Source organism: Anolis carolinensis, chromosome 6 (genome assembly GCF_035594765.1).
Source record: "Anolis carolinensis isolate JA03-04 chromosome 6, rAnoCar3.1.pri, whole genome shotgun sequence".
NCBI classification, from domain to species: Eukaryota; Metazoa; Chordata; class Lepidosauria; order Squamata; family Dactyloidae; genus Anolis; species Anolis carolinensis.
The window spans coordinates 70,554,294-70,626,382 of record NC_085846.1 but is presented as its reverse complement, the minus strand read 5'-3'; the positions used below and the strand labels follow the sequence as shown (position 1 = coordinate 70,626,382).

General features: G+C 40.4%; 1 protein-coding gene and 1 long non-coding RNA gene across 3 annotated transcripts; one reads left to right on the top strand and one right to left on the bottom strand.

Moving 5' to 3' along the window:
- Positions 1-15,883: 15,883 nt before the first annotated feature.
- Positions 15,884-55,139, top strand: pomgnt2 (protein O-linked mannose N-acetylglucosaminyltransferase 2 (beta 1,4-)). 2 transcript variants are annotated; one of them, XM_008112754.3, is made up of 3 exons: positions 15,884-16,244; positions 38,899-39,019; positions 52,651-55,139. In XM_008112754.3, the coding sequence occupies exon 3, from the start codon at positions 52,742-52,744 to the stop codon at positions 54,476-54,478; it is 1,737 nt and encodes a 578-aa protein (XP_008110961.2). In that variant the 5' UTR covers positions 15,884-16,244; positions 38,899-39,019; positions 52,651-52,741; the 3' UTR covers positions 54,479-55,139. The 2 variants fall into 2 exon arrangements, with proteins under 2 accessions (XP_008110961.2, XP_003222233.2); XM_003222185.4 differs by lacking the exon at positions 38,899-39,019.
- On the bottom strand, positions 50,137-51,001 carry LOC103279148 (uncharacterized). Its single transcript, XR_506598.3, has 2 exons — positions 50,761-51,001; positions 50,137-50,399 (listed from the first exon to the last, which is right to left on the bottom strand). It is a non-coding gene; the product is annotated as an uncharacterized LOC103279148 (long non-coding RNA).
- Positions 55,140-72,089: the final 16,950 nt, after the last annotated feature.

Genomic DNA, 72,089 nt, shown 5'->3' with positions numbered 1-72,089 from the left:
AAATATAAAACTTGACAACACAACGCAAAAACCTTGCCTCCCGGTTGTAACAACACAACCACACCACAAAACCACAATCCGGACCCACAAAACTCACAACAATGCATTGTGACTATAACAACACAACTAAACGCCCCAGAAATACGAAACTTGGCACACAACTAAACGTCCCAGAAATACAAAACTTGACAACACAACACAAAAGCCTTTTCTCCCGATTGTAACAACACAACTACACCACAAAACCACAATCCGGACCCACAAAACTCACAACAACGCATCGTGACTATAACACAACAAAACACCCCAGAAATACAAAATTTGACAACACAACGCAAAAGCCTTGCCTCCCAGTTGTCAGAACACAACCACAACACAAAACCACAATCTGGACCCACAAAATTCACAACAACGTATCATGACTATAACAACACAACTAAACGCCCCAGAAATACAGAACTTGGCAAAACAATGCAAAAGCCTTGCCTCCCGGTTGTAACAACACAACCACACCACAAAACCACACTGGACCCACAAAACTCACAACAACGCATCATGACTATAACAACACAACTAAACGCCCCAGAAATACGAAACTTGGCAACACAACACAAAAGCATTCCCTCCCGATTGTAACAACACAACCACACCACAAAACCACAATCCGGACCCACAAAACTCACAACAATGCATCGTGACTATAACAACACAACTAAACGCCCCAGAAATACAAAACTTGGCACACAACTAAACGACCCAGAAATACAAAACTTCGCAACACAACACAAAAGCCTTGCCTCTCAGTTGCAACAACACAACCACACCACAAAACCACAATCCAGACCCACAAAACTCACCACAACGCATTGTGACTATAACAAATACAACATTTGACAACACAACTCATCCACCTCCCCAATCCCTACATTCACACTTGGCCTCCAAAAAACAATTACAATAATAACAATGACAACAACAACAACAATAAGAATCAACACCATCACAGGCAAGAAACAGCCAGGCACTGAGGCTGAGAGGCCAGTCAGTGCTAAACTGGGCCTCCAAAAAACAATACAGTAGCATCTAACTTATCCAACCTTCATAATCACTACAACAACAATAATAATAAACACCTACACAGGCAAAAAAAAAAAAAAGACTATTGTACCACAATAAAAATATAAACCGCACTCAGCAGAATCAGACATTATAATTAACAACAAACCAAAGACAACAGGGATCTCAAGCAATTATCAATCAACACAAAAATTGAAGAAGGTAACAGACTTCAAATACTACTACTAATGTGAGTATAAAGAAGGTGGAGGTCACAGCATCAATACAACCTAATGTAGACTGACCAACACCACCAGACTAAGCCACAGCAACGCGTGGCCGGGCACAGCTAGTATATATATAAAAGGGTAATGAAATTTCGGCCTAGGACAAAACAACAAAACTACACATCCCAGAAATACTAAATCTGGCAGCACAATCCCTCATCCATACCTCTACATTCATACAACAAAAAGCTCCAGCTACTCCAGAAAATGGCCAGGCTTTGAGACTGCAAGGCTATTCACTGCTATTCCACCTGGCCAACAAAGGATTCCCATAAGCCACAGCAACGCGTGGCCGGGCAAAGCTAGTATGTAATATATAATGAGACTGAGAGATATAATATATTTATGTGTGCATATGTGTATGAACAACTGGGTTTTGTTTTTCAGTCATTTCCCATGTTTGACAGTGCTATGGTCCCTAACTTGTCAAATAAGTAGGAGACGCCTGTACTGACATCTCATCCAGATTACGTTTCAGCTTGCTTGCCCACATCTACTGCATCACTGACTTCACACAGTTTCAAAACCTCCTGCAAACAGCTGAAAATGAGAAAGCTGAGTGTTCTCAATAGCATGATGACATTTCAATCTAAATTGCTGGACTGGAGGTGCGGACAAAGTAGCACTATGTTCTTGACCTGACCATGGAGGCAGTGTTAGAAGGCTGGATAGTGAGCAATTAATGGAATGAGACGCTTTTACTCCTGTCACAGTGGAGGTCCCCATGTTAACATGGCGAGTTTGAAAAAAAAAACAATTGCAGGTAGAATTATGCATTTAGAATCCTGAAAAGAAGAAATGTTTAGTAACGAAATACATTTTGGATAGCAACTGCCTGGTCCTTAATAAACCAATCTAAAAGAAAAGCAGATGTAAGGGAGACATGTTGCTGCATGTTCTCCTTCATCAAATAGCAGATGGGAAGAGAAAATAGAGGGACATTTTTTTCTCTTTTACAGTGAAGGAAATCACTTCATACAATCTTCACTGAACTAGATATTGTTATCTGCCCAAAATGCTTTTGGGATTAGTGGCTGATAAAGAAAGAAATGACAAACAGGGAAGGAACATCAAAAAAACCCTCATGGTTCATCTCTGTCAAGACATCTCATCTGTACTGGCCAAGAGAGCAGCAAGAACAACTGCAGAAACTGCTGCTGCAGGAGCCAGATAAATGGCTTCAATGGCCCGCATGTGGCCCGCAGGACGTAGTTTGGGGCCCCCTGGTTTTGTTTCTTCCAATTGGTAGGACAATAATAATCCCAAAAGGTTGTCCCAACAGACACTTCACAATCCAAAGTTAACTAGCAATAGCTAACTAGCAAAGAAAGTGGGATGATGGTCACACTGGGAGTCAAGGCTCTTCTGGACTCTTGGACCAGTTCTTAAACACGCTTCTGGAATGAGCTTCATGTATTCCATGTAGACTGGAATACATGAAGCTCATTCCAGAAGTGTGTTTAAGAACTGCTCCAAGAATCCTTATATATTTCAGATTTCAATATTAATGTCAAAAATATGTAGTATGATTTTCCATAGGATTTGTGCTACATTAGAACAGTAAAGACAAATATCACTTAAGTAAAATAAACATTAAATATTAAATAACCCAAAAAATAAAATAAGGTGTAAACACTAAACTAATCTGGGAATCTGCTATTGCAACACATCCAAGGAAGTGGTTTAAAACCAGTTTCAAAAAGATTAGGCTGAGAGATGAAATCCATCAGAGCAACTGGACCTCAACTTATCTGGGCAGATCAGAGAATAGGATTGTAACTGGCCTCGTAATAAACCATCATGATCAATATCAAATCATAGGGATAAATCAGCCGCAGTGTGTTGTCACAGCTCAAACATTAAGATGCATAACTAGGGCCATTCTGTTCCCCTATTTCTGAAATTGGACATACACAAAAGCTCAAAGGAGAAAGAAGGGGAAGAGATAAAGTTAAACAATAGACAAAGTTGTATACAGAATTATCCACATAGTTTCAACTATAGTAGAGTCTCACTTATCCAAGCTAAACGGGCCGGCAGAACCTTGGATAAGCGAATATCTTGGATAATGAAGGATTAAGGAAAAGCCTATTAAACATCAAATTAGGTTATGATTTTACAAATTCAGCACCAAAACATCATGTTATACAACAAATTTGACAGAAAAAGTAGTTCAATACGCAGTAATGTTATGTTGTAATTACTGTATTTACGAATTTAGCACCAAAATATCATGATATATTTACTACAAAAATGGCTTGGATAATTCAGAAGCTTAGATAAGCAAGACTCTACTGTACCTGCATTTGACAAAATATGTCAAGATTCTCTATATGCCAAGATTCTCTAGGCACTTCCATGGTAACTTCTGGTGGAAGTTTTTATGTCAGTGTTTTTTTGTTTTCATGATGAGTTCAGGTACGTATACCATGTGGATACAGGGATTGTACTGTATTGTAGAGCACGAGGCAAAAATCATATATAGAACACCCTGCTTTTCATGACATTAAAACCCTTAGGAAGACAAAACAGGGCTGGTTTACAATGTTCATTTTCTAAAATTGATCCTTTTCAAAAAGACAGTAACTGTTGTTCATGAGCTCCCTAAATGTTCTGAAGGCAACAAATACCATCTAATCTCAGAAACTAAGCCGAGTCAGGCCTGGTTAGTATTTAGTTAAGTGATTGCCAAGGAATACCAGGTGCTGAAAGCTGTATTTCAGGGAAAAGCAATGGCAAACCACTTTGTGAAATCCCCTCGAAATTTATGGGATTGCCATTTATTTATTTATTTATCCCATCCTTTTCACCCACGGGAAGCGGACTCGGGGCGGCCTCACAACCTGCAATCATTAGATGCCTAACAGAACAATTACAAAACAATTACAATTAAAAACAAGTAATTAAAACATCAATTATAAAGACATCCATTTAAAAATTACACAAGTTCAAGTCATAGTCCAAGTTCTGTCCATTGTCAATCAGATAAATCATTCTTATTATTATCGCTGTGTCTGCCGCTCAAATGCCTGGTTCAACAACTATGTTTTGAGTTTTGTCCTAAAGGACAGGATACCAGGACATTGAAGAGTGTCTTCTGCTTTCTTTCTTCTGGAAATCAAATCATGTACATAACTCATAATTAATAATATTGTTCTTTCATCACCAGTGACATTTCAGAATTGGCAGAGCATATTGAAAACTGCAGTGCAAGTTACTGGGAAGAATTGCCAGCTGACACTTATGATAGTCAATGTGAAACTTCTACCACCTGGAAGCCTATTCCTATGGAAACTTTTTGGTGGTAAAGGTAAAGGTTTTCCCCTGACGTTAAGTACAGTCATGTCTGACTCTGGGGGTTGGTGCTCATCTCTATTTCTAAGCCGAAGAGCCAGAGTTGTCCGTAGACACCTCCAAGGTCATGTGGCTGGCATGACCACATGGAGCACTATTACCTTCCCGCCAGAGTGGTACCTATTGATCTACTCACATTTGCATGTTTTTGAACTGCTAGGTTGGCAGGAGCTGTGGCTAACAGCGGGCGCTCATTCCACTCCCGGAATTTGAACCTGGGACCTTTCGGTCTGCAAGTTCAACAGCTCAGTGCTTCGCCACCGGGGCTCCTTTTTGGTGGTAGGTGAACGTATTTTTATTCTACTTGACATTTGGGGTTTTGGTTTGTTTAATGCAATTATTTTATTTTTATAATGGCTTTGGTTTTCCATTAAGCTCTCTGATTTGCTATCAGGGAATTTGTTTCGCAAATGTGCCAACCACCTTATTACTGAAAAGAACCTTATTGCTGAAAAGTAGCCTAATGAAATGGAAAGTAAAAGCAAGAGCAACTGTCATAATAGTGAGAAATGGTTTTAAGCACAAAAATACACTGTTACATTGGTGAATAAACTGATTTATGTCAAAACTTCCAGAAATCCACAGAATCTCCTCATTTGCTCTTTCCCAAGTGACAAAGACTATAAGCACCCTCAGGGCTAAGAGAAGCTGAAAAAGAAATTTAAAACCATCAGGGTAACGTTTTGACATTAGAGGAGTGCCTATATTTTGCAGTTTGCTTTGCTTCATGGCCAGTTGACACTAAATGTTATATACTTTATAAAGTTGCACCCATATGTGGTCACCCTCTTTCTGGTTGATGCTAGAATTCGTCCAAAAACTCAAAAGTCAAAATTGGTCAGAATCACTTGCGTGTAACTAACGTTTCTAAAAACACACTCCATCAGCTTCTAGCAGTTCGTTTCAGAGTAATGCAGCTGAATGGTTCGAAGCTTCAATACAGGCAAGACATTTTTACATCAAGGAATTCAAAGAAAATCTGCCTTAAAGTCCTGCGGTGTCTTGACAAAGAGCCAAAAAACTTTTCTTCCTGCTTAGTTCAAGTGTTCTGACATAAGACAGCATAGAGAAGAGTGGATGTAAGTGTCTATTTGTAGTGTGCAGTTACATCAGTTTGACACCACTTTCACTGTCATGGACCTCTCCTAGGAGAGCCTGGGATAGAAAATTTATGGAAGTACTTAGATTTCTTAGATTGCTGCAATTCAGGGGCAGGAACCAAAGCTCTCTAGCAGAACAATCCAAGTGCCTTTGCAAATTACAGGTCCAAGGATTCTATTAAGATGGGGCCACAACAGTTCAACTCTCATAACTGTGCAGCGTGGGATACATTCTTAAATTCTATTGAGGATAAAAGACTATTCATTTTTCCAGCTTGGAAAAATACCACTTTATGGGGAGTTAGAACTAGGATTCACAGGTGGAAAATGGGACAGGAGTCTCGTACTTTTAAAGATTGCACAGAAGAGGGAATTTCAGAAACTGATACTTACACAAAAAGCACCATTTGGCGGAGAAAATGGGTGGCCTTGTGGAAATGCATAACCCCCTAACATTTCCAAGACAAAACTAGGGCATGGGTGGGCAAGCAACATCACAGTATGGCGAAAATGGCAAAGGTTATTAAGCAAGGGGAGACTATCCTGTTTTGCTCCAGAAACAGCTTTACAACACAAGCAAAAGTAATCAAAAAGCTTTATTTTAGCAAAATGATGATGATGATGATGATGATGATGATGATGATGATGATGACGATGATGCAAACAGCAGTAAAGGAAACAGAAGGTAAAGTTCAAAAGCAATGCAAGTTCTTACAGCAGACGTGAAACAAAAGTCTTCACAGCAGACAGAAGCAAGAATTGTTGTATGTCTTTCGGGCTGTGTGGCCATGTTCCAGAAGTATTATCTCCTGACGTTTCGCCCACATCTATGGCAGGCATCCTCAGAGGTTGTGTGGCGTGGCTTGGCACACAACCTCTGAGGATGCCTGCCATAGATGTGGGCGAAACATCAGGAGAGAATACTTCTGGAACATGGCCACACAGCCCGAAAGACATACAACAACCCTGTGATCCTGGCCATGAAAGCCTTTGACAACAGAAGGAGCAAGAATCTTTGGCAAAAAAGGCTTACAACATACAGGAACAAGAATCTGTGGCAGGAAGTATTTTGCAAAGCCGACGCTGTAGCTGTAGTGTGGAGACCAGAACACAAACACACCAAGTAGGTCAGTTGCAGCCAGCACTGACTACTGGATTTGCTGCTAATTTATAGCCCTGAGCTCCCAGCACAGATGTTCCTGAGGTGAAATCTGATTGTTCAGCATTTTTGCTGTAATTCTAGCTAACATTCTCCTTTCTTCTTTTGCCCTTCGCCACCCTAAAAGTGCAGGGACTTGTAGTATGTCCTCCTCCTCTTCACCTTCCTCAACACTTGGCCCCAAATCCCCAAGTGCCAATTCTCCCTCCTCTTGTTCTACCTTCTCCTTGGAAACAGAAGAGTAGTTCACAACAGATTGCAGCAGTCTGCTTTACCTTGAGCCTATGAGGAAAGGCAACATTCTGCCCTCTCCTTAACAAACTGCAAACTATTTTTACATTTTGAATTCAGTTTGTAGCGATTGAAGTGTGCTGAGGACAAAGTGGAAAGAGAAACTGGGATATTTTAAGTATTTTTAAAAAGTGGAATGATACTGTATTTCTTCAATTGTAAGACGCCATTGATTGGACAACATACCCTAATTTCATTACCCCCACCTCAAAAAAATATGTAGGATACACCAGTGATTCCAAGACGCACCCCATTTTTAGAGAAGTTTAAATTGGGAAAAAGTGTGTCTTGGGATAAGTAAAATGAAGTAAATACAGTAGAGTCTCATTTATCCAACACTCGCTTATCCAACGTTCTGGATTATCCAACGCATTTTTGTAGTCAATGTTTTCAATACATTGTGATATTTTGGTGCTAAATTAGTAAATACAGTAATTACTACATAGCATTACTGTGTATTGAACTACTATTTCTGTCAAATTTGTTGTATAACATGATGTTTTGGTGCTTAATTTGTAAAATCATAACCTAATTTGATGTTTAATAGGCTTTTCCTTAATCTTTCCTTATTATCCAACATATTCACTTATCCAACATTCTGCTGGCCCGTTTATGTTGGATAAGTGAGACTCTACTGTAGTTTCCCTTAAGCTTCGCCATGCTTACACTGAAGATTTTCCTTCCCCATAACACCTAATTCCTTTCTCCGCTTTCTATAAGATTTATCCGTTTGATTTGCCATGACATGGAAGACATATGCCTCCGTCCACTGTCACCTCTCTCGTCATTTGCCCTCATACCCTTCAACTATAGCAGAGTTAAGGCATTAGTTTTAAGAAAGCACTTTTCTGGGGTGGTTTGCCCTCAATGCCCTTCCAATGAAACTGAGTTAGGGCACCCTTTTAAATACTTATTTCAGTGTGACCCACACCACCTTGAAGGAGCATTAGCCATTGTTTTAAAAAGATATAATTTATTTACAGTATTTATATTCCGCCCTTCTCACCCCGAAGGGGGCTCAGGGTGGATCACATTATATACATATAGGGCAAACATTCAATGCCCATAAACACATCGAACCAAGACAGAGACAGACAGACGCAGAGGCAATTTAACCTTCTCCTGAGGGGATGTTCGATTCTGGCCACAGGGGGGAGCAGCTGCTTCATCATCCACTCTGACCGCACTTTCTCATTCCAACGTCGTAAATTAGTTAAACTTGCCTCCTCACTTTTATAAGTGGTACCTTATTTCCTACTTGATAGATGCAACTATCTTTCAGGTTGCTAGGTCAGCAACGAGCAGGGGCTATTTTTTATTTTTAATTGACGGGTGCTCACCCCACCACGGGCTGGCCTCGAACTCATGACCTCATGGTCAGAGTGATTTATTGCAGCAGGCTGCTCACCAGCCTGCGCCACAGCCTGGCCCTATAAATTACCTCCTCGGTTCTTAAGTTTATGGCAGAAGAAAGATTCTATAGTGCTCATCTTGGCTCCTCTCCCTATGACGATGTCATTGTTTTATTTACAAGAAGGGATTCCCATCACATGTTAAATTGGGCATTTTTACATGTCTCTATGCGGAGAATTGAAAAATAAGTTGATTGCCAGTCGACATGGGAATCATGGGAAAATCCCACACTTTAGAGACAGTGAAATACCTGGAACCAACAGTTGAGACTTGCATTGTGTGATGGGCTCTGTGGCTTGCTGATTCTTAAATGTTTAGAAACACTGATTTTATTGCATGTGATGAAGTCATCAGAATGGAAGAAATCCAGTAAAAAAATTGGAAATGGAAAAAGTGCAATAACAGGACACTCCCAGCCAAATTGGGACAATTGGAGGGGCTGGAAATGGGAAGAGTGTTCCTATCCACAAAAATAGTCTCCAGGCCACATGAGGCCCTAGGGCAGCTTTTCACTCACTTGGTGTTGATGGAGAATGACACTAGTAACTAAAATAGAAACAAAATGAAACAAATTACTGGTAAACAGATTGCCCCTAGATTATCGTACTCCTGCGAGAGCTTAACAGACGAACGAAGTGGGGATTGCTTAATGGAGTGGCTGTCTTCTTAAATATTAGCAACTCCGCAGAATCAGAAAAGTGTGAAAATCTGGCGGCTACATAAATTATCAGAAACATTAATGTCAATTTGAGACCGTGCTGTAAGGAGGAGATGGGGAATAATCATGACAATGAGGCGATATTAACATCATGTGCATATTCAAATCAATCATTTCTGGTCTATGTGAGAGGGAATTAGTGTCAGGGAGAGGAGATTATTCATCATCATTCCCAGAATTTCAAGCCATCCAACGATTTAGATTGTGCGGCTTTGTTTGGGTTTTGCCTGCATGTTCGGCAATCTGTTCATTTAACAAGATGAGGACGAGGTGAGCTCCCACGGTGAACCCCAGCTGCTAGTTCAAGGCAACTTCAGACTGTCACAAAAATTAACCCCCTCCCTGAGTACGGAAGAGCCTGATTTCCCACAAGAGGAAGAGGCCATGAATATTGGGTCCCCCAGCAAGCCCCCAAATGCTCTTCCGGAAAATCAAACTGTGTGTCTATTTTAAATTAAGAAGGGGAAAGTTAACTGTTCTGCCAGGAGAATGTCTGTAGCAGAATACACAAAAAGGAGAATTTCAACACGGCAGAGAGAACGGCTTTCATCTAAGTTTCACCTAGTGCTAACCTTTACATGCGACAAGGCTAGAGCTTAGATCCTCTGACAGAATCAATATCTCCTAATCCACCTAGAGCTCCATAAAAACCTTTATAACAGGGGAGGACAATTTTGAAGGGTCAAGGAACCAAATTCCTATCCACAATTTTTTTTTACTTTTAAAATATTTGGAAGTACAGTAGAGTCTCACTTATCCAAGCCTCGCTTATCCAAGTTTCTGGATTATCCAAGCCATTTTTGCAGTCAATGTTTTCAATATATCATGATATTTCGGTGCTAAATTCGTAAATACAGTAATTACAACATAACATTACTGCGTATTGAACTACTTTTTCTGTCAAATTTGTTGCATAACATGATGTTTTGGTGCTTAATTTGTAAATTCATAACCTAATTTGATGTTTAATAGGCTTTTTCTTAATCCCTCCTTATTATCCAAGATATTCGCTTATCCAAGCTTCTGCCGGCCAGTTTAGCTTGGATAAGTGAGATTCTACTGTATTGTTATTCGAATGTTAGAAAAATGCAAAAAACAAAACAAAAACCCTACCATGTTCCAATATAACAAAAGCAGGGGAAAAAAATAAAATAAAAGAACAGTCTTATATTTCTATAAAGGTTGGCCAAAGGTACAATCACAAATACATTTGTAGATTTTATCTATAAATCATTATGAACCAACCTGGACACAGCATGTTATTTGAGAACATAGAAGTGCTGGATCACTCTAACAACCACCATGTCAGACAATATAGAGAAGCCAAAAATAAGTGGGCAGTTTTAACAGAAGAAAGAAACCATGAAAATAAACAAAATCTGGCTACCAGTACTGTTAGCAAAGGTAAAAACTTTAGGTTGCAGAGTTATCAAAGAAAAATAGAATAAAGTTGCAACAGAAACATAGCTCCGAAGTAATGTGGTCAAATAAAAAACTACATTGTAGCATAAAGTCAACTTACAGTAGAGTCTCACTTATCCAACACTCGCTTATCCAACGTTCTGGATTATCCAACGCATTTTTGTAGTCAATGTTTTCAATATATCGTGATATTTTGGTGCTAAATTCATAAATACAGTAATTACTACATAGCATTACTGCGTATTGAACTACTTTTTTTGCCAAATTTGTTGTATAACATGACGTTTTGGTGCTTAATTTGTTAAATCATAACCTAATTTGATGTTTAATAGGCTTTTCCTTAATGCCTCCTTATTATCCAACATATTCACTTATCCAACATTCTGTCGGCCCGTTTATGTTGGATAAGTGAGACTCTACTGTACTTTAATGCTGTAACAGAAATATAATGCAGGAACAAAAAACTCAGAGAGAGAATACAGGCAGAGTGCAAAGAATATATAAATGACAAACATAGCTCCACCTGTATCTGATTGATAAAGCTCAAAGTACAAACATACTACCAGTTAAAGGTACAGACCTATTGGCTAAACATGAACTATATAAATTTGCAAACATTATAATACTTTCAACAAGTACAGTAGAGTCTCACTTATGTAACATAAACGGGCCAGCAGAACGTTGGATAAGTGAATATGTTGGATAATAAGGAGGGATTAAGGAAAAGCCTATTAAACATGAAATTAGGTTATGATTTTACAAATTAAGCACTAAAACATCATGTTTAACAACAAATTTGACAGAAAAAGTAGTTCAATACGCGGTAATGCTATGTAGTAATTACTGTATTTACGACTTTAGTACCAAAACATCACAAAGTATTGAAAACATTGACTACAAAAACAGTGACTACTAAAAGGCAGACTGCGTTGGATAATCCAGAACATTGCATAAGCAAATGTTGGATAAGTGAGACTCTACTGTATTTAAAAAAATTCTAAACTCAGGACAGTAAAAACAGAACAACACTCAAGAACAGGGGAATTCCCGACAAGAAATTATCAGGGCCAGCAAATCAAATTCCAACAAAGGATTCCTCCAGGCAGGAAGCAGCCAGGTTTTGAAGCTGCAATGCCATTCAATGCTAATCAATGTGGTCAACTGCAACATTCACACTTTCCTCAAACAGACAATAGTTCTTTCTCCCACCCCGGGTGTTCCATAGATATACAAACCCCACTTGCCTAGTTTCCAACAACCTCTGAGGATGCCTGCCATAGATGTAGGTGAAACGTCAGGAGAGAATGCTTCTGGAACATGGCCATACAGCCCGGAAAACTCACAGCAACTCATTACAGTAGAGTCTCACTTATCCAACATAAACGGGCTGGCAGAACGTTGGATAAGTGAATATGTTGGATAATAAGGAGGCATTAAGGAAAAGCCTATTAAACATCAAATTAGGTTATGATTTAACAAATTAAGCACCAAAACGTCATGTTATACAACAAATTTGGCAAAAAAAGTAGTTCAATACGCAGTAATGCTATGTAGTAATTACTGTATTTATGAATTTAGCACCAAAATATCACGATATATTGAAAACATTGACTACAAAAATGCGTTGGATAATCCAGAACGTTGGATAAGCGAGTGTTGGATAAGTGAGACTCTACTGTATTTCAAATGTTGCAAGCTTTGTTAGATCTACCATCTACTGGATCACAGGTGAAGGAAAATTTTCTTTCTAACACTTTCTGTGGTCTTTTGTTCATTTCCAACAATGGTCATCCAACTAGAAGGTTTTTCATCAGATGAAGAGTTGGACTTATCTCGCCAGAAAGAAATAGAACAGAATGAGCAGGTCTGGTCACACAGGAAAAAAAATGGTCCGGCTCCTCTTCTTTTAGGTCAGCCAGCTTGTAGATTTACAAAATTATGAAATATTTAGTCAGAGTATATCCACTATAATACATGTTATTCACTCTTAAGAAAGCTTCCCTAAGTGTTCACAGTAAAAGTACTTAAAATCACACCAGTGGGAATATTACACTGTAGAATTAATGTAGTTTGACGCCACATTAACTGCCATGTCTCAATGCGATGGAATCGTGGGAGTTGTAGTTTGGTGAGGCAAACTACAAAAAGCAAAATTGTCATAGCTGCCACGTTTTTAAATTGGCTATTATTAATGACACATTATTGTTCCTATTGATCCCCTGTCAGCTGTTTTGAGAGCCTAGTGAGATCAAATTATGTGTTTGTCTGTGTGAGAGAGGCAAATTATTTTCTGTTAGAACATTTCACAGGCACAAATTGTGAGAAGGGGGATCAGGGAGCGCTCTGCTATGAAAAACTTTTCCCCAGATAAGCATCAACTTATCAGGGCCAAACTCTTCAGCAGTTAAAGCCTGACATTAATTTACTGGAAAAATGTTTAACTATCTTGCTTCCTTGGGAATATCTAATTATGTGTGCAAACACTGGCTAATATCAGACATAGTTACAAGCCTCTGGTCGATATTCTTATTCTTTTACTGGGCAACGGACACCGATATTGTGATTTCATGATATTGTCTGTCTCGCTATGAGGCCAATATGTAGAACTGGCCAAAAACATTTCTCTGCTTAAGGCAAAAGTTTGCTTCAAAGGTTTTCTACATTACATTCAATGACATTTCTATGGACATAAAAGAGACCTTTAGAGGGAAATAATCCTAAAAAAAATATAGGATTAAAAAAGAGGTCACAATCCTCATTTAGGCCACTGTAGACGAAACATTTTAATTTTAAAATCCATTCTACCCCATTCTTGCCAGAATTCTCTCAACAGTAGTATTCATCTTTTCTAGATCCAAAAAATTAAGATTTGTTGCAAGGTTGCGTTGCTCCAAAAATGACCCATTCCCCCGTTTTTTACTTCTTATATTACGTAGGCGTTCACTATATGATAAGTCTATTTCACACATAAATCTTTAGGCATTGAATAGAATAGATAATAAAATTGTTAGTCTGGTAGTAAATGGAGAAGTGGCGTAACGTAGATCTTTCTTGCTTAATACAGTGTGTAAATACAGTCATCTTGGAAGTGTGTTTGCAATAGATACAACGTACACAGGAACGGGATCCTGTGAGTCTAATGCACCTATGGAAATTATATTTAATGTGTTTCTATCCCTTGAAATTGCTACAGTAGAGTCTCACTTATCCAAGACTCGCTTATCCAAGGTTCTGGATTATCCCATGCATTTTTGTAGTAAATGTTTTCAATATTTTGTGATATTTTGGTGCTAAATTCGTAAATACAGTAATTACAGTATAACGTTACTGCGTATTGAACTACTTTTTCTGTCAAATTTGTTGTATAACATGATGTTTGGTGCTTAATTTGTAAAATCATAACCTAATTTGATGTTTAATGGGCTTTTCCTTAATCCCTCCTTATTATCCAAGATATTTGCTTATCCAAGGTTCTGCGGGCCAGTTTAGCTTGGATAAGTGAGACTCTACTGTACTCATAAAAATGTACTTAATGTTTCTAGAACATTGGTTCTCAATCTGTGGGTCCCCAGATGTTTTGGCTTTCAACTCCCAGAAATCCCTAGCAGCTGGTAAACTGGCTGGGATTTCTGGGAGTTGTGGGCTAAAAACACCTGGGGACCCACAGGTTGAGAACCACTGCTTTAAACGAAATCTGGGGCTTTTTTGACAGCCTGAGATGTTGAGCTATACTGTACCAAGATTTTTTTCTTTGCTGTATGGCCATATTCCAGAAGCATTCTCTCCTGACATTTCTCCCACATCTACGGCAGGCATCCTCAGAGGTTGTGAGGTCTGTTGGAAACTAGGCAGGTGGAGTTTATATATCTGTGGAAAGTCCAGGTTGGGAGAAAGAAGTCTTGACTGTTTGAGGCATGTGTGAATGTTGGAATTGGCCAGCTTGATTAGCATTTAATGGTTAATCCCAACAAAGGATTCCCCCAGGCAAGAAGCAGCCAGGGTTTCAATCTGCAAGGCCATTAAATGCTAATCAAGCTGGCCAATTGCAACATTCGCACTTGCCTCAAACAGATAAGAATTCTCTCTCTCAACCTGGACTTTCCACAAATATATAAACCTCACTTGCCTAGTTTCCAATATACCTCACGAACTCAGAGGATGCCTGCCATAGATGTGGGCGAAACGTCAGGAGAGAATGCTTCTGGAACATGGCCATAAAAAGGTTTTCCCCTGACGTTAAGTCCAGTCGTGACCGACTCTGGGGGTTGGTGTTCATCTCCATTTCTAAGCCGAAGAGCTGGCGTTGTCCGTAGACACCTCCAAGGTCATGTGGCCGGCATGACTGCATGGAGCGCCCTTACCTTCCCGCCGGAGCGGTACCTATTGATCTACTCACATTTGCATGTTTTCGAACTGCTAGGTTGGCAGGAGCTGGGGCTAACAGCAGGTGCTCATTCCGCTCCCGGAATTTGAACCTGGGACCTTTCGGTCTGCAAGTTCAGCAGCTCAGCGCTTTAACACACTGCGCCACCACCAGGAAGGTGGTGTATTCCCCCAGGAAGGAATCAGCCAGGCCTTGAAGCTGCAATGCTTTGCAATGCTAATCAAGGTGATTCATTGTAACCAGTCACACGTGCCTCCAACAGACAAAGAGTTCTTTGGGTTGTTGTATGTCTTTCGGGCTGTGTGGCCATGTTCTAGAAGTATTCTCTCCTGACGTTTCGCCCACATCTATGGCAGGCATCCTCAGAGGTTGTGAGGTGGGGATAAGAGTTCTTTCTCCCACCCAGGACTTTCCACAGATATATAAACATCCCTTGCCTAGTTTCCAATATACCTCACAACCTCTAAGGATGCCTGGGCAAAACGTCAGGAGAGAATGCTTCTGGAACATGGCCATACAGCCCGGAAAACTCACAGCAACCCAATTCGTGGCACCTTTTAAGAGGGGGCAACTGAGCACTTCCTTCCCCTTGATCTCATATTCATGAGCTTTTGCTTTAAATGAGGGAATGACCTCATCGATATCCTGAAACCCTGGCTTGATGACAAGGACGCACACTCTCGCCCCCAATCCACTACAAAGCAAGCCTATGGCTCGGGGAGGGCAAGAAAACTACAACGCCCATCATGCCCCTCGCGGATTGGCAGCCGGGCCCCAGCGCCCATGCCGGGCCGGAGCCTGAGCATGCGCGTTGGCCTGCCTGGGAGCCGCGCCGGACGCCGAGCCCCGGCCATAATAAACAAGAAGCGAGCCGGGGAGGGCGACTCCGCCGCATCTGAGCCGGAGATAGCGAAGCGGGCGGAGGCTGTGGGACTCGCTGCTGCTTCTTCCTCCTCCGGGGAAAGTTGTGGCTAGTGGCCCGGCGTGGGCGGAGACCGGGAAAGAAGCCGCGGGAGCGAAGCGGCAGCGCGGTCTGCTGCAGTGTCCTCCTCGGAAGCAGGTGAGGAGCAGTTCTGCCGTCCCGCCGGCAGGGGGAGCGCCAGGGAAGGGGCGGACCGCAGGCCATTCACTAGACGAAGAGCGTCTCATCTGTTGTAGAATTGGTGCAGCTTGGCAGCCCGTTCACTGCCATGGCTCAATGCTGTAGAATCCAGTGAGAGTTGTATGTGTTGTCGAAGGCAACACTGGGTTGCTGTGCGTTTTCCAGGCTCCTCCAGGCAAGAAGTAGCCAGGCTTTGAAGCTACAAGGCTATTCAATGCTAATCAAGGTGGCCAATTGCAACATTCACACTTGCCTCCAACAGACAAGAGTTCTGGGTTGTTGTATGTCTTTCGGGCTGTGTGGCCATGTTCCAGAAGTATTCTCTCCTGACGTTTTGCCCACATCTATGGCAGGCATCCTCAGAGGTTGTGAGGTATGGACAAGGGTTCTTTCTCCCACCCTGGAGGTTATTCCACAGATATATAAACCCCACTGGCCTCGTTTTCAACAGATCTGTGGCACAGGCTGGTGAGCAGCCAGCTGCAATAAATCACTCTGACCATGAGGTCATGAGTTCGAGGCCGGGGTGAGTACCCGACAATTAAAAATAAAAAATAGCCCCTGCTCATTGCTGACCTAGCAACCCAAAAGATAGTTGCATCTATCAAGTAGGAAATTAAGGTACCACTTATAAAGTGGGGAGGCTAATTTAACTAATTTACCACTCCATAAAAATCATCCAGCCGCCGTTGGAATGAGGAAGTGTCGTCGCAGTGGATGATGAAGCAGCTGCTCCCCCTGTGGCCGGAATCGAACATCCCCTCAGGAGAAGGTTAAATTGCCTCTGTGTCTGTCTCTGTCTTTGTTCTATGTGTATATGGCATTGAATGTTTGCCTTATATGTATACAATGTGATCCGCCCTGAGTCCCCTACAGGGTGAGAAGGGCGGAATATAAATACTGCAAATAAATAAATAAAATAAATCTCTGAGGATGCCTGCTATAAATGTGGGCAAAACGTCGGGAGAGAATGCTTCTGGAACATAGCCATACAGCCTGGAAAACTTACAGCAATCCAATCCTCCAAATGCATTTTGCCAAGAAAACCCCATGATAGATTCACCTTGGAGTTGACATAAGTTGGAAATGACTTCAAGGCACACAACATATGCATCAACATGTATGTAAAGAATATCTTTTTTTGATTTTGTTTTAGAATGCTTTGGTTGGCTTTCTAGATGGCTTCTATCATTTTTTGTGGCTTGCCTTCATTGCCTGTATGTTGCAGATTCACCAGTAAGTCACATTTTGCACATGTGAGAACATAGCAATAGTTAGTAGTTTCCATGTCAAAGGAGCAGTGAATCATTCTGTAGATTAGCCTGAATTTCCAAGGAGCTGTCTGTGGTGCTGAACCCTGTCTTCAAAATACAGTAGAGTCGCTTATCCAATGTAAACGGGCAGGCAGAACGTTGGATAAGCGAATATGTTGGATAATAAGGAGAGATTAAGGAAAAGCCTATTAAACATCAAATTAGGTTATGATATTACAAATTAAGCACCAAAACATTATGTTATACAACAAATTTGACAGAAAAAGTAGTTCCATACACAGTAATGCTATGTAGTAATTACTGTATTTATGAATTTAGCACCAAAATATCATGATGTATTGAAAACATTGACTACAAAAATGCGTTGGATAATCCAGAATGTTGGATAAGCGAGTGTTGGATAAGTGAGACTCTACTGTAGGTTTGACATCTTGGATAGCTTTTGGATAAAATGACCCAGTAACATAGAAACTTCTGGTCCAGAGCTTTCCAAACTGTATGTCACGGCATGTTAGTGTGTCGGCTCCAGTGTGTAGATGTGTCATAATGAGAAAACATAATGAGAAAGCTCATAGTCTATGTGAAATGAGCAATAAATCATATATTTTTAAAAATATAAATGAAAGGTTTCCATGACATATGTTGGATCCCCATACATTTGTTATTGCAATTTATGTATGTGTCCATATTTCTCAAAAGGGGTTGATTTAACCTCTGGTTTAATCTGCTGTTAGCCCCAGCTTCTGCCAGCCTAACAGTTTGAAAATATGCAGATGTGAGTAGATCAATAGGTACCGCTCCAGTGGGAAGGTAACAGCGCTCCATGCAGTCATGCCAGCCACATGACCTTGAAGGTGTCTATGAACAATGCTGGCTCTTTGGCTTAGAAATGGAGATGAGCACCTCCCCCCAGAGTCGGACACAACTGGACTTAATATTAGGGGAAAACATCATTCCACGGTGTCTCCTATGTCATCAAATGGGAGCCCTCTCCCCCCCAAAGGAATAACTGCCCTTCTGAGCCAGAATGAAGAAGGGGTCAGGAAGACATAATTCCACTATGTCTCCTGTGTCCATATAACAATGTAATAATATATAATAATCATATTATACTATACGAATAATATATTGTATATGCATATATTAGTATAATATAATGCAATATAATAATAATACACTTATAATTGTATATTTATATTGTATGTAATATTACTAATAACATTACACCGCACCCCTGGTGGCACAGTGTGTTAAAGCACTGAGCTACTGAACTTGCAGACCAAAAGGTCCCAGGTTCAAATCCCGGGAGCAGAATGAGTGCCCGCTTTTAGCCCCAGCTCCTGCCAACCTAGCAGTTCAAAAACATACAAATGTGAGTACATCAATAGGTACCGCTCCGGCGGGAAGGTAACGGCACTCCATGCAGTCATGCCGGCCACATGACCTTGGAGGTGCCTACGGACAACGCCGGCTCTTTGGCTTATAAATGGAGATGAGCACCAACCCCCAGAGTCAGACATGACTGGACTTAACGTCAGGGGAAACCTTTACCTTTACCTAGTATGATATAGTTATATATAATGCTTATATTGTGCTATAAGAATAATATAATATATTGTATGTACATATGACTTGTAAGCTGCCCCGAGTCCCCTTCGGGGTGAGAAGGGCAGGATATAAATGTCACGGATAAATAAATAAATAAATAAAACCTTTGTCTAACTTACCTTGCTAATAAAACTGAATTACCATGTCGCCACATGATGCATGTCTAAATAGTATGTCACCAACACAAAATGTTGGCCGGGCTGTGGCGCAGGCTGGAGAGCAAGCCAGCTGCAACCAGCTCCAATGAATCACTCTGACCAGGAGGTCATGAGTTCGAGGCCCGCTCGGAGCTTATGTTTGTCTTGTCTTTGTTCTATGTTAAAAGGCATTGAATGTTTGCCTATATGTGTAATGTGATCCGCCCTGAGTCCCCTTCGGGGTGAGAAGGGCGGAATATAAATGCTGTAAATAAATAAATAAATAAAATGTTTGGGAAGCCAAACGTGCAACCCTGGACCATTCCATACCCAGCATTCAATGATGGAGAAAAACTTCACTGAATTGTCTTCTACCACAGACTAGCTGGTTTGTAGTGGCAGCGATTTGGGGCAAAAATGACTCATTGACTTCTGTCATCACTGGAAAAAACAAAATTACAGGGAAATTAGAAAGGCTTTCACCCCTCTAGTCCATTAGTGTTTACAGTATTTCATGTTTCAGATCCTCAGACTTTCCCATTTCTGTGGATCAAGGTTTATGGGTACGTCTATGCATGTGTATGTTTGCATATGCAGCTCTTGCCCCATTTCCCTTGGCTGAGCCCTGATATAGCCTGCAGCCCCAAAGGCACTGCACAGGATCATATAGGTTTGCGATTGTTACCTCTCAGAACTTGTTATTTCTGCAACCTGCTGTGTGAAATGCATCTGTAGGAGGTTGTGGTGAGGTGAAGTAAGAGGAGGTGAGGTGAGAGGAGGTGATATGAAGGTTCTCTGTGTGCATTGATTTCTGGAAGGCCTTTCACCGTCAACATCATCAGTGAAATATTTCACAGAGTGAAATATGAGGACATTGGAACTCACCTTTGGGATCATCGCATCAGAAGAAGCCTGCAGGAGCGACCTCTTCCTGTACATCTCCCGCATACGGACACTGATCTGTTTTCATCTGCACATCACCTTGTTCTTGCATGCCAATGATGTGCTGATTCTCATGCTGTCTATTCTGTGCTAGTTGCATATTTAGAAAATGGTTATAGAGTTAGCAAATGGATGTGTGAATGAGCCCTAAGATGCAGTTGTGTAGTGTTACAGAGTCGAAATGCTTTTAGGTCCACACTTGAGAGGGCTAGATAAAGATGGTGAAGTGGTGGGGAGAAGAGCGGACAAATCAAATAAAAGTTTTCCAAAAGCATTTAATCAGATCCACTTGAAAAATCAAAGTAAATGTGTTTGGTCACTTGAGACTGCACATTGGATTCCGTGTGATCAATTGTTCACTGGTTCTTAGAGGGACAGTGTACTTTTAGGAGAACAATTCACTTGAATACAATTGGATTGACATACAGAAAACATACATAAGATCTGTTAGTTGGTGTGGTAGCACGAGAAAGGGGAGAGAAGGAAGAAAATTGAAGTCAGTCATGCAAGCAGAGATGTGAATTGCTTCAGTGAACTCCTCTCACATCGAGGCCAAGACTACAAGCCACAAAACCCTCAGTTCAGATCTGACCTCAGCCATGCAATCATGAGGGCGGCTTAAGGCATTCCTATCTGTCAGCCCCAGCTGGGATTTCTTTGCAATAATGGAAAATGGGAAGAAGGGGGAAATAGTTCTGCCCTCTTTGAGAAAAGTTTATCCCTGAAATGAAAGCTAAACCAAGTGATACAAAACTGTTGTCTCCTTCCTCGGTCCTGTGGGACTACAACTCCTTTGTGGGAGTTGTAGTCCACCCAATCTTAAGGGTGGCCAGCTTGAGAAGCACACTTCATGAAACATGATTAAGGAATCCTTTGTCTTTCGGTATACAATTCCAAAGTCTGTGTTGCACCCTGAGACTGCAGAGACACCTTAAACTATAAGAGGCACCCCAGACTATAAGCAAAGCAAGTTTTATTGAAGAATATATGTAAGCAATAACAAATCAAAGTCCAAAGTCAATGAAACAAGGTTGTACAAGATACTTAAGAGTCTTGAAGCAAGGGTCCATGAAAATCAAACACAAGAATAAACTTCAACAAGGTATCAAAATTAGTCCAAGGAACAGGATCAAAACTGGAACAAACAACAGGATCTTTAACTGGAACAAGAGATCCAAACTGCAAAACTTTCAGGAACAATGACTGCATAATCCAAAATTCTCCAAGAGCAAGAACAAGGACTGGAACAAAACTCAGGATACAAGGCTACATGAACTTGACATGAAAGTCCACAGGAACATGAAACAGGATTCTATGAAGCATGAAACATGGGTCCATAAACAGGAACAACACTCCCGATGGGCAAAGTTACCACCTCTGAAAATCTCTCTCAGAAGCGGTTGCTGTTAAAACTGAAATCAAGGCCTCTTTCCGTGGGAAGTTTGTTCAAAATCTTTTCTCATTAGCAACTGATTGCTCCTTCTCAGACCCTCCCTTTCTTATCTCTGCTGACATGTTGCTTTCTTTCTGCCAACCTCATTAGTCTTATCACAACTGGAATGCCCATCTTCCAAGGTTTGACTTTGACTCTCCCAAGGAATGCAGTTCAAGCTGCCTGCTTGAAACGATTGTATGCTTGCTCCTAGAATCCTCAGGAACAAATTCTGTCTGTACAGGAACGTCAGCTTCACCCAACTCTGGCTGCTTGGGAATCCTAGGCCCCAACCAAGGTTCATCTGACAGGTCAGGTACAGGCATAATCACAGGCTGAACAGGCCCAACCTTGGGCTCACCTGACAGCTCAGGTGCAGGAAGGGATACAACAGTCTGTTACCTTTGGCCTTGCTAGCTGGGGCTGTTGGGATTTGTAGGCTAAAACATCTGGAGGGCTGAAGTTTCCTGTCCCATGGTGATATCAATGGATCAGCTTCTGTAGGATTGCAACACCAAAGCCTTTTCTGTTACACAAGAATATTTGTTAGGCAGGAAGAAGCTCTACTTGAGTTATATCAGGGACAAAATGTGTTACTTTCATGCCTTCTAAGGCATAACTTTAGCAGGCAAAAGACATCCCAGCTTATTTTCACCCATTCCCATTTTTAAAAATATTGGTCTGGTGCCACAAAACATTGCAGCCAGACTTTTGGATCCAGAGCTGTGCAGACATCTCTTCTTCACATATATTTGGGGTATATGAGTGGGATTCTTGCCTCTCTGCCACAAAGATGGGAGCCTCTGGCACCTGTCCTTTAGGTAAAGGATGGATAACATGATCTGTGATCGACATTATACACACTGTTTTGCACTCCCTGCTGCTGAAATTGGCAACACTGTGATTGCTGCTTTTAGCAATGCGTAACCAAAATCTGGCAGTAATGTACATACAAACCTTCTTCCCTTCCCTTCTAGTAAGTCATTCTATTGCTGTTTTCTAGCCAATGTCAGCCAGCATAGCTGAATATACAGACATTAAGCCAGCTGACTGAATATATGAATTTGTGCCTGTATCTCTGATAGATAAGGTAAAGGTTTTCCCCTCCAGTCATGTCTGACTCTGGGGGTTGGTGCTCATCTCCATTTCTAAGCCGAAGAGCCGGCGTTGTCCGTAGACACCTCCAAGGTCATGTGGCCGGCTCATGTTAAGGAAAGCTGAACCTCATGCGATCTATCCAGCAACAACTTTTGTGAGCATGCTAACTTCAGCCTGCTTGTCCAAAGTAGACAGTAAAAGGCATTATTATGAGTAAGTTTATAAGCCATTATTCTTGAACAATCTACTTTCAAGCTGAGTACAGTTTATGGCAACCTTATCAGAGGTTTTTCTTGGCAAGATTTCTCCAGAGGAAGTATACTACTGCCGTCTTCTGATGCTGAGGGCACTTCCACACAGGCATATAACCCAAAATATCAGGGTAGAAAGGACCCCCCGGTGGTGCAGCATGTTAAAGTGTTGATCTGCTGAACTTGCGGACTGAAAGGTCGCAGGTTCGAATCCGGAGAGTGGAGTGAGCACCAGCTGTTAGCCCCAGCTTCTACCAACCTAGCAGTTCGAAAACATGCAAATGAGAGTAGATCAATAGGAAATGCTCCAGCGGAAGATAATGGTACTCCATGTAGTCATGCTGGCCACATGACCTTGGAGGTGTCTATGGACAACGCCGGCTCTTTGGCTTAGAAATGGAGATGAGCACCAACCCCCAGAGTTGGACACGACTGGACTTAATGTCAGGGGGAAATCTTTATCTTTACCTTTACCTATCAAGGCAGAAAATCTCACAATATCTGCTTTGAACTGGGTTATCTGAACCCACATTGTCATATATTCCAGTTCAAAGCAGAAAATGTGGGATTATTCAGCTGTGTGGAAGGGACCTTTGAGAGTATGAATTGATTGAGGTTAACTAGTGAGTTTCCATATCTGAATAGGAATTTGAACCCACAGTCCCAGTGTTAACACTCAAAACAGTATGCTATGTTGACTTAATTCTCAAAACATTTCATCTCGGGTGCAATACATTGGGACTCCCAGTTTTACAAATATAAAACAGGTTTCTTGGCAACAGGGATAGGGAGTCCTTGACTTTTCATAACACTTTATTGTTGGCCATGTTAAATCCTCCGGATCTTCCTACATGCAATCAGATGTATCTGTTACCTTGTACTGATTTTTTTAACATGCCCACTTTAAGTAAGTAATCCATCATGGTCAGCCTTGGAGTCTTCAGTTCCATTTGCACTGTAGAAATAATGCAGTTTGATACCACTTTGCCTGCCATGTCTGAATGCAATGGAAGCCTGGAAGTTTTTCAAGGTCTTTAGTCTTTCCTGCCAAAGAGAGCTGTTGCCTCACCAAACTACAACTGTGATTCTATAATGTTGAGCCAGGAAAGTTAAAATGGTGTCAAACTGCATTAATTCCACAGTGAGTAAATGCACCATTGATTTCCTGTGATTCTTATGGGCATTACTTGATTCTGTAAATTCAAATGGACATTTCTCAATTCCCGTTTTATTCAAAGGGTAGTGTTTTGCAGCAAAAATGAAATACAGAATTGGAATATCCAATTCTGACTAATCAGCGACTACCATCTGTAGTATAGATCTCCAGTTCATATAGCAGAAATCGCTCTTTTGGGTCTATTAGTTGCTATAACATCAATTCAAGAAATGTAATATTGGAGATGTAACTGTTGTTAATGCTTCCTTGGCGTATATGTTTTAGAATTGTTCCATAGTAGCTGCGTTTTGGCAGGAAATAATCACATCGGTAAATCTAGCTTTGGGAGGTTCCTTGCTATTCAGGAACTTGTATATTCTTTTAACCTATTTATCTGCTTCTTGGAAATTAACTAGTGGCCATTGGAAGTGGATTTTTAATGCCTTTTGGACTGCTAAAAGATTGAAGTGCAGTGACATGAAATAGATTTTAACTATCCTTGATTAAATGGATAGAAAACATTATGTATGGGCAAACTTTTCAAATGGATATGTATTTGGACAGTAGGTTAATTTTTGTAGACATTTATAATTAAATTATTTATTTATTTGCTACATTTATATGCCGACCTTCTCACCCCGAAGGGGCCTCAGAGTGGCTTACAAATTAAATTTACATACAATATTATATTATTAGCATAGTACAATACTGGCAATAAATTACTATGTTGTACTATATCAATATATGGTAATATTATTAGTAATAATATAATATATTATATATATTATATTTATAATTTAATTATTTTTCCTCTTTCTGTGTTTCTAGTTTCCTGCTTTTGTTATAGTGGAACATTATTGTATGTATATAACAGAGATCCCTTTTGAATAGAGATAAAACCAACACTGTTGGCAATGCAAGGTGAATCTGATAGGGACTAAAGGCCAAAAGCTCCCCAGTCCGCCTGGCATTTGGCATTTGAGCAGCTGCAGCAGGTTCCCATGCTTCCTTTTGTGTGTGCCAACAGAGAATGCCTGGCACATTTTCCTCTTCTTATTCACAGCATGATTCCATAGCAGTAGGTTATCTCAGTATAGGAGATGCTGGTGCTTGAGTTGACTGATAGTCAATGGGTTGCTGCTCAGTCTTTTGCAAACTTAATTGTGCCCAAGCCGACTGCTCAAAGGTACTCAGCTGGGAGGCATTTCCCCAATACAAATGGCTCCTTTGAAAAGGTATTAAGCATCACTTCCAGTAGCCTAAATGACAGATGTTTAAATGATTTTATTGATCTTATTCTTTATTTTTTTAGCAGCCAAGGTTGGAAGATTACAGACTATAAAGAGGGAAAATCATATTGAATAATGTTGTGATAAAGTCATAAAACCAGTTTTTATACTTCTATTTTGTATTCCTTCTGCTCTTTGGACAAAGCCATAGCAGACTAGCTACTTCACAATCCCTGTTGTCTAGGGCCCCTTCTACACCGCCATATAAAATCCAGATTATCTGATTTGAACTGGATTATACAGCAGTATAGACTCATGTAACAGCGCTCTATGCAGTCATGCCGGCCACATGACCTTGGAGGTGTCTACGGACAATGCCGGCTCTTCGGCTTAGAAATGGAGATGAGCGCCAACCCCCAGAGTCAGACATGACTGGACTTAACGTCAGGGAAAACTTTACCTTTACTATAGACTCATAACGGCGCTCCATGCAGTCATGCCGGCCACATGACCTTGGAGGTGTCTACGGACAGCGCCGGCTCTTCGGCTTGGAAATGGAGATGAGCACCAACCCCCAGAGTTGGACACGATTGGACTTAACATCAGGGGAAAACCTTTACCTATAGACTCATAATCTAGTTCAAAGCAGATAATGTGGATTGTTTATTTTGATCATCTGGATTGTATGGCAGTATAGAAGGGGCCTAGGAGAGCAAAGTTTGATTCTCCAGGTGTTTTGGACTTCAACTCCCAGAATTCCAGTTGGCCGAGCTGGCTGGAGCTTCTGGAGCTGAAGTCCAAAACACCTGGTTGAATCCCCATTCAGCCATGAAGCTTAGTATTATCTTGACCCAACCTGCCTCAAAGATTGTCAGGATTCCATTGGGAGAAGTGGGTAAAACCCTTGTGCCAGCAGGACTGCTGACTGAGAGATCGACGGTTTGAATCCGGTGAGAGTGGGTTGAGCTCCATCTGTCAGCTTCAGCTCCCTATGTGGGGACATGAGAGAAGCCTCCCACAGGATGGTAAAACATCAAACATCCGGGTGTTCCCTGGGCAATGTCCTTGCAGACAGCCAATTCTCTCACGCCAGAAGCAACTTGCAGTTTCTCAAGTCGCTCTTGACACGAAAAAAAAAATTGGAAGAAGGTGAGCCTTACACTTCATTGAGGAAAAATTAAATGTAACAAATTCATACATTTGTTAGAGGTCAGCCCACCCATTTACTCATCCAAAACAGTTGCAGGCACTGATAGAAAATGTTTCCCATCTTTGGGCTGAAACCTGGTATCGTTGGGAAATGTCCAAAATTTCCCACCTTCAGACTGGAATACTGGTTTTTATTCCTGTTTTATATGGAGCTACACAAGCTTTCATGTTTCTTCGCATTGGAAGAGCCTCTCTTTCTCTTTTATGTTAATCTGCAGACCTAATCTCATTGTGCTAAAAAAAATATTTTGACTCACCTTTTCAAAAGATCCTTACAATTGTCTTCCTCTTCCCTCTCTGTCTCCTTCTCAGCGGGGTAATATTTCAGCTGTGAAATAGATTGTTGGTGACAACTGAACTCATCTTAACCCAGGCAAAAATGCAAAGCAGTCCTTCAGCTTTTAATACTAGAATTCATTGGGAGCTGTTGAGTTATATCTGTATAATAAAAATCGGAGTTACTTGTTTCTGCATGATAAAACTATTTTCTATATTCATGTTAAAAGCCCGCCTGCGTGAGAGTTATGACTTTGTCTTTTAAACCCTTAAATTACTGCAGTGCCATTGTATTTTGATTGGGGAAAATGAGAACATTTAAAGTCCAGTTGACTGAAAAGGGGAGAGTTAAAATGTTTACATTGCCCCGGTTAATAGCAATAGGTTGAATTCAGAAGAAATATTTTCCCCTTGAAACCATCCAAAAGATAAATTGTAATCAAACTCTTTCACTGATTTCAGTTTTATTTTCAACACAAGCATACAATGGTCTTCTATAAAAGGTAAAGGCAAAGGTTTTCCCCTGACATTAAGTCCAGTCGTGTCTGACTCTAGGGGTTGGTGCACATCTTCATTTCTAAGCCGAAGAGCCAGCGTTGTCCGTAGACACCTCCAAGGTCATGTAGCTGGCATGACTGCATGGAGTGCTGTTACCTTCCTGCTGAAGCGGTACCTATTGATCTACTCACATTTGCATGTTTTCAAACTGCTAGGTTGTCAGAAGCTGGGGCTGACAGCAGGAGCTCATCCCGCTCCCCGGATTTGAACCGCTAACCTTTCAATCAGCAAGTTCAGCAGCTCAGTGATTCAACTCACTGCGTCATTGGGGGCTCCATATGGTCTTCGATAAAGGATTGGATGTGTCTCAAGAATATATCTTTTCCAGCTCAGGTCAATTGGTGACTTTAGACTGAGGTTCCTTCTACACAGCCATATAATCCATATTATCAAAACAGATAATCCACATTATATGCTTTGAACTGGATTATACACTGCCATATGATCCAGTTCAAAGCAGATACTCTGGATTTTATGTGGCAGTGTAGAAGGGGCTTGGGATAGTTGATTTTCGTTCCTTATTGGCTTGCAGTTTCCATCAGACCAGACTAGCATAGTCCTTGATAAGGGACGATATGAGTTGCAAACTAACATCATCTAGAGCTCTACAAACACTTCATCCTTAGTTTGGACTTCTATATTGCCATATAAAATCCAAATTAGCTTCTTTGAACTGGATTATATTGCAATACAGACTCATATAATTTAGTTCAAAGAAGATGTGGATTATCTATTTAGACAATCTGGATTATATGGCAGTGTAGAAGAGGCCTAAGTGTGATGCAACATAAGCAGGTCCAGTATTTTGCCTTGTGGGTCTTTCATTTGACAGAAAATTAATGCTGTGCTTATTTTTATTTAGAGAATTTATGGACTGCATTTTTATTCAAATTCTTCAGACAAGTTTACAATGTATTTAAGATATCTATAAAGTAGTAAAAGTGAATAGCATTAAAATTAACATAATCTGTAAAAGATGAAGAGGCGTGAGGTAGAGGATGAAAAGATATTCCTTTGACTAGTGTTGATGAAAACCCAAAGTTAAGCATGGGTTTTGCATATATGGCTTGTTTGGCTTTCTTTTTTCTGTTCCGAGTATTGATCCCTCCCAATTAATTTTATGATTTGTTTTTTGCACCTTGGGCTTTTACTTCAGGCATGTATCTTCATTGGGAATAGTTACGAGATAGTGGAGACTGCAGCTATTCCGTTTCCTGTTGGTTTTTTGGTCAGTGCTGCATCTCCCTGCTCTTGCTACCTGCCTTGGCTTCCAGTCGGTGCCATTAGTCCTACTCAGAAACAGTGGCTTCTAAGCCATGATCCATAAAAACCAGAGACTAGTTTTATGAACAATACAGTAGTGCAGTTGTTGTTGTATGTCTTTCGGGTTGTGTGGCCATGTTCCAGAAGTATTCTCTCCTGACGTTTTGCCCACATCTATGGCAGGCATCCTCAGAGGTAGTGCAGTTGATTGTCCATGCCATGCTTGATGCAAGCCTACAGCTCAAGTTTGGCCTTCTTCTTAGGTCAGGGATTAGCAGTGTGGCCTCAGGGCTTCAGACTATCCTCCCAAGAACGTTGTTGTGGTTCTCAACACCTCCACTGTCTCTAAACTGAGATTTTTATGGTAAAAAAAGAAAGAAAAGAAAACGAATTATTTCTGGAAATCTCCAGGCACAGCAGGTTATCATCTAAATGCGGTAGATTGCAAGGCCTCACTGTTCAACACTGAAAAATACTCATTTTTGAGAATCATGAACTTCTAGACACTTTGTGGTTTTTATTTCATTGTTTGATCATCCATGTGGCTTCATGGAAGTTTCAGGAGCATAAAAGTAATGCATGGACCTGTACAGTTGCCTGCCTTGTCTTAGAGTGAGATAGTTGTCTCAGCCTAATTTTGGTAATTTTTTGGTATCATGGGATGGTTGCATTTATCTAACGTGCTATCAGTTATTTGGTAGAATCACACAAACTTAGTGTTGGAAGGGACCACAAGGGCCATCCATGTCAACTCTCTGCAATATAGGAATACAGTAGAGTCTCACTTATCCAACGTTCTGGATTATCCAACTCATTTTTGTAGTCAATGTTTTTAATACATCGTGATATTTTGGTGCTAAATTCGTAAATGCAGTAATTACTACATAGCATTACTGCGTATTGAACTACTTTTTCTGTCAAATTTGTTGTATAACATGAGGTTTGGGTGCTTAATTTGTAAAATCATAACCTAATTTGATGTTTAATAGTCTTTTCCTTAATCCCTCCTTATTATCCAACATATTCGCTTATCCAACATTCTGCTGGCCCGTTTATGTTGGATAAGTGAGACTCTACTGTATATACAATTGCAGCATTCTTGAAAGATGCCTATATTAAAGAATGGAGAATCTATTACCCTCTGAGGCAGTCCATGCCACTGTTGAACAGTTCTTACAATTTAAAAAAATCCATAATATTTAAGTGGAATCTCTTTCCTTGTAATTTAAAATCAAAGGTTTATGTTCTAGTTTCTGCAGCAGCAGAAAAACAAACTTCCTCCTTTGTCTACATGATTTCTCTTCAGATGTTTAAACATAGCTGTCACATCACCTTTCAGCCTTCACCAAGCTGTACATATCTAGCTATCTACCACTTATGGATAGGCACTTATTGGTCATTCTGGCCTAAATTCCAATGAGTTTGCTCTAAAGTAAACCTGATAATTAGTTAGATTTACCCGCATTTCCATTCAATTGATTGAATGGCTCTATGCTAGTTTAGACTAACCAACAGGATGCTTGCCAGTGTTTTCTCTAGTCAAATATATGGGCTAACCCTGAGTGCTACACACTTTGACTTGAGGGTCAAAGTGTGCTTTTTTTTGCTTCAGTTTCAGACAGAAATATCAACTTAGCTGGTTTGTGTGTCCTCCCAAAATATTACTATCATTTCTATTTATATCTGTAAGCCGCCCCGAGTCCCTCTGGGGAGATGGTGGCGGGGTACAAAAATAAAATAATAATAATAATAATAATAATAATAATAATTATTATTATTATTATAAAACCGGTCAGCTTATTGCCCTGGTCAACAGCAAGCTATTGCATGTGATGACCACTTTGAGGAATCAGCTTCAAGGATGGGTTTCAAATGAGTCCTGTGACATCAGATACTTCTACATCAGTAATTCTCAACTTGGAGTCTCCAGATATTTTTGGCCTTCAACTTCCAGAAATCCTAACAGCTGGTAAACTGACTGGGATTTCTGGGAGTTGTAGGCCAAAAACATCTGGGAACCCCAGGTTAAAAACCACTTCTCTACATATATCTCATTGTTCTGTTTGACCATTGATGTTCTTTATATAGAAAAGTAATATTCAGTATTTAAATGTTATTATAAGGTAAAGGTTTTCCCCTGACGTTAAGTCCAGTCATGTCTGACTCTGGGGGTTGATGCTCATCTCCATTTCTAAGCCGAAGAGCCAGCGTTGTCCATAGACATCTCCAAGGTCATGTGGCCGGCATGACTGCATGGAGCGCCATTACCTTCCCGCTGGAACATTTTCATGTTTTCGAACTGCTAGGTTGGCAGAAGCTGGGGCTAACAGCGGGCGCTCATTCCGCTCCTGGGATTTGAACCTGGGACCTTTCGGTCCGCAAGTTCAGCAGCTCAGTGCTTTAATACACTGTGCCACCAGTATCATACCTCACCTATTTTATAAATAACTGTGTTAATTACTGTCTGTATTTACAGTTCACTCCATCTCAAAATGTGGTCAAATTGGTCATTCCAAGTCTTTTGTTTCTGTTTGATGTTGAAGCTTATGGAAACTGCTACTGTATGTCTATGTTTTCAACCACTGATGTGTTCAACATCATGCTCAGATTTTCATGAGATTTCTCATCAACGGTGTGATAATGCGGCAACAGACACTTTTTTTGAGATTTATATAATCTGGACTTTGTATTTCCAGCTGTCTTTTCTGTTAGTGAAGCAAAGCCCACATCCATAGAAACCGTAGAAGAATTTACTGATGGATGACATAGGTGCAGACCACCCACCTAGTTCTTCTATTTTTTAAAACACCCATTGTACAGTGCAAAAGCTATTGTCATTTATTATGTTCTTTGTTCAAAATTAATTTGCACAAGTGCAAAAACTCTTTTGAGATCTAAAAAAATATATATTGGCATTTTGTAAGCAAGGATAAAATAATTGGTAGTTTCTTGCTCTTGCACATAGCCTCACAAGAATGTACATCCCTTTGTACATAGGTACAAAGATCTCCTAAAGGCAGCAGATTCTGTCTGGCCTTGGAAGCTAAGCAGGGTGAGGTTTGGTTAGTACTTGGGTAGGAAATCACCAATGCAAAATGCAATGTCAGTTTATATATTTACCTCCTCTTGCAGGAGGAATATAGAAGCCAAAAGATGTAAGTATCTCTTGATATCTTTCAAGTGGCACTGAGAAAATAGTTACTCAAGGCTTATGCTTATATGGGTTAGAATAACCTATTTGGTGACCATAGTTTGAACTGAGCAAGATTCTAAAGCATGTCTAGTGGATTGCTGGGCTTTGGCATATTTCTTTATGAGGTGAATGAACGTAAAGACCTTGGACATCTCAGCTCTGATGCAGAAGCTCTGTTGCCTCCTCTGTAGTTTTAGTGGATTAAAGTGATCCTTGCTGATGTGTCAGAGGGAGTAGCTAAAATGCATAATAAGGAAGATCCTTTGAATCCTGGGTCAAGTGTAGGCTAAATGGAGTTGTGGGCTGCCAATCATCTATGTTTTCCATTATCTTTGATCAAAGGTTGAACTTCTTCTGAAGGTTCCCCATGCTCTGACTATGGTTAAATATGCAGGCTTTGACCTCCACATGGTTTTGACCTGTAATTCCCATCTGCACTAATCCACATAGCCAATATGGAGAATGATGTGAGTTGTATTCTAACAACATTTGAAAGGCCATACATTCCCTGTGTTGCTGTAGAAGATACGCAAAGACCCAGTAACCTGACATCTGGGGAAAAGGAGATGCAGTGTCATAGAACAAACACAGATTATTCAGCAAGCCCTTAATCATGTGGCCCAGGTACAATTGTATTAAAGCAAAATGAAATTCAACATTGACTTTTCATTACGCAGCAGTGACATGGCCTTGTTTCTGGAAGAGCAGGCTAGTGGCTTGATAGCGGTGTGCCTTCATTAGAAAGTCAAATCTGGAGACGCTGAGGAGGGAGTGTTTTTTCTCGCCCGAACCTCCTACAGCAGCGTTATTGATGTTCTGCTGTGTTCTCCAAATCGCTTAAGGTAATGCGTCCCCCTTGACTTTGTCAGCTTCATCTCTGCTTTCATCCTGGCGGCTTTAATGATGAATAAAGCTAAGCAAATAAAACAAGAAGCCCTTTCAAATAGGTTTGGCTTTATGGCTCCAGCCCTGATGAATAAACATACCTCCAATAGCCCGACCCTGCAATTTTCTGCCTGTCAAAAGGTGCAAAAGGGTCCTCGCTAGCTGTGGGGCTGTCAGTTGTTGCATATGGCGCCTAATAGACTCAGCTCTGCTCACTCCAAAGGTTTTCATTACGCTTATTTCATTGTGAGCAGCAATTCGTGCTCACATTACAAAATATATTGTGTGCAGCCTTCTCCCACTCACCTGACCAGAGTCCATAGTTTGTTACAAATAACATGTTTTCAGTCATTCCTTTTTTTGGTAGTAACTAAGGCATAACCCTGTTATATTGTTACTGAAACACAAGCAGTAACTTTGCTCCTTTTTTGGCTATTTTAAGGTAAAGGTAAATGTTTTCCCCTGACATTAAGTCTAGTTGTGTCCCACTCGCGGTTGGTGCTCATCTCTATTTCTAAGCCGAAGAGCCGGAGTTGTCCGTGGACACCTCCAAGGTCATGTGGCTGGCATGACTGCATGGAGCACCGTTACTTTCCCACCGGAGCAATACCAATTGATCTACTCACATTTGCATGTTTCGAACTGCTAGGTTGGCAGAAACTGGGGCTAATAGCGGGAGCTCACCCTGCTCCCCAGATTCGGTGAGCAAGTTCAGCAGCTCAGCGGTTTAACACTCTGCGCCACCAGGGGCTCCATAAATATATCGAGCAAATCTTGCCATTTCAGAGCATATATGATCTCATTACTTAAGTATGCTTTATGCCAAGGACAGTGACTTGTATTTTGACTTTTAGTCCAAATTGATCAGTTCTGGTTACTTTTGAATAAAAATAAAGTAAAAACTCAACATATCCCATTTGATCTTGGGGGCTAAGAAGGCTCAGGTCTGGTTAGAACTTGGAGAGGAGACTGCTATGTGTTGCTGCCTATATTTCAGAAGATGGCAATGGCAGACCATCTCTGAATCCACCCTACTTATAAAAAGCCTGTGAAATTCATGTAGTTGGCAGAAATCAACGGGTGACCTGAAGGCCCATACTTTGCCTTTGATAGAAATTATAGCTACAAGACTTTGGAGTTAACCCATTAGTAATACGAGAAAATAGGTTTGTTGAAAAAAGTAGAGATAGTCACAATTAAGGCCATGCTGGTCTCAGAAGACCCAGAATAACATTTTTTTTTGCTAGGAAGGGGAAGTTTTACAACTGTAGCTATAATTAAATACTTTTTAAAAGAGCCAGCATGATACAACATTGGACTATGCCTCTGGAGAACAGGGTTTGATTCTATGATATCCACTGAGTGATCTTGGCAAGTCAGACACTCTCAGTCCCAGAAAATCCTATGATAACTTCGCTTAAAATTGCCATTATTGAGAAATGACTTGAAGGCACACAACAACAAAAGTAACTTCTAAGCTTCTCAGTATCCATTTATTGGGGGCCGGGCTGTGGCGCAGGCTGTTGAGCAACCAGCTACAACAAATCACTCTGACCAAGAGGTCATGAGTTCGAGGCCAGCTCGGAGCTCCACGTTTGTCTTGTCTTTGTTCTATGTTAAGGCATTGAATGTTTGCCTTATATGTGTAATGTGATCCGCCCTGAGTCCCCTTCGGGGTGGAATCAAGGGCGGAATATAAATACTGCAAATAAATAAATAAATAAATAAATATTTTAGTTACATTTGAAACAAACAGATTGCTTTGTTTTCCAACTTCACGTTACCTTTGATTTGGAGACTTCGCGACTCTCTGTTTACTGGTAAAGGAAAAGTATCCGGACAAAAGTGAAATCAACAGTCTTACACCACTTGCAAGTGTGTTTAGAAAAAAAAACATTTCACGTACTGTATTTATCTTAGTCTTTTCTGTATTGCTTTGAAAAAGAGCATGTCCCAGAGATGGTGAGCAGTTCTCATTAATGGGCCATATACTAAATAAATCATCACTAACACTTTATGTTCGTGCCAGCATCTTATAGAGGACCGAAGATGTTTGACTATTCAGACTGCAAATGCAAGCAGTTAGAAAATGATGGTCTGCTTCCCATTCTATAAAACAAACAAAGCCATTTTTTTTGCTTGAAAGAGAGTCAGCATGGCATATCTCCTCAGCCATGGAAATCCAATGGGTGATCTTTGGAAAGTCACTCACAGCTTCAGAAAACCCTATGATAGGGTCACCACAAATCAAAAATGATCTGTAGGCACACAACAAACTTGAAATATCCACTTATCTTGTTTTCTTAAGCACAAGGGTGTATATTGCTGAAAGTGTATGTACATAAGCATATATGTGTTCTGTGTCTGATAATGTTGTCTGTGGAGGTTTGGTTACATATGAGAAAGTTATTACAGTAGAGTCTCACTTATCCAACATAAACGGGCCAGTAGAATGTTGGATAAGCGAATATGTTGGATAATAAGGAGGGATTAAGGAAAAGCCTATTAAACATCAAATTATGTTTTGATTTTACAAATTAAGCACCAAAACAGCATGTTATACAAAAAAATGACAGAAAAAGTAGTTCAATATGCAGTAATACAGTAATTACTGTATTTACAAATTTAGCACCAAAATATCACAATGTATTGAAAACATTGACTACAAAAATGCGTTGGATAATCCAGAATGTTGGATAAGTGAGACTCTACTGTAGTTAAATTCTGGCATCACCAGTTGAAAGGAGGGGATCTTTGGAGTTAGAGTTTGGAGAATCTGCTGCTTGAAGAAGGGCTAATTCAACTTAGAGTAAAGAAGGCTGAGTTGGGGACATGATAGCCATGTTTAAATAATTGAAAGGATACCACATTGAGGAGGGAGAAATACTTGTTTTCTATTGCTCTAGAGCAGTGGTTCTCAATCTCTGGGTTCCCAGATGTGTTGGCCTTCAACTCCCAGAAATCCTAACAGCTGGTAAACTGGCTGGGATTTCTGGGAGTTGTAGACCAAAACACCCAGGGACCCACAGGTTGAGAACCAGTGCTCTAGAGACTCAGTCATTGAGCAATGGATTCAAATTACAGGGGAAAAGATCCCACCTCAACATTAGGAAGGACTTCCAGATGGTAAGAGTTGTTTGGTAGTGGAATATACTGCTATGGAGCATGGTGGAGTCTCCTTCTTTGGAAGTTCTTAAGCAAAGGCTGGATGCCTATCTGTCTGGAGTCCTTTGATTGTGTGTCCTACATGGCAGAGGTTGGACTGGATAACCCATGTGGTCTCTTCCAATTCTATTATTATAGTGCCATTTTCCCATAAAATCAAGGGTAGACTCTGTGTATTCCTCCATTTTTAGTAGACTGTAGAATCTATGTTCCTAAGCTAAAGAAAACAATGGTAAAGGCTGATATGGGAGCATTGTATTCCAAATAATCTGGAGGATGGCAGGTCACCACCCATGGACTAGACCAGTGATGGGCAACCTATGACACGCGTGTCAGCACTGACACGCTTAGCCATTTTTGCTGACACACTGCCGCATGCAGATTGATTGGATGACTATGTCTTTTGTGGCCAAATTTGGTGTGACTTGGTCCAGTGGTTTTGTTGTTTACTCCATGGGAATTATGCACATTACATTTATATATATATACTAGCTGTGCCCAGCCACGCGTTGCTGTGGCAAAGTGGTGGTGGTGTTGGTTAAAAGTTGTTGTAGAATTTTTATTTGATGTTATTTGTATTTTTTTAATTAATTTTATTGTAACTTATCTTTTTTATTTATTATATTTTATTATTTTGTTGTATTATTTTTAGTTATTTTGTTATAGTATTTTATTGTATTAATTTTTTTAGTGTTTTTAATTATTTTTACTGTATTATTTGTATTTATTTTATTTTTTATTCTTTTATTAACACTGGGCTGAGTGGGTTGCTAGGAGACCAAGTGGGCGGAGCTTAGCCTTCTAAGTGGCAGCAATTGGATAAAAACAATTATTGCTCTCCCTCTAAGTAGGACTTTATTTTTCTATTCTTTTTGTTGTATCAACCTAGAGGCATGGATGATGGGTTGTGTTGTCAAATTTCAAGGTTGGGGGGCCTGTAGTTTTGTTGTTTTGTGGGTCGCCGTGATGCCATCACTCATTTCTATATATATATATATACACACACACACACACACACACACACATATATACACACATACATACATATATACAATCATTCTATTATTATTCTATTATTATTGTATATTATTATATTATTACTATTATATTATTATATTATTCATTATTCATGACTACATTGAAACTACAATAGAGAGAAATCAGCGTGGAAACTGCAAGAGGTACCATAGATAGTTGTACATGGAAATAATGGTAGTAAATAGTTTTTGATTTATTAAATACAGTTATATATTACAATTATATGTTTTTGTTATTTAAACTATATATATTGTGAAATTATGGTTTTTATTCTCTAAGTGACATACCACCCAAGTCATGCTAGTTTTTTTGGTGAATTTTGACACACCAAGCTCAAAAGCTTGCCCATCACTGGACTTGACAGACAAACTTTGGTTTCATGTGCTCATTTCATTTGAGTCTTTCCAATAACAATCTTCAGTCAATTTCATCCTTTGGTGTAGCTGCTCTCCCTAAAACGGATATCTGATTAATTTTAAGTATGTGAGCAGAATTTGCCAGTCAACCTTTATGAGCAATGCTATGTACAGTAGAAGTGAAGAATTAGAGCTATGATCCTCAAGAACTTGATATGGGAACCGGGCCTAAGAGATCTCGCTCTGCTCAGTATCTAAATTTGAGAATGTAGAAAGCTTCTGCTGCACACTAAAGGACTATGTGGCCCAGTGTTCTGTTGCCACAACAGCCACAAAGATGCATCTTGTAGGAGACCCACAGGGAAGACTTTAGTTGACAGCACCCTCTCTCACAAACATTCTCCAGTGACTGGTATCCAGAGTCGTACAGTTTCTGTCAGAGTAATTTGCAGCGCAGCAGTAGTTGGATGGAATCAGTGGAACGCAGAATGGAGAGACACCCAGAGACGTTGGTAAAACTATATACAAAGTTTTACTGTAAGCAGTAATAATCTAGACAAACGGACTTCCAGACAATAGACGAACACAGGACTTGACTCAACACCTAGGCAGACAGAACTCGACTCAACTCAGAACTGAACGCAATCCGCAATGTACAAACACTTGTGTCTGGACACTCCCTGGTTCCAGCCACACATCAAGGTCAACACAACTTCTTAGTAATTAACTGTTTCTAGACTATAGTACACTCTGGAGGATGCAATCAATATGCAATACAGGCAAGACACAAATTTCATTTAAACACTACCAATACACAAATCCCACATTAACAGTTTCTACTACTGGAGTGATATAGAGTGGCAATGACCAATAGACACCGAGATTCCCTCTCTGCTATAATGTATCTTATTTTGTTTTAAAGCTGTCCAGGTTGGCAACCATGAGATCATCTTGTAGCAAACTTCACAGCTTCATTGTGAAGAACGTTCCTTTACTTGTCCTTAAATTATAGCACTATGATTCCAGTTTAAGTGCCATGCTTTCAGCCCATGGAATTCTGAGATAGGAAGGTTTGTATAGGTTATTAAGAATTCTCAACCAAGAAACTTGATTAATCCAACTACAGACCCCAGGGTCCCATTGGATTTAGCCAGGATAGATAAGGTAATATAGAAGTGGAATCATAATGCTGTAATTGTGTACTATCAAAAGGTCCCATCACTTTGTACACCTGCTTGCTCTACCAGTTTTTCCTTAACACTCCATTCTTGTTCTACTCATGTTAAATAATTTGGTGTCAATGTGACCGCTTTAGTGCTCACTCACACTATTTATGATCTTATATTTTGTTATGTATTAACTATAGTTTGTTTGTATCTATTCTGAGCAGTGTTGAGAGGGGCAATTCTAAAAGGCAGCCAGCCTACAAATAATACAGTTGAAAGCAAAAAATGAAGTCGAAGACTTTACCAATAGGATCAAAAGAAATGTAAATATTATGCATCCACGGCTTATTATTTTTTTTGTCTTTTTTTGGCACAGCATTTTTTTTATAATCATGGTCAGATAAAGCCAGGATTATGATGGCCAGCTGGATTGTCAGGTTCTGAAGAAGAATAAGAATCTTCACATATAGGATATTTGAATCTTCACATATAGGAAGGTATGTTCAAGTCTTTTTGCCAGGGTTGTGCATGATTTCATTGTCTAACAAGCTTAAAAAGAGGGCTGAAAAACTAGGCTTATACTCGAGTATATACAGTAATCTGGGATCAGAAACTGGATTATACGGCAATGTAGATGGGGCCCCAGTAGCTGTTCCAAGACTCTGGAATTCCCGTTTATGGTGCATCTACAATGTAGAATTAATGCAGTTTGACATCACTTTTTTAATGAATTTTTATTGCAAGCATTTATAATAATGTGGTTTACAATGACAAGACAAAGGTTCAACAAAAGAAAACAAACAAACAAACAAAAAACAAAAACAAAGTGAATACATTCCCCCAGAAAACCGCATTGGCCAAAATCACAAGAAAGGTATATGAAAGAAAGAAAGAAAAAAAAACAAGAGAAAAATAGACAAAAATACAATAACTTACATAACCAAAACACACATCTGTTAAAATCGACTTCCATCTATTATATGGTGTTCCTTATATTGTTTCTTTGGTACTACTAATACCATTCTATCTCCTATCCTGGTTCTGCGTCTTTTCTTCATCCTTTATTCTGAGACAGTATTGTTGCCCCTCATACTCATCTAAAAATTCTTTGTATTATTAAAGATTACGACACATTTATTAAATTCTAACTTTACATTTTTCATTTCTTAAATAATTGTTTATCGGTTCCCAGTCTGTCTGTTTTTTTGGTTTACCCTGAGTGTTTGATAATAGATACGTTAATTTATCCATGTTCATAATTTCCAGGCTGAAAAACTAGGCTTATACTTGAGTATATACAGTAATCTGGGATCAGAAACTGGATTATACAGCAATGTAGATGGGGCCCCAGTAGCTGTTCCAAGACTCTGGAATTCCCGTTTATGGTGCATCTACAATGTAGAATTAATGCAGTTTGACATCAATTTAACTGGCATGCTCTATGCTGTGGAATCATGGGAGTTGTAGTTTTACAAGATGTTTAGCTTTATTTGCCAAAGAGTTCTTCACCAAACCACAGTTCCCAGGATTCCATAACACTGAGTTATGGCAATAAAAAGTGGTGTCAAACTGCATTATTTCTTCAGTATAGATGCACTCTTAGAGAGATTAGTCGTAATGCCTTCCCTGCTATCCTTTTGTGGGTAGCTTTTAACTTTGTTTTAGTAGTGGTTTATTTTTCTTTTTTAATGGTCTTGTTTTTAAGTACTTTTAATTCCGTTTGTCAGTTTAATTTTGTTTTTAATATCTTGTATGATGAATTTTAGAAAGATGGCTGTTTTAAATCTTTGCAAGCCACATTGAATCTGGAATAATTACTGTTATTTACAACCACTTAGTATTAAGCTGTTTTGTGCTTTCAATTGGGCCAGGAAAAGGACTGGGAGACAATATATTAAGATACAATTATCTAGGCTAATGTTCAATCATGTCAGAGCTAATCTGTGGTCTGAAGTGGTGCAGAAAGGTTTGGTGTTGCTATCTCAGTGAGTACTAGATCAATTTTACTCGTAGATGTATTTCTGATCTCCTATTAAAGCCTCCAATCTTCCAGTTCTCTTGTGCAGGATCAAAGTAGCTTACTCCTAAGCAGGCATGCAGAAGATTGCCACCTAGAATAATAGATTTTCTGCTACGAAACAGCCCTATCAGTTAAAAGTAGAATCCCTGAAGAAAGTGATAATTTTGTGCTTGGCATAGATACAGTATCTTGGACAAAAAGCTATTCTTGTTTTGTAACTATTCACAAATAGGGGGATATTTTCAATCGTTTCTTTTTTCTTCATGGGCAGTCCAACTCCTAGCTTTTGTTGTTGTTATTATAGTTGTTCCTGTATATGGTCTCTTTTCTCCATCTCTCTAATTGCCTAAAAGCATAACAAGCTTCCTGCCTGTCTCCCAGACACACTTTAGCTGTGTAAAAATGGCACTGGGGCTATTTGTTTCAAACTCTCAACCCTTTGTGGGTTTTTTACCGGAATACTGCAGCAAATCCTGACCTCTGAGCGGCTGACCTCTGGGGAGGCCAGCGAATTGCAATGAGCCAGCTGGAGGAATAGGACACCATGGACAGATGGAGCGTACTCAGAGGATCTGTGCGGGGAAGGGAAAAGCGACAAGGAAGGTTGGATTTCCAGGCAAAACACAAACTCCTGCCTTGAGAGCTGTTTTGTGTTGGGGTAGACTGGGGACCTGGAAGAGAAGATGGCAGTGTGTGTTTTCTTTGCAGGACAATATGCTTTGAGGGATGGGAGACGGAACATTGTTTTTATTTTACTGAAGAGGCCTCAGGTATATTTGTATGCATCCTGAAACCTGAATTGTCCTGCAGTTGTCCTTCATGGGGTAAAAAGTACAGTGATAGATACTCACTTTCACAGTGAGTGATTGGTGCAGGGATTTCTACGCTGATCACATCTGCAGCTCTTCAGTTCTTTTTATCTTTTTTATTGGTTTTCTTAGGATACATCAATACATCACTACCATCAATACTCATATATTTCACACTTATTTCATTGCATCAACTGTATATGTATATATATCTTGTATGTTGCTTTATTCACCTCTGTGCCCCCCCGCCCCGAGCCACTTCAATTTACATTCTCCTTCCAAAATACCATTTCTTCTTGTGGAGGTAATTTCCCATCTACTTCTTTTAAACCCTTCTCAATAAATTGTCCCCAAACCTCGTCAAAGTCATTTTCCTTCCATACCCCTTCCCTAACTATTAACCTACAGGTCAACTTATCATTTATTGCTAATTTCCATAGTTCTTCATACCATTCTTCGATTTGTATGTTTATTTTACCTTTCCAGTTCCTTGTTATCAACAACCTTGCTACCGTTAACATGTTGTTTATGGCATCCTTCTCTGGTTTTTTTTTCTTCAATTTCTTGACATTAAATAATGACAACAATGCAATACTTGCACTTTTTCCTATTTTCATATCCATTATGGCTTCTATTTCACTAAATACCTTTCCCTAAAATTCATTTACATATTTATATTGCCACCACATATGTCTATATGTACCCATCTCCTGGCAACCTCAATTTTTATTGATGTTTGCTATCTTTACTGGTGTTAAATATCATTTCTAAACCAATTTATAATAATTTTCTTTAACACGTATCGATAAGTTCATTAAATGTCTTTGATTCCATAGCGGTATCCAATCCACTTCCCTTATCTTAATCCCTAAATCTTCCTCCCATATCTCTCTTAATAATGCATCCTTTATTCCCCCCCCCCCTTAATTTCAATTATTATCTTGTACATTTTGCTGGTTATTCCTTTCATCCTGTGGTATTTTCCCATAGCTAGCTCTTCAGTTCTAACAACACATTAATATACATTGTTAGAACTAAATAATTTATTATTATTATTATTATTATTATTATTATTATTATTATTATTATTATTTAGTTCTAACAATGTATATTAATGTGTTGTTGCAGGCTTTCATGGCCAGAATCACCGGGTTGCTGTGAGCTTTCCGGGCTGTATGGCCATGTTCCATAAGCATTCTCTCCTGACGTTTCACTCACATCTAGGGCAGGCATCCTCAGAGATTGTGAGGTCTGTTGAAAACTAAGCAAGTGGGGTTTATATATCTGTAGAATGTCCAGAGTGGGAGAAAGAACTCTTGTCTGTTTGAGGCAAGTGTTAATGTAGCAGTTGGTCACCTTGATTAGCATTGAAAAGCCTTGCGGCTTCACGGTCTGGCTGCTTACTGCCTGGGGGAATCTTTTATTAGATGGTGTTAGCTGGCCCTGATTTTTTTCTGTCTAAAATTCTCCTGTTTTCTGAATCACGAATCAAGGAACATGAAAGGCACTGCATGTTAATTCCACCAGAGAAGTCAGCCGTAGCAGAGCACTTGATGAATCAACGAGGACACAGTATATTATTTGAGAACACAGAAATGCTGGACCACTCTAACAACTACCAAGTCAGAGCAGCCATTGAAATCCCCAAGCATGTGGACAATTTCAACAAAAAGGAGAAAACCATGGAAATGAACAAAATCTGGCTACCAGTATTAAAAAAACTCTAAAATCAGGACAGTAAATAAAGATCAACACCCAAGAAACAGGAGAATTCTAACAGACCACATAACCTCTGAGAATGCCTACCATAGATGCAGGTGAAACGTCAGGCGAGAATGCCTATGGAACATGACCATACAGTCCGGAAAACTCACAGCAACCCAATGCATATAAGCTCTAAGCTAGTGTCCTTTCAGATGTGTGAAACTACAATTCCTGCCATTGCTTGTCCTTGTTGGGGAGAATGGGAGTATGTAAATGATCATCATGTAAAACATTATTAACTAACTGAGAGGACAAAGTTGATCCATAATCTTTCATAGACTAAGTATGCTTCTTCAGGTGCACTCAGGGATTGGCACCAATACAGAGGATGATGGAAGCTGTAGTCACAGTTTGGGAAAGAGTATGCATGAAACGAGAGAGGGCGGTTTGTGGGGATAGAGAGCAATTTCGGCCCCTTACCCACTACCCTCTTCCAAGTTTACGATTAGTTCTCTTAATACATTGCACAAGTATTCCTCTCCCCAAGACCGCAGATTGACGTGCCATGATACTGCCTTTTTTCATGGCCATTCTCTTTATTCTGTGAATTTGTGTTGTAGAATTGGTATATTATTCTGCTGTGATTGTTATGTATTTTATATTGTTGTATTTTATATTGTGTCTTTTATACTGTGTATTTTATACCACTGTATTTTATTGTATTTTGTTGGGCTTGGCCCCATGTGAACTGCCTCGAGTCCCCTCGGGGAGATGGGGCGGGATATAAAAATAAAGTTGTTGTTGTTGTTGTTGTTGTTGTTGTTGTTGTGGTTATTATTGGTATCTATGGATGTGTTCCACGTGACATCTCATCATTTGTGGTTCTTAGTTTGGGCGACAACTTGGCCATATGTCGATGCAGCAAGAGGCTTTCTTAGGAGACTGGAATTCCATTATTATTACCCAAACCTCTGCATTTTGGTGATTTCACATAGTTATAAGATTTTATGATAGATTTAAAAATCATAGGGTTTGGGCTTAAAGGAGCTTCTAGATGTTTGCAAGCCTCAAATTGAACATCCATATGTTAGACTGTAGTTCTACATCCATTTTCTTTTCCTTACTCTGCGTGTGTTTTAGCTGTATCAGGATATAGTTGTCTATATCTCTTCTATTCAAAGTGGTGGTCCCTGGATTGGTGCCAATTCCTGAGTCATTGGTTTTTATGCATTAGTGAGATCCCAGGAGAGAGAGAGAAATGCAATTTTAGACAATAGGTACAGGAAAAAGAAAGATGGTCAGTCCCCAACATCAACTAGTACAGGTTGAGCATCCCTTAGCCAAAATGTTTGTTCCAGATGTTTAGCTTTGGATAGCATAGGAAAGTGTTAACACTCCTATGATGTTTGATTTGCTGTCTGTGCCCCTGTTCAGAAGATTTCACCTCACTTTCTGTTCCTGGGATCATTGGAATTTGGAGATACTGGCTTGTTGTGAAAACAAAGATTGCTGAGAGTTTCAGTGGAGACACCTTTCCCGCAAATTCACTTTCAGGAGTGAATTTCCCTTCTTTGGAGTAGATTTCTCTCAGTTCCTGTTGTCTCACTCCCATTCTTAACTATGAGTCAGATGTTTGTAACTTGGGGAATTGCCTGAACCCATATGTGCACAGTGAGATATTTTTGAGATACGACCCAAGTATAAACACACAATTCATTTATGTTTCATATACATCTTATACACATTTATTTATTTACATCACTTTTACCCCGCCTTTCTCTCCGAGGAGACTCAAAGCGGCTTACAGTAAATGGCAAAAATTCAATGCCTAAAAACAATGTAAAAACAACAATTCATATAAAACAATCTACAAAACAGTTCATATAAAACAGATACCATTACAAAATAAAATCACATTATATACAATTTTAAGAATGTCCACATAGCCTTCATATTCATAATTTTGTGCATGAAATGAAGTTTGTGTACATCGAACCATCATAAAATAGAGATGTCACTATCTCAACCTCCAAATGTGGGCAAATTTGGAGTTTGGAGTATTTGGAATTTTGAAATTCAAGATAAGGGATATTCAAGTTGTATGAGAAACACTGGTTTATACGGATGAGGATAATATGAATAGAGACAGCTTTATATTTGTGTTAAATTGTGGTTCTGAGTAGCAGAGTTGGGGATATGTTATCATTTTTCCTGTGCTAAACATGAACTGTCTGTGCATGGCAGGGATGAGGAACCATAGATCCCTTGACCCCTTTGTAGTAGATGATAGAATGATATGGCCACAATGCTAGGAGCTTTTCTACAAGGAATCCAATTTGGCTTTTCTTCCCCTCCTCTGGGTTTCCAGTTGCAGGAACCATATCAGGGTGTCCAATCTCTTGGGGATTGTGGATGACAGGTAGAAGCTCTTACGTGTGACCATGAACCCAGAATCACCCGCAGAATGATGACATGCCACTCAGCTTTGCAGAACAAATAGCACAAGAACTTTTACTAAGTCCAAGAGATCAACAGAACAATGGTATTTACAATAGTCCCTCCGATTGCTTACAGAACTCAGCAATCATAAGTAGTCCTTTCTTAGTCCATAAATCTGCTTCAGTGAAGATCAGCAACATACAAGGCCTCAGAAATAGTCAGGCATCTCTGAGTACAGAGCCATCTTCTTTCCAGCCAGTACTCAGTAGACTCTAACACACACACACACACACACACACACACAGAGAGAAACCTATTCAAACTGGTTCTCCAGCAGCAGGACAGCAACAGTTGCAAACTGATTCCGAGGTCCTTTCAAACTCGGCCAATTGGATTCATGCATTTGATTTTCCAGTTAACACACAAATAGTATCTTTGCAAACCTTTTAAATTTCTAGGCTGGAGATAGGCAGACTGTGCCCATATACAAAAGCTCCTACTCCTCACAGATTACCTTCAAACTCAGCAGAAAACTGCTAAGTATGCTGTAGTCAGTTGGAAAGGTCCTACAGTCAACATCAGCAGCTGAATTCCTTCTAATTCAACATCAGTAGTCAATATCACATTAATTAAAGTCAATATGACTGCATTTAAGGCTCACTTTTATATAAGTGTGAACCTAATATTAATCAAGCAAGAGGGACAGTGGATTTTGCTAATGATTTAGTGCAATTTTAATGAATGTTATCAATATTTCAGTATTTTTAATTCACTTCAGCTCGTCTGCTGTACATGTACATGGCTATTTTTATGCGCTTTAAAAAATTTAAATTCGGGGAAAAGAGCAGGCAGGTAAAGCTCTATTCTCCATCCATCCCAACTGTCACGGCTGTGGCTTCAGAGGGAGGTAATAACAGTCAGCATTTGCTTGGCTTGGTCCCCTTGCCGCTTGCCATCATTATTTCCCTGTGTGTTGCGTCATTTTAGATTGTAAATTGTTGGCCATGGAAAACCACATTCTCAGCCTTAGAGGAAGACAAAGGCAAACGTCCTCTGATGAAATCTTGCCAGGAAAGCCCCTGTGATAGGTTTGCCTTAGGGTCAACATAAGTTGGAAGAACTTGAAGGCATACAACAACAAAGCCTGAGGGTATGGAACTGTCAAATTAATATTTTGGCAGCTGCTGAGAGCTTTTTTTGGCTGAAAGGTTGGGTCTAAATGCTCTAAATAAATAAAAATAAGTAGACATGTATACATTTACAGACTAAATAGCAGTGCAGCCTCTTATATGTTTGCTCAGAAGTCAGTTCCATCCCATTTAATGAGGTTTAGTAAAGGCAAAGGTTTCCTCTTGACATTAAGTCCAGTCGTGTCCGACTCTGGGGGTGGTGCTCATCTCAATTTCTAAGCCGAAGAGCCAGCATTGTCTGTAGACTCCTCCAGGTCATGTGGCCGGCATGATCTTCCAGCCGGGATGATACCTATTGATCTACTCACATTTGCATGTTTTTGAACTGCTAGGTTGGCAGAAGCTGGGGCTAACAGCGGGAGCTCACCCCACTCCCCAGATTTGAACCACCAGTCTTTCAGTCAGCAAGTTCAGCAGCTCAATGGTTTCATCCACTGCACCACCGGGGACTCCTTAATGAGGTTTAGTTCCTGTTAATTACGTATATCCAAGAAATCCTTAAGTTACATGGAGCATGTTAAGACTAACTTAAATATATCTAGACTGGAGCTAACTAATCTTTTGCGTCTTATCATGGACGGTTGTGATTAGTTCTCCTAATCCATTGCACAATTATAATTTTTCCTCTCCTCCAAGACCATGGACTAAAGTGCCGTTACATCGCTTCTTTTTAATGGCCATGCTTTTTACTCTATTGAAGCTGTGTTGTAGAGTTGATATATTAATCTACTGTGATTGTTATGTATTTTATATTGTTGTATTTTATATTGTGTATTTTATACTGCTGTATTTTATTGTATGTTGTTGGGCTTGGCCCCATGTGAGCCGCACCGAGTCCCCTCGGGGAAATGGGGAGAGATATAGAAATAAAACTATTATTATTAACTTTTGAAAATGATTGTGATTCATGTGGATATATGACTGTTTTCTCTGAAATGCAAATGTAGATCAAAATACATTAAAGGTTATTTTATTTTATTTATATTCCACCTTTCTCTCAGCACAGGATTCAATGTGCCTTCCATATCTGATGTACCCAATGAGATCAGTATTCATTCTACTCCTGGGAAATGACAGTCCTCTGAGAATTTCTTAACAACACATACTGATTGGAAACTTTAGGGGAAGAACTCTATTTTCAACACTTTGCTAGTTTTATTTGCTAGTTTTATTTGAGATTCATAAGATGTCTTTAAAAATAAACCCTCCCAGGGTGGGACATAACATTTACACCATAGACCATAAATAGCAGTGGTTTTTATCATTAAACAGCATAATGTGCAGTGACAGCCAGTAACACATTAAGCCATGGTATGATTATAATTTGAATGCCTAAAACATATTTTGATGCAATAGTGGATAAATATTCCATTAATATTATCTCGTATCCTTCTGACCAAATTCTCTGTTCTTTTTGCACAAGTTGATTCTGTAGCTCAGTAGGACTGAAATCTCTTGGAGTCAAACTAGATTTCTGCTTTATCAGTGCTCATTTGTTGAACTTTTTCAAGTGTGTATGATTTTCTCCATTCCTAAATACAGCAAAATCAATTTGTAATAGCTCTTTCTTTCATTTTTCCCTACTGCCACTTAATCTGTCAACTGCGTGACCAGTCAGATAATTCCCTTTCCCATAATTCCCCATAGTCCTAATTGCAGTTCTCGGTATTTGCTACATGATCAACAGTGCACTTGATAGATATCTCAGTCTCCTGATCCGAAATCCTGGAGAATCTAATGCACTAGTTGGTCAAACATAAAGCAAAGTGGAAGATACCATGTCTCATAGAATCATAGAATCGTCGAGTTCGAAGAGACCTCACAGGCCATCCAGTCCAACCCCCTGCAAGAAGCAGGAAAATCTCATTCAAAGCACCCTCGACAGATGGCCATCCAGCCTCTGTTTTTATGCAGACCAAAATCCCATTGGCTTTTTTTGCCGCCGCATCACATTGTTGGCTCATGTTTAACTTGTTGTCCACGAGGACTTCAAGATCTTTTTCACACATACTGCTGTCGAGCCAGGCGTCCCCCATTCCGTATCTTTGCATTTCATTTTTTCTGCCTAAGTGAAGTATCTTGCATTTGTCCCTGTTGAACTTTATTTTGTTAGTTTCGGCCCATCTCTCTAATGTGTCAAGATCATTTTGAATTCTGCTCTTGTCTTCTGGAGTGTTAGCTATCCCTCCCAGTTTGGTGTCATCTGCAAACTTGATGATCGTGCCTTGAAATGAAAATAACAACTTTATAGTTTTAAAAAGAAGTCAAGGTTTTTGACACTGACTTGGAATTGTAGATCAGGATTGCAAAATTTTTTCCATTGTTGATATATTGCTGCTTCTATTGAACATACTATGCATTGGCCAGATATATTATTAGAACAATATTTATTATGGTCACCAGATCCTCTTTCCTTGCCATGTGGTCTGGGGTGGTGGGAGTTGGAGAGCCATGGCATCTGGAGAACCCTAGGCTTGGCAAAACTGCTCTTCCTAAGATGAAGCTTTTGCCCTCAATATTGGTAAGAAGGAACGATTCCAAAATATATAAGCTCTAGGATGGCTTTATGTGGTGCATACAGTGCTTTTTGGTTTTCTTTCTTTTTTTTTCTTTCTCTCTCGTTCCCTTATCTGTCATTCACAACACAAGTTTTTGTTTGAGCTTGAAGATGAAAGAGGATCAGCTATCTGCCTGAATTATTTGCCTTCTTCTGTACCATGTTCTTTACCTTATTCTTTGTTGGCACTTAAATGCCTGACACAATGAACATCAGGATATTGCCATCTGAACACAACTGTAGAATAATCATGAGCTAGAGAAAGATTATTTTTTTTGAAACATGACTCTCAAAAGCCTTCCCAGCTCTGATTTTTCATCTTGGTTCATCCAACCATTGAAAGTGTAATTCCATATTTACTTGGAGGTAGTAGAGTATCTATGGAGCCCTTGGTGGCATAGCGGGTTAAATCGCTGAGCTGCTGAACTTGCCGGTTGAAAGGTCGGCGGTTCGAATCTGGCAGTTCGAAAACATGCCAATGTGAGTAGATCAATAGGTTCCTCTCTGGCGGGAAGGTAACGGCACTCCATGCAGTCATGCTGGCCACATGACCTTGGAGTCGTCTACGGACAACGCCGGCTCTTCGGCTTAGAAATTGAGATGAGCACCAACCCCCAGAGTCGGACACAACTAGACTTAATGTCAGGGGAAAATCTTTAAATTTACCTTACTAGTTGTTATACTCCAAAAACTTGTCTCTGGAGAACAGGGTTCAAATCCTTGCTTGGCCATGGAAACTCACTGGGTGATCTTGGTCAAGTCACATTCCCCCACCCTCATATGAAGACAGAGCCAAACCCTTTGAACAAGTATTTCTAATTAAACCTCATAAGTTCATTTATGTTTGCCATAAGTTCGTAACAACTTGAAGGCACACAACAACAACAAAGTCCAGTTAAAGTCACTGTGGTTTACTTCTGAGTAAGACACATCTAGGATGATAGTTTAATGGTCCTCCAGTTCCATGCCCATAATTGGATGGTGTGGGGTTTATCTTGAAGCCCTTGGTTCAATATGTTTTGGATGGTTGTTCTTTTCATCATCCCAGTTTAGTGTTTCTGGAAAATATTGTGTGTTCGTTCATTTTATTCAAATCTGCGTTTTCCTTCTTGTAAAAGACACAGGGGACAGACTTGGAAGTTCTTCCCCATCTTGCTTCTGTGATTTTTCAGAAGGAAATAAAAAGCACCATTTTGATTTAGATCAAAGTAATAATCATTTAAAGGTGAATATACATTTACTGCAAAATACTCTCATGGCAATGATTTCAGCAGTATGAATTTGAAAGCAGAAAATTATTTGTTTCCTTCCTGCTCCAGAAGTGTTAGAAAACTACTTTAATTTCACCTAGTGTTTGTTTTATTGATTTAGGCTAATTTCTGTTGTTTATTTTCTGTGTTTTGTTTTGCACTGTTGTCTTGTAAGCCGCCCCAAATCCCTCCGGGGTTGGATATAAATAAAGTTTATTTATTTATTTATAAATCCAGGCTAAGATGGTAGTATCTATAGTCCAACTTACCTGTAGAAGACAACCTTCTTCAGATGGACTTTTATAGTAGCTGCCTCAATCTGCAAATGTTTTATTTTGGGGCTTTGCTTTTGCAAACAGGACCTCTAAAATTAGAATCTGTTTGGGGCAGCTGTTTGAAGAGTATTTTTAAATTTTAGCTTCACAGCTTCCCTCTTGCCTGACAGCTGAACAACATACATCTGAATTGGAGTGATGAAAAATACACTAATATTTATAGTGATGTTGTGAAATTTTGCATCAGGTTGGGTTGCATGTAGTAGATCACTGAGGGTTTTTTATTCCTACCTTGTTTAAATTAGGCTATAGAGATGGAATAATGCTTGTGGGGGAAACTAGAAGTGGATTTTGGTGCAGCAAGATTGTGGAGTTCATTTCTTCTGAAACCAAATTTCGGGGCTGAACATGTCCTTGTACTTTGCTTTTAAGAGTACATGTCTATCCTCCATTCCACAGTAGTTTTTTGCACCTGGCTCTGGGTTAGATTTAGAAAGAATATTTGAAAATAGTTTAATAATAGATGAAAAATCCCAAGTGTCAGGAAACCATCTTGGGGAAAATCTTGGACAGATGAGAATCTTTGTAGTTCAGAAGTTACTCTACATGAAAAGTTATGGAATTTTCTGCACAGAATGTTTGACTTTTTGAAAAAAAAAAAGATTTCTACAGAGAAGGATTTTTTTTGCAGAAAATGACATGTTTTGTACTTTTTCTGTAAAATAAATGTTGAACTGCCATTTTTTCTTGTTGTTAATTGCCATCAAGACCTCTTTGATTCTGGTAATCCTATGAATGAGAGACCCCCAAGGCTCAGGTTTTGCAGACTCAGGGTAATAGCTTATTTGATTAAACATATTTAGATTGAATGCTCTGTCCCTCTTTTCCTACTGCCTTCTACCCCAGAAGCATTATTATATTTTCTAATATCTTCTACATTATATGTTCAAAATATGACAGTGTAGTTTGTTCATGGAGGCATTTATTCCAAGTCTTTGATAATTTCTGCCTTTCGTATCCTGTCATCTGTGTTTCTTGAATTGTTTACATTTCTTTCTCCAATTTTTATACCTTCTCCCTCAGAGTCTGAGTTTTACGTATGATACTTTAAATGTTCAATGTTCAAATTAAACAGGTAGCGTAATAAAATCTGGATTTGTTTGACCATCTTTCTAATTGAAAACCGTTCTGCTTTTTCATATTTAAAAAACCAAACCAGTGAGCTATTTTCGAAGACTTTCTCACAGCGGAGAAAATGGTAAAATTATTCATTCTTGGCTATGAGAATGAAATTACAAAGATTTACATCCCTACTCAACAATAGGATGCCTGGCCATTATTACCTTGCACTTTATTGACTATATTTCCTGTGAAACTACCTCTCCCATGTGGAAGTTTTTTTTTGCACTTTGGCCCAGATCTGTGTTTTAGCATCCCGTTTTTAACATTTTATGCTGTGTGCTGACTTTTATGACTGTTTTACTGATGTTGATGTTTTATTGATGTGATATTTGTTTTATTGTTTTATTGCTGTTATTGTATTGTTGTGTCGGGCATGGCCCCATTTGAGCCGCTCCGAGTCCCTTCGGGGAGATGGGGCGGGGTATAAAAATAAAGTTGTTGTTGTTGTTGTTGTTGTTGTTGTTGTTGTTGTTGTTGTTGTTATTATTATTATTATTATTATTATTATTATTATTATTATTATTATTATTATTATTGGTGAACCTTAGGGGTCTTAATAAAAACAAGAAGTAGTTTCCATAAGCCTAAATAGAGTCTGCTAGTCAATGCTTTTGAGTAATATTCCAAAAAAATGGCTTCATAATTCTCTTGAGCTTTATTTGGAGTTTCAAAACATTTATTTTGAGTTTCTTTGTTTTTTAGGTCTCTGTTCCACCATGTTAAAGAGGACTAAGGATGCCTCCCTCCTCCTTCATGTTCACCACCTGCCCTCTTGCTAGCATCTGGATCCAGAATGAACATAGCGGCTGTGTTTAATGCCTTGCTAGTGTCTGTCCTTGCAGCCGTGCTGTGGAAATATATCAAGCTGCGTGACCACGTCTTTGTTCTGGAGGAGGAGCTGGTTCTCACTCGCCAGTCCCAGGAACTCTCTCAAGTCCGTATTGACTACCATGCTGCTCTTCAAGCCCTGGTGGAAGATGGCACCAGGATGGTGTGTACTGGCAGGATGCACACAGACCGTATCTGCCACTTCGAGTCCCTCTGTTATTCCACCGAGGCGGAAGAGTTTGTCTTCTTCCACAGCAACTCCTCCATCATGCTTCCTAACCTGGGCTCCCGAAGATTTCAACCTGCTCTGCTTGATCTCTCCTCGGTGGAAGACCACAACACACAATATTTCAACTTCGTTGAACTGCCGGCTGCTGCACTAAAGTTCATGCCAAAGCCTGTTTTTGTCCCAGATGTGGCCCTGATTGTGAATAGGTTCAACCCAGACAACTTGATGCATGTCTTTCATGATGACCTCCTTCCAATCTTCTATACCATGCAGCAGTTTCCGGATTTGGACCTGGAAGCCAGGCTTTTTTTCATGGAGGGTTGGGGTGAAGGTCTTCACTTTGAGTTGTATAGGCTGCTGAGCAACAAGCAACCCCTCCTGCGAGAACAGCTAAAGACTCTTGGGCGTCTCCTTTGCTTTACCAAATCGTATGTGGGCTTGTCAAAGATCACCACATGGTATCAGTATGGCTTTGTCCAACCCCAGGGCCCAAAAGCCAACATCCTGGTCTCTGGCAATGAGATCCGACAGTTCACTAAGTTCATGATGGAGAAGCTGAATGTGAGCTTGGAAGGAATGCCTGGTGAAGAATATATTATCGTATTCAGCCGCACTATAAATAGACTCATCCTAAATGAGGCAGAACTACTCTTGGCACTTGCTCAAGAATTTCAGATGAAAACCATCACAGTTTCCATTGAAGACCATACATTTTCCGATATTGTCCGCTTGATTAGCAATGCATCCATGTTAGTCAGCATGCATGGAGCCCAGCTGATAATGTCTCTCTTCCTGCCAAGGGGAGCCACAGTTGTGGAACTCTTCCCTTATGCCATCAACCCTGAACATTACACACCTTACAAAACACTGTCTATTCTTCCTGGCATGGATCTTCAGTATATTGCCTGGCAGAACATGGAAAAGGAGAACACCGTGACATTCCCAGACCGGCCCTGGGATCAAGGAGGAATTGCCCACTTAGACAAGGCTGAACAAGACCGGATCATAAGAAGCAGTGAAGTTCCTCGACACCTCTGTTGTCGTAACCCGGAGTGGCTTTTCCGTGTCTACCAGGACACAAGAATTAACATTGCTTCCCTTATCCAGACTATTAGGCAAACGGTAAAAACTAAGCCTGGGCCTAAGAGGCAAAAGTGGGCCAGTGGTCTCTACCCTGGGAAGGTCAGGGAGGCCAAATGCCAAGCCTCTGTCCAGGGCACCAGTGAAGCAAAACTCTCTGTGTCTTGGCAGATTCCTTGGAATTTGAAATACCTAAAGGTCCGAGAAGTGAAATACGAAGTTTGGATACAAGAACAAGGGGAAAACACGTACATGCCTTACATCTTGTCCCATCAGAACCATACGTTTTCAGACAACATCAAGCCATTCACGAACTACCTGGTCTGGATTCGGTGCATTTTCAACAAAAATCTCCTTGGGCCCTTTGCGGATGTGCTCTTATGCAGTACATAACTGCTGCCGAGTTTCAGACATTATGTTGTGGCAAGGGGCTTTGCATAAGGTGAGCTTAGTACCATTTTCCCATCATTTGTAGAGGACTGACAAAGACTTTCAGTCCATGTTAGTGCCTGAGTCTTCATTTTCTTACATTTGGTGTGTCTTTTCTTCTGCGTGTGACATTATTTCTGGTCAGGTTTGTAAAAACGCTCTTGGCCCTCAAAAAAAAGTCTGCAGGCATGAGGTTACAAATTGAAATGAAAATGGAAAGTAACTGTTGTACTTTGATAGTAATATGAGTCTCATTTTTTCCTGTTCTTGTTCTCTCCTTCCCTTTTCTCTCTATCTCTCATGGTGAGCACTTTAAGCTCAACTTTATGCTAGAATTTGTTTATGTGACTGGATAAGCAAATAATTTTTGGATTCTCCAGTCTTTAATTTAATTCAATTTTTAAATTTTATTTTTGATTCCTCAAAACATTGGCACCGTAGATCAAAACATTTGGTAGCCGAATATTCATTAAATTGTTGGAAATCTATCAAGGCACTTTCTCTTCTTTTTGCTATTTATTCTTAAAAGGGAACATCTATTCATAGAGAAATTACTATTTTACGGTGAATGCTGTGGTATGCATGCTTCCTTTCAATAAAAAAGTCCTGTTGATTTTTTAATATATTATTTGTTGTTTGTTAGTTATTAGGCATGTCCGATCGATTAAAAAATGTTTCAATTCTCGTTTCTAAAGTAGGGGGTGCTGGTGCTTCGATATAGAAAGTATTTTCGATTTTTTCACCCAAAAATTTCGGATATTTCCGAAAATTTGTAATGATTCTAAGTGTTTCTAAAATGGCGGACGCGCATGCGCAATCGCTACACACCAGGCTTGTATGGCAATCTTCCATGTGGACGCAGAGGACGTTAGCCCCCACCTTTGCGTCCATCATGGAAGCTTCTGATTGGCCGGGGAGCGGCAGCCATGTTAGGCTGCGCTAAGCTCCCATTCAAGGTAGGTTGAAGAAATGAAAAATAAATTTTAAAATATTTTTTAAAATATATTTTTAAAAATTTGGGGGGGGGGGGGGAATTAACGAAACATTAAGAGACAATTAGAGAATGGGCCAACAATGGTTCGAATTACATTGCTGGTTGCGCTGTGAGACAATGTCTCGGAATGCGTATCAAAAAGCGAGAACAATCCGAAATAATTCCGATATACAATTCAAAACGATTTTTTGGACATGTCTATTAGTTATATTTGTATCCCATTTTTCCTCCAGTTAGGTTATGGTTGTGTACATGGATTTCCTCTTCCCAACTGTCTCCTTATGATAACACTATGTAGTAAAGCAAGCCAAGAGAGAGGTATTACTATAGGGCAGTGGTTTCCATTTTTTTTTTTTACCAGAGTCCACTTGAACAGGAACCACTTGACCCTCTCCAACATGAATGCCAAAAAGGGTTATGAATCAGTTTTTGGTCATGTTTATATTTGGTTTTGTTATTGGGGGTGCTGATTGAGAAAATTGCATTGGATAAACCACATCAGCTCTAGTTTCTGATACAGAACATATGCCATCCAGTAATTGCCGTCTGCTCACCTATAGAAAACCATATTTAATCATCTAGAACGGATGTGTTTTATCCAATGCAATAGTCAGCTCTGTGGAAAGGAGCAGAAATAAAATTAATAAGATAAATAAATAAAGAGGAAAGGAGGTTCGTGGGCTGGATTTTCGTTCTCGCGGCCCACAGGTTGAGAACCACTACTATAGGGTCACTTAATGAGTTTCATGGCTCGTTGAACACTAAAACCATGGCCTCAAACACCTACAACATTTAATGACATGAGACTGGAAAACTGGAATTGCAGCCTGCTACTGGTAGCTAGGAGCCCCAGTGGTGAAGTGTGTTAAAGCGCTGAGCTGCTGAACTTGCAGACTGAAAGGCCGCAGGTTCAAATCCCAGGAGCCAATGTGAGTAGATCAAATCCCGAAAACATGCCAATGTGAGTAGATCAATAGGCGGAAAGGTTAACAGCGGTCCATGCAGTCATGCCGGCCACATGACCTTGGAGGTGTCTACGGACAACGCCAGCTCTTCAGCTTAGAAATGGAGATGAGCACCAACCCCCAGAGTTAGACATGACTGGACTTAACGTCAGGGGAAACCTTTACCTTTTACTGGTAGCTATCACACAAAGTCGTATGCATCCAGCTACTGGTTTGCCTTCCCCCTTAAATGAGCACCTTTTAAATGATGGGTAAATGTGTCAGTGTCTCCTAATGCCTTCCCTTTATTTATTTATTTATTTGCAGTATTTATATTCCGAAGGGGACTCGGGGCGTATCACATTGTACACATATAAGGCAAACATTCAATGCCATATACAGTAGTCTCTCGTTTATCCAACGTAAATGGGCCGGCTGAATGTTGGATAAGCGAATATGTTGGATAATAAGGAGAGATTAAGGAAAAGCCTATTAAACATCAATTTAGGTTATGATTTCACAAATTAAGCACCAAAACATCATGTTATACAACAAATTTGACAGAAAAGGTAGTTCAATACTCGGTAATGCTATGTAGTAATTACTGTATTTATGAATTTAGCACCAAAATATCACTATGTATTGAAAACATTGACTACAAAAATGCGTTGGATAATTCAGAATGTTGGATAAGCGAGTGTTGGATAAATGAGACTCTACTGTAACATAGAACAGAGACAGATGCAGAGGCAATTTAAACCTTCTCCAGCTTCCAGCTTCCTGAGGGTATGCTTGATTCCGACCACAGGGGGAGCAGCTACTTCATCATCCACTGCAAAGGCAACTTCCTCATTCCAACGGCGGCTAGGTGATTTTTGTGGTGTCGTAAATTACCCTCCCCACATATAAGTGGTACCTAAATTTCCTACTTGATAGATGCAGCTATCTTTCGGGTTGCTTAGGTCAACAACGAGCAGGGGCTAGATTTTTATTTTAATTGTCGGGTGCTCACCCCGACACGGGCTGTCCTCGGACTCATGACCTCTTGGTCAGAGTGATTTATTGCAGCTGGCTGCTAACCAGCCTGTGCCACAGCCCGGCTCCACTACTTGACTTAGCATGTCAAGTTCCTTCTGTTTCTGTACCAATATGTCAGACGTCACATAGCATCAGTAAGCATGGCTCTCCCCCCTCTTCCCTCCTCCTTCTTATTCCCAAGCAGGCTGGTTTATTTTTTATTTCACCAGCTCCCTACTTCCCCAACCCAGCATTATAAAAAAAACCCAGATCTAGATATTTCCCAATCTATATATATAAAAGGATAAAGTTGTGGGGGCAGTGACTATAACAACAAAACTAAACATCCCAGAAATACGAAACTTGGCAATACAATGCAAAAGCCTTGCCTCCCGGTTACAACAACACAACCACACCACAAAACCACAATCCGGACCCACAAAACTCACAACAACGCATTGTGACTATAACAACACAACTAAACGCCCCAGAAATACGAAACTTGGCGACACAATGCAAAAGCCTTCCCTCCCGGTTGTAACAACACAACCACACCACAAAACCACAATCTGGACGCATAAAACTCACAACAATGCATCGTGACTATAACAACACAACTAAACGCCCCAGAAATACGAAACTTAGCACACAACTAAACGCCCCTGAAATACAAAACTTGACAACACAACGCAAAAGCCTTGCCTCCTGGTTGTAACAACACAACCACACCACAAAACCACAATCCGGACGCACAAAACTCACAACAAAGCATCGTGACTATAACAACACAACTAAATGCCCCAGAAATACGAAACTTGGCACACAACTAAATACCCCAGAAATACAAAACTTGACAACACAATGCAAAAGCCTTTCCTCCCGGTTGTAACAACACAATCACACCACAAAACACAATTCGGACACACAAAACTCACAACAATGCATCGTGACTATAACACCACAACTAAACGCCCCAGAAATACGAAACTTGGATCGGAGCAGAGAAAGGGAACAGCATAGGAATAAAGGAAACGAAGGAGAGCACCCACTCTATCTATCCACCCACTCACCTATCCATCCACTCACCCACTAATAATGAACACCTACACAGGCAACAATCAGCCATGCACTGAGTCTACGAGGCCATTCAATGCTCATCCACCTCCCCAATCCCTACATTCACACTTGCCCTCCAAAAAAACAATTACAATAATAACAATGACAACAACAACAATAAGAATCAACACCATCACAGGCAAGAAGCAGCCAGGCACTGAGGCTGAGAGGCCAGTCAGTGCTACACTGGGCCTCCAAAAAACAATACAGTAGCATCTAACTTATCCAGCCTTCATGACCACAACAACAACAATAATAATAAACACCTACACAGGCAAAAAAAAAAGACTATTGTACCACAATAAGATATAAACTGCACTCAGCAGAATCAGACATCACGATTAACAACAAACCAAAGACAACAGGGATCTCAAGCAATTATCAATCAACACAAAAATTGAAGAAGGTAACAGACTTCAAATACTACTACTAATGTGAGTATAAAGAAGGGTGGAGGTCACAGCATAAATACAACCTAATGTAGACTGACCAACACCACCAGACTAAGCCACAGCAATGCGTGGCCGGGCACAGCTAGTAAAATATAAATCATTAGAAAAGTGGGGTCATGTTATTAACTATAAACGTTTTGGGCCTAGACTATTTGACAAACCACATCCCTATTTACAAACCAGATCGGGCACTGCAGCCTGCAAAGAAGGCCCTGCTGTCCGTGCCACCCTCGTCTCAAATGTGGCCAGAAGCGGTTCAACCACCAGGCCAACTAGGCAGTTGCCTGTGGCGCCATCTTGTTGGGGGCGCCATTGACGCAACTCTTCTCTCCTGCGGCCTGCCTCCGACGCGCCTCCCTCCGCAAGGAAGGCACTTCTCTGCTCCACAAAGCCGTGAACGCCTTCCTTCTTGCCAGGAATGTGTTCGGGGCTTTGCAGATCAGAGAAACCACCGAACGCCTTCCTGGCAAGGCTGCCTCGCCGGGAAGGCCCACGCGGGGAGGTGCCTGGTGCCAGCGCCGTGTCGTGCCCGGTGCCCATGCCGTGTCGTGCCCGGTGCCCGCGACGGGAGGTGCCCGCGCCTGGAGGTGCCCGGTCCCCCACTGGGCCGTTCCCGGTGCCCGAGCCGGGAGGTGCCCGGTGCCTTTGGGGGTCTTCAGAGATTGTGAGGTATGTGTGATTTATATATCTGTAGAAGGTCCAGGGTAGGAGAAGGAACTCTAATTAATCACCTTGATTAGCATTTAATGACCCTGTGGCTTCAAGGCCTGGCTTCTTCTTGCCTGGGAGAATCTTTTTTTGGGAGGTGTTAACTGTCCCTGATTGTTTACTGTCTGGATTTCTCCTTTTTTCAGAGTGTTATTCTTTATTAATTTTTCTGATTTTAGAGGGGCTTTTTGATACTGGGGGCTATCTGGATTATCTAAGTCCACACTGCCCTATATCCCCGTTCAATGTTTACTGCTAAATTCGCAAATATATTCATTCTTACATAACATTACCATGTATTGAACTGCTTTTTCTGTTGATTTGTTGTAAAGCATGATTTTTGGTGCTTAATTTGTAAAATCCTAATATAATTTGATATTTAATAGGCTTTTCCTTAATCCTTCCTTATTATCCAACATTTTCGCTTATCCAACACTTTTATTTTTCACCAAAATTCTGTTCCAAAATTCTGTTCACTCACACTTGAAAAATACCTAGGCCCAGCTCTGAGTGTGGCTGGTAGGGGTGACCGGTGGTTCTCCATGATCGCCTCCCAGTTCTAGAGCTTCCTCCTCAAAGAGGTAAAAATGGCCCCCACCCTCATCTCATTCAAAAAACTGAAAACACATTTATGTGCTTTAGCTTATGGAGTCTAGAACATCATGCATTATACCTTCAACTAGAAACAGGCTGACCTACCCTGGCTTGTTGAGCTGCAATTCTTATTTAATAAGTCGTTTTCCTGCCTCTTCTAATACAACTAGTAGTATCTCTACTTGAAGACTCCATCACAACATATTGTTTTGTTCACTGGTTTTAGTTTGGTTGTTTATTGGTTATTGGTTATCCTTGGCATTGAATGTTTGCTATTTTTCTTTTGGAAACTGCCCTGAGTTCCCTTGGAGAGGTAGGGCAGGTTACAAATAAAGTTTTAATATTATTTTATTATTTGAAAGAAAGAAACATATTCCTAGATGCATTTTGAAATAAGATTTCAAGTGATCTCTGGTGTTTTTGTTTAGTTATGCAAGGCCTATCTGACCTAACTGTTTCATTTCCCATGCGGGTACTGTTAGTTTTGGATGTAAAGTTGAAACATGTTGAACTGGTGATACAGTAGAGTCTCACTTATCCAACGTTCTGGATTATCCAACGCATTTTTGTAGTCAATGTTTTCAATATATCATGATATTTTGGTGCGAAATTCGTAAATACAGTAATTACTACGTAGCATTACTGCGTACTGAACTACTTTTTTCTGCCAGATTTGTTGTATAACATGATGTTTTGGTGCTTAATTTGTAAAATCATAACCTAATTTGATGTTTAATAGGCTTCTCCTTGATCTCTCCTTATTATCCAACATATTCACTTATCCAACGTTCTGCCAGCCCGTTTATGTTGGATAAGTGAGACTCTACTGTACTTCTAGTGGTGCAGGCATCTACCCCATTCTTTCCATGTTATTTCTGTCTCTGGTACCAAATCTTAAATGAAAAATCAATGCCCTGGGAAAAATATGTAATTGAGTGAAGCATATTTGTATATTAAAGACTACTGGAACAGGGTTGTTGTATGGCTTTCGGGCTGTGTGGCCATGTTCCAGAAGTATTCTCTCCTGGCGTTTCGCCCACATCTATGGCAGGCATCCTCATCTAGATGTTCTGGTCATCCGCAAACCCAATCAACAATTGGGCGACACAGTTTACAGAAAAACCTACACACACAGATAGATACCTTCATAAAAACTCCAACCATCACCCAAGTAAAAAAAGGAACACAATCAAAGACCTGACAGACCGTGCACAAAGAATCTGCGAACCTCACCTCCTCCAAGGTGAACTAAACCACCTAAACTGGGCTCTACAGGCCAATGGATACTCCACCACAGACATCAGAAGAGCTGCAAGGCCAAGAACAAGCCATGAGAGTCAACACAAATTTCCACCCAGAGGAAAGGTGTTCTTACCATACATCAAGGGAACCACTGACCGCATAGGCAAACTGATGAAGAAGCACAACCTACAAACTATCTACAGATCCACAAAGAAAATCCAACAAATGCTATGGTCAGTGAAAGACGAGGGATCCTCTCTCTTCTGCAGGAGTCTACCGGATACCATGCAGCTGTGGACAAGTCTACGTAGGGACCACCAAACGCAGCATTGCCCAAACAAGAGTCAAAGAACATGAAAGGCACTGCAGACTAATTCAACCAGAGAAATCAGCCATAGCAGAGCACTTGATGAACCAACCTGGACACAGGATATTATTTGAGAACACAGAAATGCTGGACCACTCCAACAACTATCATGTCAGACTACACAGAAAAGCCATTGAAATCCACAAGCATGTGGACAACTTCAACAGAAAGGAAGAAACCATGAAAATGAACAAAATCGTGTCCGACTCTGCGGGTTGGTGCTCATCTCCATGTCTAAGCCAAAGAGCCGGCATTGTCCATAGACACCTCCAAGGTCATGTGGCCAGCATGACTGCATGGAGTGCAGTTACCTTCCTGCCGGAGTGGTACCTATTGATCTACTCACATTGGCATGTTTTTGAACTGCTAGGTTGGCAGAAGCTGGGGCTAACAGTCCGTTATGCAGATTCAAACCTGCCACTTTTCGGTCCACAAGTTCAGCAGCTAAGGGTTTTAACATGCTGCGGTTTAACAAGCTGCAGTTTAACATGCTGCACCCATAATTTGTCAATGGTTAAGGCAACAGCAGGCTCCTTGTACTGGTAGTCTGGAATTGACTTTTTCCAAGTACTTGGCAAACATTTTCTTCAGCCCAGCCTTCATAGTGATTTTACCACCACTCTGAGCCCAGTGACAATGTTGAATCCGCAAAGCAAAGCTTATCATGACTTCCCACTTTCCATGTTCTTTCCCACCTTGGGGTTCAATCTGAATTGAAGAGATGCAAGAGCAACCTGTTCCATTAGTGCTTTGGTAAAGGCAAAGGGATGAAAGGAAGCCTGTCTCTGCTGGAGTGTGACTAAAATCTCTCTTTACACCGTTGTGGCATTATGATTCTACTTAAACTACCATGGTGACATCCTAAATCAAAACATTTCCATAGCATTCTGGCAGAATTCTAACCAACCAATAACGAATCCTCAGAAAATAACTATTGCAATTGAAGTGGAATCATAGTGCTACAATTGTGTAGGGCAAAATAATGCCAAGCTCAAGTAATGTTAGTACTGTGGAAGTTCCCTGCCACCACCAGTAACTATTGCTATTTTACAGGATGAGATGGGGAGCATTTGATTTTTCCAAGTCTGACTATGGAGGCAGTGGGTCAAGAACGTTGCCCATTAGTAAATTGGAAGTCATATTGATTCATAGAATTAATCTGTAAGTGCGTAGATGCATGCATAGCCTTACAAAATGTTGCGGGGACTTTTGATTCTTTGGGTGTTTGGGACACAATTCCCATAGTACTTTACTAATAGTCAACCTACCTGGAGCTTCTGGAACTTGAAGGTACTGGGTGACGTTAGGTTCCCCACCCTTAGTTGAAGAACATACAAAGATGTTTGTTCAGGAAGACTATGTAATTTCTTTTTTCATGTCAGGAGTGACTTGAGAAACTGCAAGTTACTTCTGGTGTGAACAAATTGGCCGTCTGCAAGGACGTTGCCCAGTGGATGTCTGGGTGTTTTACCATTCTGTGTGAAGCTTCTCTCATGTCCCTGCATGGGAAGCTGGAGCTAACAGACGGGAACTCACCCTGCTCCCTGGATTCGAACCACCGACCTTTTGATCAGCAGTCCTGCCGGCAAAAGGGTTTAACCATTGCACCATCGGGGGCTCCTGGCTATGTAATAACACATAATTATAATACTACTAGCTATGCCCGGCCACGCGTTGCTGTGGCGAAGTATGGTGGTATGGGAAATAAAGTATTGAGGAATTTGTGGTAGGTAAGATAAAGGGTAAAGGTTTTCCCCAGACATTAAGTTCAGTCGTGTCTGACTTTGGGGGTTGGTGGTCATCTCCATTTCTAAGCCGAAGAGCTGACGTTGTCCGTAGATTCCTCCAAGGGCATGACTGCATGGAGCGCTGTTACCTTCCCGCCGGAGCACTACCTATTCATCTACTCTCATTTGCATGTTTTTGAAGTTTAGGGTTGGCAGAAGCTGGGGCTAACAGTGGGGGCTCTCTCCACTCCTCCAATTCAAACCTGCGACCTTTCGGTCGAGAAGTTCAGCAGCTCAGCGCTTTAACACGCTGCACCATCAGGGGATATTATTTCCTAAAGGTTGTGAATATACAATTTTTTTTTTGCCTGTTGGAGGCAAGTATGAATGCTGCAATTAGAGAAAATGATTAGCATGTAATGGCCTTGCAGCTTTAAAGCCTGGCTGTTTCCTCCCTGAGTGAATTTTTTGTTGGGAGGTGTTAGCTGGCTCTGATTGTTTCCTTAGAGGCCTAAGTGAGACCTAACTCTGCCTTTCCCCTGGGCTGATTGGGTTGCTAGGAGACCAAGTGGGCAGAGCTTAGCCTTCTAACTGGCAGCAATTGGATAAAAACAATTATTCCTCTCCCTCTAATTAGGACTTTATTTTTCTTTTCTTTTTGTTGTATCAACCTAGAGGCGTGGATGAGGGATTGTGCTATCAATTTTCGAGGTTGTGGGGTGTTTAGTTTTGTTGTTTTGTTGGTCGCTAGGATTCCATTACTCTTTTATATATATACTAGCTGTGCCCGTCCACGCGTTGCTGTGGCGTTGTCTGGTGGTGTTGGTGAGAACTTGTTGAGATAGTGGTGGTATTGAATGTCTGTTGTATGGTTGTCTTTATGTTTAGTAAGCATTTGGTTGTTTGTGTACTGTGAAAGTGGTGAGGGTAGGGGGGGGTCTATGTCCCTGTGTAGTATTGTATAGTATTTATACGTTGTCCATGTGTTGTGAATGCTTGGATTGTGTCCTGCTGCATAGTAGAAAGGGTTGGGCTGGATGGCCCTTAGGAGTCTCTCCAAACTCTTGAATTCTATGCTTCTATTATTATTATTATCATCGTCATCATCTTCATCATCATTATGTAGAGGCTGGATGGCCATCTGTCAGGAGTGCTTGGAGTGTGCCCTCCTGCATGGTAGAAGGAAGTTGATCTGGGTGATCCTTAGGGGTCACTCCAAACCTTAGGATTGTATGATGATATTATTTTTATTTTTATTATTATTAGTATTGAGAGACTGGGTGGCTATCTTTTGGGAGTGCTTGGATTGTGTCCTGCATGGCAGAATTGGGTTGGGCTGGATGGCCTTTAGGGGTGTCTCCTAACTGTCTGATGCTATGATTCGATGTGTATTATTATAGTGCAGATATTGGATGGCCATCTGTCAGGAGTGATTGGATTGTTTCCTCCTGCATGACATAAGGAAGTTGAACTGGATGATCCTTAGGGGTATCTGCTAACCTTAGGGCGGAACTTAGCCTTGTAACTGGCAGCAATTGGATAAAAACAATTATTCGTCTCTCTCTAATTAGGACTTTATTTTTCTTTTCTTTTTGTTGTATCAACCTAGAGGCGTGGATGAGGAGTTGTGTTGTCAAATTTCGAGGTTGGGGGCCCTGTAGTTTTATTGTTTTGTCCGCTGCCCTGATGCCATCACTCTTTTATATATATATAGATAGATACTTTAAAATGTATTAACATGTTTCATACCTACCTGGAGGGGCATAAATTCCTCTTCTCTGCTTAGCAGACTCCTGGACCTTCAACTTATAAGTCCTGGCTCCACTATAACATTGAAGTGGACTTTACTTCTTGCATGCAAAGCATACTACTAAACTATTAATCCTCTCCGATAGCTTTTCCCTGATGCCTCATTGCACAATTGTGTATATATATTGGGCAAATTGTCACTCATGGCAAATTGGCAAAGCAATACACCTTGGTGACACTTTGATACATAGGTAATCATCTCTCTAGACACACATAACCCCTCCCTATGGAATGGCAGCACAGTATATGATGGATTTTTTCGTTTTTTATTAGAGTATATTTGAGAATCTGCAATTTTTCTGAAAGCATTATTCGGAATAAACGACCATAATGTTGGTTTTTGAAAATGACTGGTGAAACATATCAACTAAACTCTGTAAATATAGCAGATTTTGTTCTAAAATATTTGTATTCCGGTGCATTATAAAAGGCAGCAGGATTAAGGTATTTAAAAGAACATGATCCACCCACCCCTTTTGGCTTTGGATTAGAAATGTGTGCTTTTTAAATATATTCAACATCATGACTGAAAGCCCATCTGTAGTTAGGGAGGTGTGGAAAGCAATCCCATCTGTGGCAGGAACAAAAGCAGCTTTTCAAATATCTCTGTCTTGAAACAGTTTCCTGGAACAGACAAGAGTCAGATCCTCAGCTACGTGACAAACTGCTACAGTCACTCCATTCAAATTAACAGGCTAAGCTCAAGGTTGCCCTTTTTGTCATTAAATCCCCTGTCGTTTGATGGATAACAGTGGGCTGCACATGATGCCGTGATGGATGGAAGCCTTCCTGTGTTTGTCAAATAACCCGAACCACGTTTTGTAAGATTTCAAATGCAGGAAGGCTGACCCTACTTTAGACAGAGTGAGGCAATTTCTCAGGCAGCAGATGCTGAGAGATAGCAATTGCAGACTCTTAGCTTTTTCTTCTCAGCCCTCATCCACCCCTGGCTATTTTCACTTTGTTACAGGTCGGAGCTATCAAAAAAAGGAAGGAAGGGAGAGGGGGGAAATAAAGAAATGTGGCAGCACTTTTGAGCCTGTTTCTTCACTTTTGGATGAGCTTTTGTGGATATAAACAGATGCAGTACAGAGTGATAATAGGGTTGTTGTATGTCTTCCGGGCTGTGTGGCCATGTTGCAGAAGTATTCTCTCCTGACGTTTCGCCCACATCTATGGCAGGCATCCTCAGAGGTTGTGAGGTATGGAAAAACTAAGCAAGGAATCTATATATATAAAAAGGTAATGAAATTTCGGCCTAGGACAAAGCAACAAAACTACACATTCCAGAAACACTAAACTTGGCAGCACAACCCCTCATCCATGTCTCTACGTTCATACAACAAAAAGAAAAGAAAAATAAAGTCCAGTTAGACTTTAAAGTGCCAGTTAGAAGGCTAAGCTCTGCCCACTGGGTCTCCTAGCAACCCACTCAGCCAAGGGGACAGGCAGAGTTAGGCCTCACTTAGACCTCTTCCACACTGCCTATAAGATACAGATGATCTGATTTTAACTGGATTATATGGCAGTGTAGACTCAAGGCCCTTCCACACAGCTATATAACCCATTTATAATGGACTTAATGTCAGGGGAAAACCTTTACCCTCTACCTTAACTACCATCAATTCCTCAATACTTTATTTCCCATACCACCATACTTCGCCACAGCAACGCGTGGCCGGGCAAAGCTAGTGTTTATATATATCTGTGGGAAGTCCAGGGTGAGGAACCAGCGTAAATGTTCCAGTTAATCACCCTAATTTGCATTGAATGGCTACATCTACTAGCTACTTTCTGCCTGGGGGCATTCTTTGTTAACTGCCCCTAGTTCCCATGTCTCAGAGTGTTGCTTCTTATTTACTGTTCTGATTTTTGAGTTTTTTAATACTGGTAGCCAGATTTTGTTCATTTTCATGGTTTCCTCCTTTCTGTTGAAAGTAGCTAGTAGATGTAGCCATTCAATGCAAATTAGGGTGATTAACCGGAACATTTACACTGGTGCCTCACCTGGACTTCCCACAGATATATATAAACATTCCTTGCTTAGTTTTTCCATACCTCACAACCTCTGAGGATGCCTGCCATAGATGTGGGCGAAACGTCAGGAGAAAATACTTCTGGAACATGGCCACACAGCCCGAAAGACATACAACAACCCTGTGATCCCAGCTATGAAAGCCTTTGACAACACAGAGTGATAATAATTTAAAATATGCAGGTGACACCATACTGCTAGCAGAAAATAGCAAAGCGATAGAATGAGTACTGAAGAACGGCAAGGAAGAAAGGCAGATTTATAGCTGAATATAAGGAAAACAAAAATAATGACCACAGAGGATTTACATAACTTTAAAGTAGACTATGAATAAATTGAAATAGATTGAAATGTTTCATTATCTTGACTCAGTTTTTAATCAGAATGGAGACTTCAATCAAAAAATCAGAAGAAGAGGAGGATTTCGAAGAGTAGTTATGAAGGAATTAGAAAAGAAACGTGTAAAGATATATCATTGAATATTAAAGTTAGGATTGTCCATCTCCTCATATTTCCAGTTTCTATGTATGGTTGTGAAAGCTGGACTGGAAAGGACGAAAGCTGAAAGGAAGAAAATCAACTCATTTCAAATGCAATGCTGGAAAAGATGGATACTGTGGACTGCTGAAATGACAAATAAATAAGTCCAAGAGCAAATCAAGCCTGAAGGTTCCTTATATGCCCAAATGACTAAACTGAGAAACTGGTATCATGGAGGAGACTTAGTAAGACAGAAGGAAAAGAGGAAGCCACATTACAGATGGGTAAACTCAGCCAAAAATGCTCTGCAAGACCTGAGTAGGACTTGATGATGGGGTAACCTGGGGGTCATCCATGAAATTGCCCTAAATCAAAATGGACTAAACATTTACATAGCCATGAATTTCATTGCACTCCCACAACTAGGAGCCCCCGATGGCACACTAGGTTAAACCCTCGTGTTGGCAGGACTGATGACTTAAAGGTTGGGTTGCTGACCTGAAGGTTGCCGGTTGGAATCCAACCCAGGGAAAGCACGGATGAGCTCCCTCTATCAGCTCCAGCTCCATGCAGGGATATGAGAGAAGTCTCGCACAAGGATGGTAAAAACATCAAAATATCTGGGCGTCCCTTGGGAAACATCCTTGCAGACAGCCAATTCTCTCACTCCAGAAGTGACTTGCAGCTTCTCAAGTCACTCCCGATATGAAAAATTTTTCCTACAACTGTGTAATCACACTTTATATAGTCTCATAGCCAGAAAAAATATTCAGGAGGGGTTGAAACTTTTCCCCCCAAGATGACTTTTGAGGCCAGTGTCTCCTGATCTGGCACCAGATCTCAACAAGGCCCTGAAATTACCATTATTATGCAAAGTTTCTTCCCAGGTAATTGGGAACCGGGCTGTGTCGCAGGCTGCTAAGTAGCCAGCTGCAATAAATTACTATGACTAAGAGGTCATGAGTTCGAGGCCAGCCCATGTCTGAGTGAGCACCCGACCATTAAAATAAAAAAATAGCCCTAGTCGTTGTTGACCTAAGCAACCCAAAAGATAGTTGCATCTATCAAGTAGGAAATTTAGGGACCACTTATGTGGGGAGGCTAATTTAACTAATTTACGACACCATAAAAATCGTCTAGCAGCAGTTTCGAATGAGGAAGTATCCATCAAGATGTCACAGTGGATGATGAAGCAGCTGCTCCCCCTGTGGCTGGAATCGAGGATATCCTCAGGAAGCTGGAAGCTGGAGAATATTAAATTGTCTCTGTCTTTGTCTCTGTCTCTATGTTCATATGGCATTGTATGTTTGCCATGTATGTGTACATTGTGATCCGCCCTGAGTCCCCTTCGGGGTGAGAAGGGCGGAATATAAATACTGTAAATAAATAGGTATTGAATCATTGCTCCCTCTTTAAGCCAGTTCTTGGCGGCCACAAAGGACAATCGTTTCCATAATTGGCAGAAGTTTCTTTCTGTTTTCTTCTGCTTTCTTCTTATTTCTCATGATAACGGGTTACATCAAGACGTTTTCCACTGAATTAGCAAAAGTTTTCAGCCAAGCACAAGAATTCTAATGATACTGTTGTTTTTTGGTGTCCATTGAAGACTTGTATTGCATCTTTCCATCGCACAAATGGTTTAGCAACCAATACACCAAAATTCTGATGATCTGCTTTACCCCAATCTCTCCTACAAATTCCACACTGTACTTACAGAGTGCACCTTGTACATGGAATGAGTAAGCTAACCAAGGAAATCTATTGAACCATTTGGGTTGAAAACTTAGATGCCTTTTCTTATCCACAGGAGATATATCTCCTGGCAATGGAGTTTGTGGATTTTGCACTAATTGATTTTTCACTTGGTCATCAGAAACAGTCTTGTCCATATAAAGTCCAAGGTCTAACAATGTCACAGCTTCTTCTCTTTGATCCTGTTCCATTGTTTCTTTGGCAGGGCTTGGATTAGATAAACCAGACAGTGGTAGACACCTCAGTTTATTTATTTATTTGCAGTATTTATATCCTGGCCTTCTCACCCCGAAGGGGATTCAGGGCGGATCACATTGCACATATAAGGCAAACATTTAATGCCATAACATAGAACAGAGACAGAGACAGATGCAAGCATGGGTGGGCCTCGAACTCATGACCTCTTGATCAGAGTGATTTGTTGCAGCTGGATGCTAACCAGCCTGCGCCACAGCCTGGCCTCAGTTTCATCAGTTTTCACCTGCAATCCAGGTCAAATTCCCTTTGCCTGCCAGCTGCGGGTAGAGCAACTTGGTTGCTTCCACTATGTTAGCTATTGCTGCTGGTGCAATGTAAATTGGTAAAAAGGTAGGTAATGTGAATAATCCAAATCTGGTCGAGACAGTGCTTGCAGATCTGAAGAGACTCTAATTTTGCTTCTCATAGACTTGGCATCTAAACTTTTCACGTGAAAATAAACATGAGTTAGTTTTAAAGAGGCTGCCACATTTCTTTTCTCTCTCCCTCCACCCTTTCTCCTTTTTATTCTGCAAGGAACTAACACAGCTGCCTCTTTGGGTATGTATTCCATGCTGCCTGTTCTTGCTGTATTAACATTATATGTTTTTTAAGCCATTTGCAAGTTAATGCTTTAATCTATTTTAAAACTATGTTTTTACCTGTTTTGTCTGCATATATTTAATGCTTTAAATAGTAATATAATATAATATATAGCCTCAGAAGCCAGGGCAGGCTGGGAGATAATTCCTGCTATAAACCAACAGCAATAACTAGAGGCAGAGTAACTTTCACTACCGAAAACACAGCCAGATTCATTAAATAGGCAAATTAATAAGAAAGACAAGCAGAAGATTAAACAACATGAAACAAGGAAATTAAAAAAAGAAAATCCTAATGAGGGCAACTCAGATGACAATTAACAACCACCTTCCCCTCACCCCAGTGCTTTTTGTGGTCTGCAAATCATCATAAAATGAAGAGATGCCAGAGAAGATAACATCAATTATGTTACACAATTCTTATTTAGACTGTGAATGCTGGTAAGGTCCTCTCTCCTTTGTGCATGATAGAGCTGTCAACATTTCCCTTCTGGACCATGCTAACTTGGTGTTTTCCTCTTGTGGTCATAATGGAGATATACCCTTCTGTCTATCCCATTTAGTTCAAGGGCAGATCTGCACTAACTGATAATCTGAATCCAATATGGTATGCCATGTGCTAGATCAGCCCCAGGTATGGGTCATGTGCTGGTACAGCTGTACCAGAAGCTCCAACTTTATTTTCTTTCTGCTAATGTTTGCAGTCATAGGGCAGGCTGCCTGTCCATCATCATTAAGTTTGGTTCCGCCCCTTGTTCAGGGCTCTGGGAGGGAAGGAGCCATTTTTAAGTCAGTCTCACTTAAGGAAGCTAAGCTATAAGACATAGACCAGCTCGTCCCGTAGAAAAGCTTCATATCTCAAGAACATCTGGGGATATAGAACATCCGAGAAATCAGAAACAGAAATTCCAGGGGAAAGGTCCCAAAGGTTCTGGCTAAGATCTCACAGCCCCTCAGCCTCACAGCTCCTGAGGGAAACAGCCCTAAAGTTTCCAAAGAAACCTCGGAGAGGGAACAGCACCACAGATTCACGCAACCCCAGCTGAAACATCTGCAAGCCTTGCTTGGTAGGTCCACTTGATACCCAGACGCATTTGGAATCAGTAGTGGGTCCCACATCAGCTAGGCCCATATAATAGACAGCCTGGGAGACGTTATAAGGGAGTTTTTCTTCTTATAGAAAAAGCACAGTTATCCAAAGCCAATTATCTGTCTCCTGGGGACAAGACTGAAAAGGCCAACAGTTTATTAAGGAAACCTTGAAGTGTTATTTGACTCCCTGAAGATTTATTATTTGTTCAATAATAAAAACTTTGTTATCTCATTAAAGACTCAAAGGACTATCCTTTTCAGGACAATTCTCAAGAACCTCTCTTTGAGGTGCCCTGGCTTCCTGCTGGGCATAAAGTATACGTCCTATACAAAGACAATAGCTACAGGCCCAGAGTGTGACAGAACAGGTCACGTAGGGATTTCCTCAGCTTCTGCCCAGTGGGCTC

Bases quoted from the DNA above. Each gene is read 5' to 3' on its own strand.
- pomgnt2 (XM_003222185.4), top strand. From the start codon at position 52,742: ATGAACATAGCGGCTGTGTTTAATGCCTTGCTAGTGTCTGTCCTTGCA.